The sequence below is a fragment of the Schistocerca gregaria genome, chromosome 1 (assembly GCF_023897955.1).
Source record: "Schistocerca gregaria isolate iqSchGreg1 chromosome 1, iqSchGreg1.2, whole genome shotgun sequence".
Classification (NCBI taxonomy): Eukaryota; Metazoa; Arthropoda; class Insecta; order Orthoptera; family Acrididae; genus Schistocerca; species Schistocerca gregaria.
This window is the reverse complement of record NC_064920.1, coordinates 423,068,470-423,129,417: the sequence shown is the minus strand read 5'-3', so window position 1 is coordinate 423,129,417 and position 60,948 is coordinate 423,068,470. Positions and strand designations below refer to the sequence as shown.

Below are 60,948 nucleotides of genomic sequence, written 5' to 3'. Positions count from 1 at the left end.
GTGGTATCAATACAAACATGCATATTGAAAGGATGCATCGAACAGTAAAATACATATATTTGCGTGGTAAACATGTAACACGACTTGAAAAATCCATTCATGCATTAATGAGCTTCGTCAGGGACAAATTACATGACAGGTTCATTATTCTGACCAAGGGAAAACTGACAAGCAAACTCCAGGATATTCGCTCAAAGCATGGCTTAAGTTCTGTAGTGGTTCAGGAACGCTTAGTTGAAGAATGAAAAGGCTGGCTTGTACCATCTACTTCTGAGGTAGGCGTCACTTTTTTGTACAGCAAAATGTGCAAAATTGATTTGTATTGACTGACAGGCCTGCATACATCAGTATGCATGCTTGTCCGTAGATTCGAGTATCAGATGGAACATGTGTAAACATATTCAATCTGTTTGCCAATTCCAAACAAGACAGTCATCCAGTTCAGTGAACGTCAGTAATTTTCGTGATGTTAATGATGATGAGGATATATTACATATTTATGAAGAAGGGGAATCAGCAGCAAGTTAAAAAGAAAGTATATTGGTTGAACTCAGCAGAGGAAATATTGAATCTTCAGATTTAAATCAGGAGAAGGAGAAAATGAAAAGAAAATTTGCTGAAGTGATTGACAAAATATCTTCTCCAGGGAAACTGGAAGTTTTTAAACGCCAGCTGTCGAGCTTGAAAGCTACATTAGCTGCTGTTGACTCCAATAAAGATCATCCAGGAATTGGCTCCTGCACTACTTCATCAAGAAGAGAACAAAATATACAGCCTCAGAGACGGTTGTTCTCAACAAAGCAGACGAGGAAAATAGTGCACCATTTCGAGAACCAAAGTACAGCTGAGGCACAGGACATAACTGTTTCTCTATTATAAGACAGTCAATAGATATTGACGTTTATACAGTGAAAATTTACCTTACCTAATTTCTTTGTTTGTGACGTTCCTTAGTATTTTGCAGTTCACATCATAATTTTGCTGTTGCTATTAAACTTCCGTCAGTGGCATAAGATTGACTATTATCCCTTATTAAATATGAAGAAATTAATTTAAATCAATGCTGTGCGTTTGGATTTCTTGTTTAATAGTTTATTTTCTGCTACATTCATCATTACAACAATAAACATTTATAATACAGTAAGTAAAACGTCTCCTTTTCACAAAGTGGCTCGCTTGTCAGCCGCAGTTGCTTGTCATGTGCTACCTCGTGCATCTCTGGTTCTTTCCGTGAAAGGACGCTCGGCTCCAGTCCCGTAGTTGCGTGTCGCTGTGTAGACTCAAGTTTCCTCAGAACCAAAGTATATCTTTGAAAGAAGCGCAGCCACGGTACTTCTCGTGATGTATATACAATGATTACCCTTGCATAGGCCTATTAAAATTATTTTGTGTTAAAAGACTCATTAAAAAGTGAATTGATGTGTGGTATATACCACGACATATTGAGAAATATGTCCTGTTCCTGACGCTCTGTCATTTGTCAACATCAGAATGGAGAATATTGTCAAACCGTTAATACTGGACCTCAACGCTCAGGTCTATCAATACTTATCGTCAATGTATCTAGCATTGACAATAAGTGAATACGTGCCCTCAGATGGTCAAGATGTTGATGGTATGCCAATATTACTGATCGTCTGGGGCACCGTTACCAAGCAGTGAGCTCAATACTGAGCTCACTGACATCTACATCCATGTTGTAAAGAGATCGGTGGTTTACGCCATTAATACCATCATAGATTCTAACATCCTCCGCCCTTGGCAAGTGATCTCTGCGTATGAATCATATGATGTAGAATGAAATTTCGTAGGTAACGTGTGAGCAAAGATTGTGGATGCCAGTTTTACGTATCTTTGAGGTGGTGGGGAAATGATGTCATAAGAAGTAAAGTAACAGTGGGTGGGTTGGTGGTTTTTTAGGTTAACGTCCAGTTTTTCTTTGTAATCATAATTCTTTTTGACGCATTGTAGACTTCGTATGTTAGTGATTTAACATTCGAAAATGTCTAATCGCATTACACCCAGAAAGGGGAAGGTTTTGGCTAGAAAGAATTTCAAGGTACAGTGTCAACAAGTATTTTACAAGCAAATCTTTTTAATCATGTGTTACGTAGCAGTCGGAGGTTTTAACTGTTGCACTTATTTAACGTAGGTGATTGGAGACCATGAAGAGTTCTTGTCACGAATAAATAAAACATTGTATTATGGGAAACTTCCGACGACAGAGAGATTTAGCTTACCCGTTTCAGGTATTTGGATCACCTCATTTTTTAAGAATTAATTGCTCGTTCATAAATGCCTTCTATTGCAGTTTATGTTTGCATGGTTGTTTACCTGAATATTAATTCTTAAAAGCTGGTTGTATTAACTGTGTCTCATAGAAACATTCACGTTATTCTATCATGTAGCCTACTGAAAAGTCCACAGAATTCAAAATTTATAAACAGAAGACGAGATTGACTGATTTTCCAAGCTGTCTCTTCGTATTGTAAAATTGGAAAGCAGAACTAACCCAAAATTACTGTTGGCAATAAATAGTTACTTATCGGGACGAAATAATATAGTAGCATTAAGGATTAAGAGGCGTAGTTATAAATGATTACGACTGTTAAAAAAACTGGCCAGTAGGAATCACATCCATAAAAAATGTAGTATTTGAGATGTGATGTATCTCTCGCAACATCAGAAAATTTCAAATAAACGTTTTGATCAATATTTATCTTATTGCATTGCGACAGCTAATCTTAATATACCAAGTACCGTAAAGTTGGGACACTGTGAACTTGGGAAAAATTTGATACCTGTTTTCCTTATTGTTATTATTTATGCTATTGTAAATGAACCATGCCACTGCCTGCATTTAATCAGCTGTATGATTCATTTTCTTCGAAAATACGTGAATTGCAAATCTCGTAATTATAGGTCAGTATATAGAAGATATAATGAATCTTTCACTCTGCAATAGAGTGTGTGTCGTTTTAAAACTTTCTGCCAGGTAAAACAGTGCACTGACCGGGAGTCGTACCTGGAACATTTACTATTGTGCAATGTCCATACCAACTGAGCTAGTTAGACACTAACCTTGGTCTTTCACAGCTTCATTCGTGTCATTGCCTCTCTTGCTTTCTTAACTACACAAATGTTCTCCTGCATACCTTGTGGATTCAGCATTACATTTTCAATCCTCAAACCAGTTGGTTCTGCCAGAGTGACATGCAAATCCACTATTCGCTTGCTGACAGAAGTACGATTTAGAACTAATGTATACTGACACACATTTGTCAACAAAGGAAAATTAGGGAGGAATGGTGTAATTGCAAATTTTTGCCCACTGCTACGAGGGAGTATGCTAAAATCCCTGAGTGGTAGAATGTGAGCATTGAGGTGGAGGGGAGAGAGGGTGGTTATAGATCACTTTGTTTTCCTTGATTAACTTGGAAACTGTGACTCCTAGCACCCCCCCCCCCCCCCCCAAAAAAAAAAAAAAAAAAACTGTGCAAAATGTGAATGCAGTAAATTCCCAGTAGAAAAGTTCTTATTCTTTCTATTGGACCAACAGTTCCTGCATTGCAGAGGATAGGAAAAATAGCAAATTATTAAAAAGACTGATTTAACAGTATAAAACTGTCTATTTTTAAATGAAGTGTTTTAAAGCAAATATTAAATGTGTGTACCACATTGAAGTGTAGTAGAGGCCAATTGTGTTCTTGGTGTATAACAGGATGAAAGGGGAGGGGGGTGTGGCGTAGAAGCATGGGGTAAGGTAGGGCGTCAGATTGTGTTCATGCACTTCCTTCCATCATAGGCGTGCCCTGCAAATGGAAGATTGAGCAGGTGTTTCACAAAGTTATACCACTCCTCCACTGCACACCTTATGATGCATTGGCAATGCACAACACAGGCATGCCCAGGGGGTATTTATTTCCCACTAACTGTGTCAACACTACGTGGAAAACAGATTATTGTTATTACTAGCAGTAAAGCATGAAAGGCATATCGACTGAATCTGCATAAATCTCTGCACATTGTTCTACACTGCTGCTGGGGAAATTGATTCCTAGTCGTACTGTGTAGATGCTGTAGTGTTCTTCTGAAAAGGGCAACTTTTCCACCACCAGCGTGACTTGCTTTTCAGTTTAAAGACATACCATACATCCCCAGCATTTCATATCCAGTTCTCTCCTGCGAATAGACAAAATAACTTCACTGAGCTCTTATTTATATAGTGTAGTTGTTTTCCGTTTATTAAATGAGTTCTTTTTGCAGACGTTAAATGAGCTATTATGTAAAATCCATTCCTGTAAAAAAAATGACTGAGAAGTGTTTAGTTTTGTATGGGTGTTGTTGTTAGTGACCTGTGTTGTGGTGGTGGGAAAGATACTGAATTGACATATGACTCCTTGTGGCTGTCTTGTTGACTGTGTATTGCAAAGTCATGAAATTGCACTGTAGTCAGTTGGTTGTGAATTAATAATTGACCAGTAAGTTAGTGCACTTCTGTCACTATTAGCTGTTTTCTATTCAGGAATTGCTGATACTTGTAGAGTGGGATGCACTGAGTGGAGCCACTTGCCACACATCTACATTATACCATCAAAGACTGGTGTGAATATGTCTAGAACAATAATCTGCTGTAATGCATTGTGTGTCATATGCTGAGTCCGTTATGGTGGAGCTGCCACCTCCCCTGTTGGTTTTAGCCCACTGACTACACAGGGATCGCTCTGCTGATGCTTGCGCCATTAACTCCCCACATATGTCAAGGAGTAGATGCCCGTCACTCTGGAGCAGCCGGACTCCCAGCAATGGCCATCCTGCTAGGTGGCCTTTGCTGTGGGTGGGTGGCGCTCGTGGGGAGGGCCCCTGATCTGAATGTGTGGCATCGGGGCGAATGATGCGTGATGAAGCATACCACGACATCACTTGCTGGTGATCAAATGCCAGCAGTCTCTAAGCATTCCAAGTCTCGGTACAATGCAAGGAAGTATGATCCTAAATTGTTCCCCTCCCTGGCCCCACCATGGGAGGAACACCAGGCTGAGGATGGCAGCGAATCTTACTCAACCTGGTACCTTGTATGTATGAGAGCTGATGGGGACTACTTTGTCTTGACGAAGCCTCAGTTTTTTGTAGAGCATTTAGAGATAAGTTTGGGGGGGGTGGAGGGCTTGTCCAAAATGTGGTTATGGTCAGTCATCTGCCCAGTCACGGGCATTACTTGCTTGTGACAAGCTGGGGGATGTGTCCATCACACATTACAAGAGCTTAAGTATGGTTCAGGATATTATATTCCACAGGGACCTTCTTCTGCAGTCTGACGACGAGCTGTGCGCCAACTTAAAGTGACGAGTTCATTTTGTCTGGCGCATCCATCAGGGTTCGAGGGATAATCAAGCTGCCACTGGTGTCTTCATCGTGGCCTTATAGGGTGACACGTTACGTGAGGCGGTCAGGATGATGGTCTACTGCTGTGATGTCAAGCCATATATCCCTTCCCCAATGCGGTGCTTTAAGTGCTAGAAGTTGAGCCATATGTCTTCCCATTTTACTTCGAGCATCACATATCGAGATTGTGGACGTCCCTCCCATTGCAATACTCCATGTGCCCCACCTCCCATCTGTGTCAACTGTGGAGAGCATCATTCCCCATGCTAACCAGACCAAGATTTTACAGCGAGGAAGGAAAACCATAGAATAAAAGACCCTGGACCAACTGACCTACGGCTGAGGCCAAGAGGAAATTTGAGCGCCTACATCCTATGGCTATGACCACCTCTTATGCCGCCGCTACAAGATCAATTGTATCCCCATCAGTTTCACAAGTTCCAGTTGGCTCTGAGCCGAAGGACTACACCTACCTCCTTGATGGTGGGGCACTTCCCTCCCTGTTGCTCCTGCACCATCTATCTTGGTAGCACTGCCCCCCCCCCCCAACCATTGGGGGCACCAGCCCACACATCTCAGCTGTAGAAGCATAAGTCCTCTTCAGCTCCTCTCGCTAGGAAGGGGACCCTTGGGTCACTACCTTCTCAGGTTTCTGCTAGTGGGAAAGATGACACCTGCCAGTGGCTGAAGTGCCCAAAAGTAGCTGGTTGTACGGATTAACGATCATCCTCAGTTCTGGAGACTGAATCAGTGAAGCCCTCCCATCCAGAGAAACCCAAGGATCAGCAAGAGAAATCCAGAAAGAAGACCCCGAAGTCCAAGGGAATTGTGGTGGAACCCACACCATCACTGCCCACAAGCTCTGCATTTGAGGATAAGCTGAAGATTCTGGCGTCCGCTGAGGACCTAGATCTCGCCAGACCCTCAGACACAGTGGATATAGCCCTTTTAGGAAATAAGTCAGTGGCAGCAGGTGACCCTGAGGCATATACTGCCTCATTGAGTGTTTCATGCTTCCCAGTCTCACGATCACGCCATCCTCCAGTGGAATTGCAGCAGTCTTTTCCACCACGTGGCTGAGCTATGGCAGTTTAAACTCTGCTTTATGCATTGGCTTCCAGGAATCCTGGTTCCCGGCATTGTGGACCCCTGCCTTTTGTGTTAGGTGTAGTTTGCGTTTATGTTCTGAACTCTGTATGTAGTGAACCTGTGCCTCTTCAAACTCCTCTTAAAGCTGTGGCTATCAGGATACGGATGATGCAGGAAATAACTGTCTGCAATGTAGATCTCCCTTCAGATGCTGCAGTACCCCTGAACATATTGGCTGCACTGATTGGTCAACTCCCTAAACCTTTCCTACTTTTGGGAGATCTTAGCACCCATGACCCCTTGGGGTGTAGGACCATGCTTACTGGCTGTGGCAGAGATGTCGAAAATTTACTGTTCCAGTTTGACCTGTGCCTCTTAAACACTGAGGCCGCCACATATTTCAGTGTGGCTCATGGTAGTTACTCAGCCATTGCTTTACCAATTTGCATCCCAGGACTTCTCCCATCTATCCACTGGAGAGCACATGATGACCTGTGTGGTAGTGACCACTTCCCCATCTTCCTGTCACTCCACTGCCGTCATGTCCATGGATGCCTACTCAGATGAGCCTTAAACAAGGCAGACTGGGTAGCCTTCACCTCTGCTGCCACTGTTGAATCTCCTCCACGTGGTGCCATTGATTGAGCAGGACACTACAACGATAATTTCTGTGGTTGAAAACGCGATCCCTTGTTCTCTAGGGTGCCCCCAGTGAAAGACAGTCCCTTGGTGGTTGCCGGAAGTCACTAAGGCGATTAAAGAGCATCGGCGAGCTCTACAGCGGCATAAGCGGCACTCTTCCCTGGAGGACCTCATAACCTTTAAATAGTTCCATGCCTGAGTTCGCCTACTTATAGAACGACAGAAACAGGAGTGTTGGGAGAGGTACGTGTCGACCATTGGATGCCATACGTTACCTTCCCAAGTCTGGACAAAGGCCAGACCCCAAAAGGAGTTCCTGGCATTAACATCAATGGCGTGCTCTCTTCCGACGCAGACGTGATTTCTGAGCACTAGGCTCGAGTCTGCACCAGAGAACTACCTCCTAGCCTTTCGCCCCCTCAAACAGCGGATGGAAAGGAAAGTCCTCTCTTTCACTACACACCATAGTGAACCCTAGAACTCCCAATTTACAGAGTGGGAGCCCATGCACATTGCCTCGACACAGCTCCTGGGCCGGATCGGATCCACAGTCAGATGATTAAAACATCTCTCGTCTTGACTACAAGCAATATCCCCTCGTCATCTTCAACTGGATCTGGTGCGATGGCGTGTTTCAATCGCAGTGGTGGGAGAGCACCATCATTCTGGTGCTAAAACCTGGTAAAAATCTGCTTGATGTGGATAGCTATCAGCCCATCAGCCTCACCAACATTCTCTTTAAGCTGCTGGAATGTATGGTGTGTCGGCAGTTGGGTTGGAGTCGTGTGGCCTACTGGCTCCATGTCAGGGCGGCTTCCATCAGGGTTGCTCTACCACTGATAATCTTGTGTCCCTAGAGTTTGCTGTCAGAACAGCCATTTCCAGACGCCAACGCCTTGTCGTCTTTCTTGACTTGCGTAAAGCATACGACACGACCTGTTGACATTGTATGCCACATTGTAGGAGTGGAGTCTCCTAGGCTTGCTCCTGATTTTTATCCAAAACTTCCCGTTGTACTTTCCAAGTTGGTGCCTCTCATAGTTCCACCCGTATTCAGGAGAATGATGTTCCGCAGGGCTCCGTATTGAATGTATCTCTATTTTTAATGGCCATTAATGGCCTAGCTGCAGCTGTAAGGCCGTTGGCCGCCCCTTCTCTGTATGCAGATGACTTATGCATTTTGTATTGCTCCTCCAGTACACGTGTTGCTGAGCGGCACCTAGAGAGCCATTCAGAAGGGGCAGTCATGGGCTCTAGCCCACAGCTTCCAGTTTTTAGCCGCGAAGTCATGTGTGTGTCATGCACTTCTGTCAGTGTTGTACCATTCATCTAGAACCTGAACTTTGTTACTCATGATCCACTCACTGTAGTGGATACATATTGATTCTTGAAACTGGTTTTCGACACCCAATTGACTTGGCTACCTCATCTTCGCCAGCTTAAGTGAGAGTGCTGGGAGCACCTCAATGTTATCCGCTGCCTGAGCAACACCAACTGGAGTGCAGATCGTTCTACGCTTCTGCAGCTCTACAGGGTCCTTGTTCATTCCCACCTTGATTATGGGAGTCTGGTTTAAGGTTTGGTGGGCCCTCAGCGTTGTGTTTTCTCGAGCCAGTGCAACACTGTGACATGCGCCTAGTGACGGGAGCTTTTAGAACGAGTCCGGAGACCAGTGTCCTGTTGGAATCCGGAGTCCCTCCATTGCGTATTCAATGTGCACAACTGCTTGTCAGTTACGTTGCACACATTTGTACTTCTCCTGAGCATCCAAATTACTGTCTCTTTTTCCCACCCACAGCACATCATCTCCCATATCGGTGGCCCAGGTCAGGGCTTACAATTGTGGTTCGTGTGCTTTCCCATCTTTCCGAACTGGAGTCCTTCCCTTTGCCACCTCTACTTGACGTCCATTCCCGTACACCTCCATGATGTACACCTTGGCCGAAGATTCGTCTGGACCTTTTGCATGGCCTTAAGGACTCCGTTAACCCTGCCACTCTCCGTCAGTTCCTCTCAATTCTTGACGTATTCTAGGGCTTTGAGTTGGTTACACCGAAGGCTTGATGGTTGATGGTAATGGTGGCTATGCATATGTCCACAAGGCCATATTGAACAGCATTCCTTGCCCGCTGGTTGCAGTGTATTCACTGCAGAGCTTGTGGTCATATCTCATGCACTTCAATACATCCATTCCTGTTCTGGTTAGTCGTTTCTTTTCGGTTCTGACTCCCTGAGCAGCTTACAAGCTACCCTCACCATCCTTCGGTAGCAAACATACAGGAGGCCATCGCTGCCCTGAAATGGTCCAGTCGTTCAGTGGTGTTTGTGTGGACCCCAGGACATGTCGGAATCCCAGACAAGAAACTTTGACAGGCTGGCAAAACATGCTATGCAGAAACCGTTCCTGGAGATGGGCATCTCTGAAACTGACCTGCGTTATGTTTTACGCCGCAAGGTTTTCTAGCTTTGGGAGACAGTGGCATAATAGTATGCACAACAAATTGCATTTTATGGAGGAGACTGTGAATGTGTGGAAGTTTTTGTCTTTCCTGCAGGCTTCTCACAGGGAATCAGTTGTCCTTTGTTGGCTCCACACTGTCCATACTTGGCTCACACATAGTTACCTCCTCCATCGTGAGAACCCATGTCAGTATCGCTGTGGCTTCCAAATGACAGTCATCCACCTCTTGCTGGACTGCCTGCTTTCAGATGCTCTGCGGCGGACTTTTAACTTTCCTGACACACTGCCTTCGGTTTTGGATGACAATGCCTTAACAGCTGCTTTAGTTTTACGCTTTATTCATGAGGGTGGGTTTTATCATTTGATCTGAGTTTTAGCACATGTCCTTTGTCCTTCTGTGTCCACCACCCTAGGGCTTTTAAGGTGAAGGTCTTAATGTGTTGCACAGTGACTGGCTTCTCTTTTTTTATTCTCATGGTCAGCCATCCATGGTAATGTGCTTTCTTGTTTCTAATCTCTTCCCCTGTTTCTTGCTTCTCGCTGTGGTTTTCTTGTCCTGTTTGGCCGCTGTAGTGTTTGTTGTCCTCCTGTCATTCTTCTGGTTCTTCCTTTCACCTGTTGTTATGCTGTACGTTTTCTTTGCTTTCTTCTTTCCCTTGGGTAGTTGTTTTGCTGGGAACAAGGGACCGATGAACTTGCAGTTTGGTCCCTTCCCCCCTTTTAAGCCAACCAATCATAACCTGCTTTGATTTTTTGGCAGAAGCATCACTCTCAAAAGTGAGAGAAAGTGTGTGTGTGTGTGTGTGTGTGTGTGTGTGTGTGTGTGTGTGTAAAAGCACTAAGGATGCATCTACCTTTTTCAACACCTGATAGACTGCCATGACACCCTGATCAGTGAGGTTTGTTTGTATTTTTTGCCTTGGTGAGACCATTGAGCAGCCATGTGTAAAAAAAACACCACGCGAAGAATTTAGCATTCAATGGGCCTCGACAGGATAGCTGTGGAGGAGTGAAGCTGCGAGCAGTAGTTGTTCTTGAGAATCGGAAGTAGTCTCCAAAAATCAAAGTGCCATTGTGTAAATGAGAGCAGGATTTCACAGGATTGCATCAACACCTTTTTGAATAATAAATGGATTTACCGTAACAAAGGACTGACTGCATTCAGTATGTGAATCATCGACGAACCGTAGTGCAGCTGGCAGGGTCTTTGAATCGTTAGTCTTATTCCATTTACGTTTACTAGACATTGACTGTGAAGGTGACAGGCTCATTGCGAGAAAATCTCCCATGATTGCCAGTGTCTCTGATAAAGCACTGCTGCTAACTGGGGGCCTCCTCTGGAGGGGGCACACCCACCATAGGTAATTGTTCACACTTCCTGAACACCTGACAAAGGTACCAATCGGCAATTTGGGAAGATAGCAGCTCAGACAGTTGCCCCTCCCTGTTCCTGGCGTTTACCAGGAGGTACGTGCAAACCCTACTTCACCTGTTAGGTGCCAGATGCATGGGCTGGCCTTCAAGCAAGCACAGGGAAAAAGAGGAACCTCTCAACACCGAAGTCGGAGGAAGATAGGAGGAGGGGAATGAAGAAAGAAAAGTGGAATGGAAAAAGCAGTGGAGAGACTGTTTGATATCGGCTACTGAAAATGCAGAACACCTTTCCAAAAACATTCCAGACATGTTCCCCAATGGCAAAAAATAGCAAGAGGATAGACATGCAGTGCATAAGGGAAAAGATGCTGCAAAGGCTGGGGCTCCATAGTAGCCAATCATAAACCCCACCGAAGAGTGATGAGCCCCCTTGGAGAGTTTCATTTATCACCTCACAACTGACTTTTTTTACATCAGTTAACAGATTTCTGACAGTTTAAGCAAATAATGTTACTTATGAGTTCATTTGTTATGTAGGAATCCGATGATGGTCAGATGACTAACTGGTTATGTGAAAAAAGCATTTTAACAGAAGCTCAAGGCAGTAATATCACATTTTTAAAACCTCTGAAATAATGTCATAGTTATCCGGCACCCGTATCCCCCTTGTATCTGAAGACAAAGAGCTTAGCGAAGAGAATAGTGAAAGTTTTGCAGTAGCCCTTCATTGCCTTTGAATCAGTACTGCAATCTCCAGAATCCACAGTGATATAAATCCATGAAACCAACATGGAAGCTTGCTGAGAAACTCATCACATCAAATTTTGATGCAGATCATATGTGGCAAGAAGAATGCCTTCTTCAAACTGCGTCCACTGAGATTTAACCAACAATTCATGCAGAGCTTCGCCTGGTTTCAATTTGTTATGAAAGGAATGGACACCTTTAAACAGAATTAGGACAAATCATGGAAGACATAAACTGTTACTGCAAAAGTGGGAAAATGCTAGAAACTCATTCTGCAACTGTGTAAATGTGAAACAGGACATCCAGCACATGGCTACAGGATGTCTAAGGAAGGGATGTGAAGTAAGTATGCAAGATGTACACTGTGGCACTGCTCACAACATGAACTAGCTGAAAACACTGGCCCTCACATTTTAACTTGCCTAAATGTAGGGAATTTAATGTTGTTTAATTTTATACCCAGGAACGTTTTCCCCAGAAGCCATTGTTTCAGATTTGTTCAAGAAAAAAAGTGTACTTTAAATGCTCCAAACCCTACTCACACCCATCAGTCAGGATTTTTAGTATAATGTTAAAGACACTCCGTCCTAGCACTGTACAAAAATTTGGGACTAGAAGATTTTTTCCCCCATCAACTTTCTTTTGTCTTTGTTGACTGGGCTGTGGCAATGTTGATTTTTCTTCTATGTGCTTTTTACTGCAAAAGTTTAACATAGAAGGTAGGAAAACAAATATTATGTGATGGCAGATGACTTTACCCAGTACCTCTTAGTTTCTTTGCAGTGCTGTGACAAACCCACAGATCACATTAGGTAAGTTAAAATGTGAGGTGCAGTGTTTTCAGCCAGTTAATATTGTGAGCAGTACCACAGTGTACATTTTGCATAGTTACTTCAAATCCCTTCCTTGGACATTCCATAGCGATGTGCTGGATGTTCTCTTGCACATTTACGCTGTTGCAGAATGAGTTTCTAGCATTTCCCTATCTGGGCAGCCACAATTTGTCCTCCATGATTTGTCCTAATTCAGTGTAAAGATGTCCATTCCTTTCATAGTGAATTGAAACTGGCAGAGATCTGCATGGATTGTTGTTTAAACCTGAGTGGTCGCAATTTGAAGGAGGCCATTCTTCTTGCTACATCTGATCTGCATCGTAATTTGATTTGATGAGTTTCTCACCAAGCTTCCATGTTGGGTTCATGGATTTACATCCTGTGGTTTCTGGAGATTGCAGTCCTAATGCAATGGCAATTATAGGCTACTGCAAAATTGTCAGCATTCTCTTAGCTGAGCTCCTTCACAGGCCTGCAAACTGAAGACCACGCAGCTGATTCCCCACTTAAAAGCTGTTGCAGTCCACATTTTCCTTCCTCACTTGACCTTTTTGCTTTGTACTGTTCACATCCCTCCATCATTCGATGTCACCAGGGCAGACTTACTTGAGCTTATTGGGCAACTCCCTCACCCATTTCTGGTGCTCGGCGACTTTAATGCGCACCATCCCCTTTGATGTATTCCCAGAATCTGTCAGAGAGGTGCCCTTTCTTCCCTCTGTCAATCCGTTTCATGAATGGTTTTCTGTGGAAATACCAGACTGTGGCTGTGTTTTTTGATTTGGAGAAAGCCTAAGACACCTGCTGGAGAACTGTTAACCTCTGTACTCTTCTACACATGGGGCTTCCTGGCTGCATGCCCCGTTTCCTTCATGAATTTTTGAAAGAAGAGTTTTCAAGGTACCAGTGGGTTCTGCCTTGTTGGACACCTTTGTCCAGGAGAATGGTGTGCCCCAGGGTTCCGTTTTGAGAGTCGTCCTCTTTGCTATCGCCATACTGCCTGTCTCCTGCCACGTATTTCCGGCTCCCTTTTTCGTTGATGATTTTGCAACCTATTCCAGTTCTTCTTGGACTTGTCTCCTTGAGCGGCATCTTCTGCACTGTATCGATCGTCAGTACTCGTGGAGTTTCAACAGTGGTTTTCGCTTTTATGTGACAAAACCATTTGTATGGATTTTTCAGGGCACAATTGGTTTCTTCCACCGTCTTTGCATCTTGGGTCAGTTCTATGAAACTATAAAATTGCTGGGGCTCAGGCTCACTATGAGTCTTACCTTGCTGCCTACTGTATGCAGTTTCTTAGTGTCTTGTGTGTCCTCAGCTGCACTTCCCAGGTATCGGATCAGACCTCCGTTCTCTGTTTGTATCAGTCCCTTATCTGTTTGAAACTAGGCTTTGGGTCCCTCTAACGCAGTCTGAATACTATCTAGTCTGTATGCCGAAGCTGCCGAACTACTGCTGTCATGCCACCATGACTTTCTCCTCAGCAGATACGCATGCCGTTTGTCTGCCATGCCTGGCCACCCATCCTACACTTCCTTCTTCAATGACTCCTTTGACCGTCAGTATGGTGTACGTCCCTCCTTTCTGGTACCTCGTGGAGTTTTCTTTCAGCTTTTGCTCTGGCAGCTTAACCTCATGCAACATGCCACTTTTCCAGTGGGTGTGAACCCACTCACCACCTTGGCTTCGTGCAGTGGCTCGTGTTCACCTTGGCCTTAATATTCTTTCTAAATACACTACTCCAGCCGTGTTCTGTCGCCATAAGTTCCATGAACTTCACACAGAACTTCCCAAAAGTACATTCGTGTATGCTGATGGCTCTCAGACTGATTGTGGTGTCGAGTGTGCCTTTGTCATTGGCACCGACATTGTTGGGTGTTGGCTACTGGAACACTGTTCAGTATTTACAGTAGTGCTCTTTGCCCTGTATCAGGCCATGCAGTATATCCGGTGACACAGCCCTTTCAGTTGTGTCATCTGCTCCAACTCTCTCAGTGCCCTTTAGATCCTCTATGTGCTCTACATGGTCCATCCCTTAGTGTAGTGGATCCAGGAAAGCTGTCACTAGCTCCCTATTGATGGAGTCACTGTGATGTTTAAGTGGGTTCCTGGTCACTTCAATCTGCTGCTGCTGCAGCAAAGGCTGCAGTTCTCGTACCTTGTCCCGCCAGTTCTTCCATTCCCTCCGATGATCTCTGTGTTGCTGTTTGTCAGCAGGTGATGTCACTTTATCATCCCTCCCTTCATGGGAACAAGCTCCGGGAAACTGACTCTCCCAGCAGCTTGGACGACATCCTCTCAGCCCTCTTGTCGCCATGGGATCATTTTAGCTAAGTAGCGTATTGGGCACTGTATTTTTAGCCATCACCATTAATTAAGTGGTGCTTCCCCACCACTTTGTGCTTGTTGCTTTCAGCTTCTGGCGGTTTGCTTGTTCCTGATGGAATGCCCTCTTTTAACCCTTTATGTTCTCATTTATGTCTGCTGTCTGATTGCCAGCTGTTTTAGCAAACGAAGCGTAGGCAGTTGACCGTGTTTTACTTTTTGTCCATCATATAGCAATATGGTGAAGAACATTGTAATCATTAGTTCAGGGTCTCTGTTTCTCAGAGGCCTATTTTACGGACCGTTTTCCAAGTCCCTGTTTTGAGCCATCTTTCCTTCCATTGATTGGGCTTAACATGTAGCCATTTTGAACACCTCCTCCCTGCCTCCCCTCAATTGTGTATTATGGATCTGACATGAGCACATATGACCCTCATTCTTTAAAACAAAACCGGTGATAAAACCGTGAGTTGTTAACAGAAAATTATGTCAATCGTTACAAAAACCACATATCATGGTTCGCTTTTGTACAGTTACCTGTTATCATATCGTAATATAAATTAAATTGTCAGTCTATAAAAACTGTGCTAGGTAGTGTACTGGTTAATGTAAAAGCTGTAATTGGCGTTAATGTTTTGAAAGATTCATACTACATTGAGGCCACTGCACAGCTAATCACTGTTTACTGGCAGAGTCAAAGATGGTCATAGAGGTTTGCAAGTACTGATAGTGTCTGTCTAGTACCATAAAATTAATAAGCTCTGTGTCATGTTGTTGAATAATGGGTTTATGCCAGTTATTCTCATAAACCCAGTAGTTCAACATGACAATGCCTCGCTGGGAAAGCTTGAAGAACTACATTGTGTGTCATCTGTTACATTAAGTACAAGTGCCATTAGTAACAGGTGTTACGTATGCCTTGGGTGTGCTACAATCACAGTTGTGGTGACAGAAAATGAAATGCATAGAAGTAATGGCTTACATATACTCATAAGAGGCACTAGGGCGAAACAAGTTCGTCAATTTCATATGTGTACAGCTTCCAACGTGCAGAAATTTTTATGGGTCACACTAGCCAAATTGCCTAAATATACAACAGTATAATAGATGTGCAAGCTCCTTTTCATGGACAAATAGTTATATTGATGTCACACATGACACACTAAAGTGGCAGTTGCATGTAATGCATTACCAATTATGGATTTTTCAGACGCAGGAGGCATGTATTGACTGATACCATGTTGTACAAAGTGTTCAGCTAATGTTGTAATGGTTTTTTATGTTACAACATATCTAACCTTTTACGTAGACAAATGGTTCAAATGGCTCTAAGCACTATGGGACTTAACATCTGTGATCATCAGTCCCCCCCTTATGTAGACAGAAATATTGCTAGAATGGCCTTGTCAGCAGAATTTCAGACACCATAAGCATCTAAACCTAACTATCTTTAACTTGTATGCAGTGGGGTGACACAGCATTACAGATACATCAGCTATGTTTACAGGCATGTTAAAAGTATGAAAACAATACTACACTATTTAAGAGACATCAGCAGCTATACATATATAAAGATATCTGCACACAAGTTAAAGATAATTATGCTTAGAGGTTATTGTCTGATTTTTTTGCTGACATGGTCCTTCTAGTCTCAACTCTGTCTACATAAGAGCTTATGAATATTATAATATGGACAGGTTGTAAACCAACATAAGCTGACCCCTTTGTGCAATATGATTTTAATCAGCATAAACTTATGTGTATGTGAAAAATCCTTAGTCATGAACTACATGTAGCTGCTGCTTTAGTGTGTTTTGTGTGACATTGATGAAACTATTTGTCCATGAACATGAGCGTGTAGCATCTCTCATACTTTCATATGTTTAGACAATGTGGCTAGGCATACATTTCATGTATCTATGTAGCCTGACCCATAAAGGTTACTGCACAATGGAAGCCGTACACATATGAAAGTTACCATTACTCATTTCACACTATCGCTAATGGCTATGTGTAAGGCATTACTCCTGTGTGTTTTGTTTTCTGTCACCAAAACTGTGATCATAACATGTGCAATTTCCTACTAGGTGCAACATATAAAACACCTGTTACGACTGGCACATGTACTTATTGTAGCAGATGGCACACAGTTTATTAATTGTAAGATACTAGTGACTATCGATGTACGTAGTCCTTGATACCATCCTTGTCCCTACCAGTAAACAGTGATCAGCTGTGCAGTCACATCTGCGTGATATGAATTTGTTCCCAATGCTAGTACTGGTTAGTTTTAATTGTGAATGAGTGCACTACATAGCACACTTTTTACAGACAGATAATGTAATCCGGGCCTGAGCTGCTGGTGCTAGCAGTTTTTACAGTGTAGAGTTGTATTTTATCACATGATGATGATGATTTTATATTTCGCTTAACAAGATGGTGCGAATACTTTTGTGTGAACATGCGACATTTCATTACATATCTATTGTTGTTAACATTTACATCAGTCAGCAGATTCTTGACAATTTAAGCCTGTAATGTTTCTTGGGCTTATTTGTTATATAGGAACTTGATAATGATCAGATGGCTGAAACTGGTTGTTTAGATAGAGTATTTTACCAGCAGCCCATGGTGGTAATGCGATAATTTTCAGATATGGGCTGTGGGGCACCACTTCTTGAAAATACATTTGAGAGATGGCAATTTGATATGGTGTCTCATGTTTCTGTCATTGTATTATTCAGTAAGATGTCAACTTAAATAGTATGTATACTGTAATTCTTCATGCTTTCCCAGCGATCTGTTGACATCTTGGATATTTGGGAATCCATCCGGATGTTTGCGTCGTTCTCACACGATATTTCAACAGTTGTGAAAACTCAACGCAGACACTCCGGGATTCTACAAGAAATAGAAGTGGAGACCGGGAGAACAGCCGCGAGACAAGGTGTTGGACATTAGAGACCAGATCTTACACACCCCAGGTCATGTACCCGACTTCAGAAGATGGCCAGGCCGGGCGCAGACGGCAGAGGGAACACCGGCGACCAGAGACGGACAATGTAGCCGCGTCTGGCGGGCGCGGACCACAGATAGAACACTCGACTCGGCGCGGACCGATTAGGGAATGCCCAGCTCCTCCCAGGCATAAATACTGGACTCGATTGACCCAAGGACCAGTCTCAGGTAGCACCTGAAGAAGACAGCGAGGCACGCTGTTGAAATATCGTGCGAGAACGACGCGAACGTCTGGCTGGATTCCCGAATATCCAAGAAGTATGTATACTGTTGAGCCAAACAGGACAGCTGTATTTTGCAATATGGTAGAAGAAGGCAATGGCTGATTTTTATAGAGCTGTTAAGTTTGCTCCTCAACTGTTACACTGAGCTTGTGCAACATTACCTTATTTTTTATCTGTGTATTACACAATGATGGTGTCAGGTGCATTGTGACACGCATGTACTTTGGGCAAGAATTGTGTTTTAGTTGTTGGTCATTGAATTCCTCTCAAAATACATAGTTCGCTCTTTGATAATCCAATTGCAAGCAGCTTGCTCCAGTTTTGTGAAAGCTATGTTTAAGTCACTATGTTGTGAAATTTTTGTTCAAGTTGTGTAGACCCTTTGCATGTACAGTTTCAGCTGTTTTGAAGTTGCTGGACTGAGATTTCAGAGTTATGCCATCTGCATATGCAAATTTCACACTGCCATTTATATGTACTTCAAAACCTTCTGTATAGCATATTACTGAGAAAAGTCACAAGGGTCTTATATGGCGTAATCTTCAAGAATTTTGCAGTCATCTCTCGTCATACTGTCGTAATCTGTCAAGTACACAATCTGTGATTGTCACATTCTTTGATTGTCACATTCTTAGCTTGAAATCCCTCTCTGTGTGATTGGTGAGTGCCAGTACATGGTCACAGTAGCTTTGATCTGCTCAGAGTGCAGCTTGTTTGTGTGTTATTTGTTTGAAGGCTATGGCAAATGTTTTGTTGTAAATTATTATTTTAATTAGTTTGTAGCATATGCCTGAAGATTGAGTGGTTGGTAATCCACAGCATTTTTCTGCTTTTTGTAGGCTGTAGGATGACAACTACTATAGTTCTCTTGATTAGGGATAGAAAAATGCCCTGTCAGATGATACAATTGAGTTTCACTAGCCAGTTACGAGTTCTAGCACCACTTTTCAGGAAATCTGGCTATATTTTAGCTTCATCATTGTTGACATTAACTGGTTTCTTGGAGAATTTGACAATTCAATTGGTAACATCTCCTAGAGATACTTCTGAGCTCTTATTAATATATCTGGGAGTGCTACTCCAGAGTTTTCACAGAAGAGAGCATGATTTTCTTGGAAATAAAAAAAACATTATTTAACGTGCAAGAGAAGCACAATGCTTGGAATGGCCAGTTCAGAGAATTTGAGCTTAAAATAAGCAGCATGTAAACTGTGCAAATATGGTTAATATAAAAGGAACAATTTCAAACATCCTTTTAGGTAGAGCTAGATTGAAACTGGTTTTCAGTTTTACATTGCTAGGCTGTATTACACCAAAGAACGAGACAGTGAAACAAGAAATACTCAACAGCACACAAAATTATTTGCAGTTTCTCAGACCTGTAAGGAACCTACTGTGGGCTAAAAAAATATTCAACAGCACTAAAGAAATCATTTTATGTAATTTGTAGGTCTTTCAGCTCTGACCTATGGACTGGAAACAGGTACTCTCTTGTGTAAGGCCAATAGAGTTAATGGATGATGAAAAACAAAAAAGCACAGAAATGGTAATTTTGTAAGAACAATAGAGAAATTTAAAATATTAGTGAAGTATGGTAATGTAGAAATAACTAACAAGAGCTTTTGCAGCAATCTGGGAAAACATGATTGTGATGAATGCTAGTACTATTAAAATTAAGTTTTGAATAATGTATCCATGTCTCTAGGGAATTCCACAGATTTACATATTCTGACCTTTTGTGATGACAGTGTCTCTCTGTACCCCTTTCTTCATTTATTTTTGGTCAAATGTTTTAGGAAAGTGAAAACAGTAAGTTATAAATTACAAAATGAGTTTTTGTCCATGTAAAAAAGTCCATCCCTTCAAGAACTAGCTGTTCTGCACATAAAGAGTTTCTTTGCTGTGATACTTAACTGTTGAATTGCTTTCACTTTAATCAGGCATTAAATACAGTACATTTCAAGAATAGGAGATGCCAAGTCTGAAGTGTCAATTAATAAGGTCATGTTTTCTGAGCAAAACTTGAAAATTAAAAGATGTATGGGAAAAAATCACTAGACTGTTTTGTGAAATGTTTTAGATAAAAGTAAAAATAAAATAGATTAGGGAAACATTTGATGTGCCTTTTAATGGTGCCCCAAATTACGAGCAGCAAAAGAGATGTGTATTTCTCATCATTTTATTTATTACTTTTATACAGACCATTCCAGAAAATATTCAACTGAATTTCTTCAGTGTTTTGATGTATTGTTTCAGCATATCTGTGATTTTGATTTAGAAATACATTTCATGTTTTTAATTTGTTTATGACTTTTTATAACAGAACTTGCTGCAGAATTGTTTTCTGAAGAGAAGTATGGCCGCAGCTTGGACAGATTGCGCCTGGAGGAAGCTGCATCAATGTCTCGGAATGCTTGTGTGTCTCCATGTTCTCTGGTTCTTGCACTTGTTTACTTAGAAAGGCTGAAGGTTTCAAATGTTGAATATGTACGTCAAGTTCCACCCTCGGAATTATTCTTGGTGACAATGGTGAGTTTTTAAAAATGTTCTGTGAATACTTTTCAGCCAAATATGTCTGCTGTGTTATTGGTACAGATTTCATTCTATTATTCGTTATAGTGCAAGAGGTTTTTTTAATGCTCATTGTACTTACTCTTGGTTGGATTGAATATTTATCAGCAAAGTGCAAATTATTCTCATAGTATACAAGTGAAATCATGTCTTTTGGTGCAAGAGAGAGTTTAATGGTAAACTATTGTAGGAAAGCTTGTAAGAAATCATACAAGGAATGTGGTTGAATTATACCTCTATGTATAAGGGGCATCCAAAAAAAGAAATCATCTGGAGGCTTAATTACAGAAACCAGTACCTAAATGTTAGAAGTATTGACCCTGACTATTGAGGCACTTGTCCCACTGTGACACAAGGTGGTGAATGGCTGTCTCATAAAATTCCCGGGGCTGTGATGTTAAACAGTTTAGCATGTACAGCTGGATATTGTCACCAGAGGTGAATTGTTTGCTGCTCATAGTTTTTTTTAAGGGGACCAAAAATGGTGTAATCACAGGAAGAGAGGTCTGAACTGTACGGAGGGTGGCCAAGAACCTCCCATTTGAATTTCTGCAGCTGTGCTGCAACTGTGTTGGCTGTATGAGGCTTTGCATTGTTGTGGAGGAGAATGACTCCATGGGTGAGAGTGCCTGGTTGTTTTGATTTGATTGCTTAGTGAAGGGTTGTCAAGTTTGCGAGTAACGCTGGGCATTCACTGTTGTCCCGTGATACAGGAAGTGAATCAGAAGGGGGCCATCTATTCAAAGAACAATGTAAAGAAGGGGCAAACATTCACCTCTGACAACAATGTCCAACTGTACATGCAAAACTGGTTAACATCACAGCCCCAGGAATTTTGAGAGACAGCCATTCATCGCCTTGTCACAGTGGGACAAGTATCTCAACAGCCAGGGCCAATACTTCTGACATACAGGAAATGGTTTCTATAATTATGCCTCCGACTCCTTTATTCTTGAACACCCCTTATATATATATAATAGAAAGAAACTTCCACATGGGAAAAATATATTAAAAACAAAGATTCCAAGACTTACCAAGCGGGAAAGCGCCGGCAGACAGGCACAATGAACAAAACACACAAACACACACACAGAATTACTAGCTTTCGCAACCGATGGTTGCTGCTTCAGGAAGGAGAGGGAAAGACGAAAGGATGTGGGTTTTAAGGGAGAGGGTAAGGAGTCATTCCAATCCCGGGAGCGGAAAGACTTCCCTTAGGGGGAAAAAAAGGACCACTTCCTGAAGAAGCAACCATCGGTTGCGAAAGCTAGTAATTCTGTGTGTGTGTTTTGTTCATTGTGCCTGTCTGCCGGCGCTTTCCCGCTTGGTAAGTCTTGGAATCTTTGTTTTTTGGTGTACTGTTAAGACAGAGAATTCAGATTTAGATATGAGAGACAACTATTTTCCATGCAGCAACTTTGTCTTGTTTGTTAAGACAAAATTGGTTTTGGAATGTATAGTTCCATTATAAAGTGCATACCACTATTTTAATATAACCAAAAGGAATTACTTCCTAATGAAGTGTTACACACAAGGAACACCTCAGTGTAATAGTAACTGTTATAATGTATTTTACATTCTTCATGTAGGATCAAATGTAAAAGTGTCTTGTAAATTGTGCATAGTAATTCTGAACAAGTTTCCAGTTAATTTTAGACCAATATTGCCCTTGTGGAAAGCGACTGTAATTATTTCTTTTGGATGTGTTAAACACTTAGATATGCCTCCATCCTTGCTACCTTCCCTGTTTTCCTTTCCCTGTTGCTTCATAACCTGGGTTGTGAGTAACTAAATCCACTTTCCCTTCTTCCCTTTCTTTCCCCTCTCTCCTCCCTGATGAAGGAACATTTATTCCGAAAGGAGCTTAAATTTTCGGTTGTTTTTTGTGTTTCTATCGGCTGTACTGAGCTGAGGTAAGTACTGGCCAGCCCCTCTATCTCTGTTAGTAATTGTTACACTTAGATATTCATTTTATAATAGAACTATGACCTGAAGAGTTATGCTCTCCCAGAGAAGGTAATAAAGATAGCTATTCCAAATGTAGTTTTCCCATATATTTGAAATTATGCAGCTGTGGACACACACAACAACATCAGTGAGATGAATAAATTGAAGCTGTATTGCTGTTTAATAGTGTTTAGTTGTGCATGTACAGTGATAGTGTTATTTTAAAGTTGGTGTGTCTCCTGTACCTGAATCAAACGATGTAAAATTTTAGTCAAGAGACTATTAAATCCTTATTTGCCATAGATACTAATGAGTACTTTCTATCAGACATTTCTCTTGTGTGATCTCTGAGATTTTGATTACTTACCAGGTTGTCTTCTTCAGACATTCCCTAACAATGGCTTTTTGTTTGCTGATAGGACTCGAATCAGGCTGAGGTATTGGTATTGTGTTCCTATTTATAACAGATGTCCAGCCTCAGCCCTATTTGATGTGCATTTGATTTCTTTTGGCCTGTCATTAACACATTCCCATGGAGTTTGTCATATATGAGACAACCTGCGAGTTCTTAATAAAGTATGTCAGTTCCAAAACCTTGCTCAAATTTCTGTTTAAGATCCCTCCTTATTTTTTAAATTTCATTATGTTGCTCAGTATGAGGTGCCAGCACTATAATACTGGCCTTGTCTTCTCATTCTGTGATTGTTTCGGGCAGGGCTCAGTCTCAACTGAATTGCTTGTGTGTTTCATTTGGGAATGTCACTGATATTCCCTTAGCTGTCCTTGAGTATTTAGATGGCTTGTCTCACACGATGTGCTACTTTTTCTTAGAACATGGTTTACATGTTATTTTTGGGACTGGGATTGTCTTTAACATTACAAAAGATGCATTTATATTTATGTTGGTGGTAGTGAGATGTATTGGATACTATTTCTCATTAGTAGTTTACAGATTTTTCTGGAGATGGGGCCAGCTTATGGCAGATGTGTAGTCCTTGGGTATTCTTTCCTGGTTTCAATCATTTCAACAGGTGAAGTTGACATTCGGTAAAACACCCTCTTGAAGTGGTACTCTGAGTACTCATTTCTTTGGAATACTATTAGAAAGTGTAAAAGCTCTTTGGCTTGGTGCTCCCTATCTGTACCATGCAAATACTATTAACCAGAGTCTTCATCTCAGTGTTTCTTCATGACAGCAATGGTGATTCGAGACATTAAGGAAGGGGTTGGTAGGTAGAATTTCTAGCAAAAGTCTTGACCAGTTGATCCATCCATTTGTCTCTTAATAAAGAAAGGAAAATTATTTTGCCCTCCTTTTCAGATTTCATCAGGAAATTTTTTATTGGATTGGTTAGAGTTTACGACAGTCTTATGAAAAGGATAATTGTAAGTAGTCTTCACATGTTTTCCGCCGGATCATGCAGGTACGACTGACGGTATCTGCACACTGACACCCCATTTTTAGAAAACGGGTACAAAGAATGTGCAGCCACGGAAATCGCAGAGTGGCTGTCTGTGCGTGTGCTGTACGCTGCATATGTCAACAGTGAAGCCAGACATTACTCACCAACGGCTTTACTAGGCCAGTGTTATGACGGGCCTGTTATCAAAGAATCTTGATTCTTGTGTTGTGATTTAATAGCAGCCAATGCAGGGTTCCAGGCTGTGCTCAGTTGAAATCCAGTATCCTTGTTGATTAGATTATCAGCTGTGTGGATATGTATGGCTTCCTTAATGTCGCAGTCCCAGAAAGATGATGTCGGGGATATAACTTCCGTCTTTTCATAAATCATACGATGTCCTGTATTGAGGCAGTGTTCTGAAATTTCAGCTTGTGGCCTGCAGATATAGATCTGTATGCGTTGGCTGGCGGTAGATGCTGTGTCCCAAGGTTCCACCTGCTTTCCTTTGTACCAAGACATCAAGGAAAGGTAAAGTACCATCACCCTGCACAATACGGTAGTGCATTACGTACGTTAGTTCATAGAGCACATGTGCTATCTGATCCTGAGAGCCTGTCGAGTGAAGTATAACATTTGAAGACAGTGTTCCAACAAAACGGTTATTTTGAGAGACAGATACGTAATGCATTCAGGCCCAGGTGAGTTCAATCTATGGAGCAGAATGCGATTTTTGGCAGAGGGAGTTTGAATATGGCAAATCACTGTGCATGTGCGATTTCTGCAGCTACGCGTGCGCGTTCTAAAAACGGGGTGTCGGTGTGCGGATACCGTCAGGCATACCTAGCCACAAGCCAGGTTGAACCCCATGAAGATGTCGGACAGTTGCTGCGAGGAGATATTGTGGAATTTGCACAACGGGATCCAGTGGCAAACCCCTGAAGACTATTTACAACACATCTGCTGGGAAAGCTTGAAGAGTCACAAAACAATAATTGCTGTGCACCATATAGTGGAGAAACTGAGTTGCAAATAGACACAACACAGAGACTGTCAGAAAGTAAGCTTTTGGCCAACAAGTGTGTCATATGTTTATAAGGTAATAAACATATAACAGAACAACTACAATACTTATTTACAATGAACACATTACTGCACTGAAATGGTGCAGAAGTTAGATTGTGTAGAAATGGTGCAGAAGTTAGATTGTGTACACACACACACACACACACACACACACACACACACACACACACACACACACACACACACACACAAAGAAACCACAGTTTCTGGCTTCTGAGGTGTAACAGGACTGACACATCAGGCTGAAATGGCCAAACCTAGCAGCTTTCTCTTAATGCAGTCTGGAATATAATCATGGAATGTGATGTAACAAGACTGGTATCATTATTCCAATTTTCTGGGATAAAACAATTAATGTCTTGAAATGAGAGTGACAGAAAAGCTTACAAATAGAGATGGAGGTTTTAATTTGATTAGGTTTTCAGATCTAAGCACTCATTTTATTCAGTCATCTCATCTGCTAGAGCTGGAAAACTCCAAAGAGATCCATGTTTCATAGAATAACGGCAGAAGCACAGGATAACAAATATACATCAAAGGGTATGTTGATTACTGGCAATGAAATTAAAGAACAGACACCATGTGAACAGTATTACATTACCCGATTGTAGTCCAGGCAGTAAGCAAATTTAAGATCACTGCTTAGAGGATGTGGAGCATGCAACTAAATAATTTCTCACAGTATAGAATTGTCATCTACGTAAAACAAGAGTCCACTTCAGGTGGAATGAAAACTTCTTTAACTACATGGCCAGTCTGAGCATTAGAGCTTCATCCTGAAGTGGATACTTATTTTATGAAATGTTACTAAGTTACATATGTCCTATGTAATTGTCACTGGGATTAGAATCCTGAAAACATAGCACTTATTGTATGTTAATTGTTCTGAACTATATCAAGATACTCTGTAGTAGTATGCTGTAGAATATTGAAAGAGCTTGGGTTGAGCTGTCTGTTTCCACTTATGATGTCTATATATGCTTACTTTGTTGAACACCATTGTTAGAAGCAAAGAATGTGTGAGGACATAACTAAAGATCATGTGTCGTAATGTTTGTTACTTAGTAGTTTGCTGTCCTGTATTCCAAATGGCACTCAGTATAAATAATTGGAATCAATTAGCATTTAGCAGTAATAATGGGATGGAGAACCCCTTAAGAAGCATTTATTGAAATGATCAGGGGACAAATTCATAATTTAATCTTTCATGTTCTGTTTAATTACTCCATTGCTGTAGCTGCATTTTATGTTAGTTTTCTTGCTTCTCTTTGTGTCAATTAAGCCATAAAGTGTGTATTTTCAGATGGTGGCCAGCAAATTTCTTTATGATGATGGCGAGGAAGATGAAGTTTTCAATGATGAGTGGGCAGCATCAGCAGGAATTGACGTGAAAGAAATGAATCGTTTTGAAAGAGACTTCCTGCAGGCTATTGTAAGTTTTGTGTTGATATTTGATTTCTAACTGAAATGTATCTATGTGTGTAAAAAAAAAAAATGCGTATTGTGTTGCTGTAAACAGAATCTATGTATTTGAGATGTGGTGTTACTGAAGGATGCAGAAATAAAGTGACCTGATGGGAACCATGGTTCTCCACAGAACTAGTAAGGAAAAATGTAATACACGGAGAACACTGAAAGGGAGAACTGGCTGATAGGTAACCTGTGGTGACAACAGGGAATAACTCCCATTTTATTAAAGAGGGTTGTATAGAGCAAAAATTGTGTTGTGAGGAAGAGATTGGAATACATACAACAAGTAATACAGAATTTTCGGTAACACTTTACACCTGGGGATTTACTTTCTGTTAGGAGCTGAGGTCATCATGGGGTTAGTTGTTTATATTTCAATGTGCCACACCAGAGCAAAAGTTTATGTACAGTGTTCAAATGGTTCCCAGCGAGTGTTATTACATCAGTACATACATTAGTCATTTTCGTTGATCATCTGCGACACCTGGAATATGGAAAGAACTCAGATGTACTTTCATTTCTATTCATCACAGTAAAATATTGTTATATTATAGTGTCTGTGTTAATTATTACTACTGATTATTGTCTTAAAACTTGTGAAATTAAAACGTTGATTTTGAATTTCTATGAAGATATTCTTTAGTGGAGTGAAAGAGTACTGTAGAACTTTCCCAACAGAAAAGTTCATTATTTCAGCCTAAAATTGCACTGCATTTCTTCCAGTGCTTTTGATATGTTGTAACAGATGGTTGAAGTCATGCACTTGACTTCATTCTGTTTGCACGACTCTCCTTTCTGTAAATTTTGTAATTTAAGAACTTAAACACTTTGTATGGTTTACTTTTTGTAAGATTCTCTGACAGTAACAGATAATAACATTTTAGCCGACACATTCCTCTTGAGAGATTTAGCTGTTGTTTTTATATTTAAAATAATTCTCATTTATTGTTCTATCTCACATGCAAATTTATAATTGTATTATAGGTTTCTATCAATCAGGATCATGTTCAGATCTAAAACAAAGTAAAACTAAATATGTACCATCTACTATTTTAAGTAGAAGAAAAGGCAATAGCTGTAAATAAATGCAGAATTTACCTAAATAGTTGTCAGCAACTCAGTACCACATATCACATACTTTGTTTTGCAATTGGAGTCAGTATTTTAATTAGGTGTATGTTGGTGACAGGGGAAAGGGAATAACAATAGGGGTTATGCTGAAATTATATAATGTACAATTAAATAAAAATTCTCGTTAAAATACTGAAAGTGGAGAAAAATGGGTATGTGAAATGTGAATGGCATAAAATAGTAAAATTATAAAAAGGAGAGAGGGGATTGGTAGCAGGAAAGGTAGGTGTGTGTGTTTGGGGGGGGGGGGGGGGTAATTGAGGGGGCGTGGAGCTTATTGGCAGGCTCTTGTTAAACTCATGATGTCCCCACCACTCCCTCCCTGCTTCCTTTCACATCCTCCAATCAGCCTCACTCAATTTTGCCTTCTCCTGTCCTACCTCCAACATATACCTATTTAAAAACATTGACTGCTGATGCAAAACAAAGTACTCTAATGAGTGATTCTGAGTAAACAAGATAGGTTGCAGCTGTAACTACTGAGGTAAATCCTATGTTTAGATACAGCTATTACTGTTTCTACTTGTTGTAAAATATTAGGTGGTGCATATTTAGTTCCACTTAGTTTTAGATCTAAAGATGATCCTGAGTAGCCGAAGTATGCAGTCAAATTACAAATGAGCAACTGAGATGGAACAATAAATGAGAATTCTCTTAGACAATAGAATGTTCACCGTGGGCATGTAATCTGCTCCTTGCTTAAAAGATTCTTAACATACAAGTAGGTGAAAGGCTTTGTGGCAGTTCTGCAGTGACATAACTGATGGTTAAGGTACTATCTTGACACAGCAGTTGGAGCAGCAAATGATCACTTCTGGTTTCAGAGTAGTACTGTTATTTGGTAATGGAAGGTCCTTGTGAAAAAAAGGATAATATGAGTAAAGGTGACAACTTGATATATAGTTGTGGTGTTCAGTAGTCAATAGGCACAAATTAATCTTCTTAAATTTTTATACATAATGTCAAAGCTGTTTGTGGATTAAACACCTCTGAGAATGACAAAAAATAATGGAAACAGGTAATATGAGTACTGAAGTTGTGACATAATCTTTACATAATTTATTATGATGCTGTTCTGGGCAACTACAATGCCACAAATACAATGCCCCACCATTGTAGCACATTTGGGATGACAGGTTGTGTTGGGCCGAGTGAGTGATGGGTAAAAAGATGTGATGAGGGGGAGGGAGAGTTTGAGGGAGTGGTAACTAAAGGTTAAAAGGGGATGGCAGCAAGTGCTCAGAATAGTAATTTGGCACCTCTGAACTCACATTGGTGCAGGCAGGATAATTTGGTGACAGAACAGTGATTTGGAGGAGTGAACTGGGAGGAGAGTTAGAAAAGTGGAACAGGAAGTCTATAGAGAGGAGGGCGTAAGTGTAGATTGAAATTAGGTTATGGAGGAGGGGCTAGTGAAGGTTGAAACAAGGAGGATTTTGAGATTAAAGGTATGTTGCAAGGACAATTCCCATCTGTGTAATTCAGAGAACCTGGTGTAGGGGTTGGGGGGGGGGGGGGGGGAGGAGGAGAGAATACAGATCGTGCCATGTGTGCAGCAGCCATTAAAGTCGAGCTTATGTACTCAGCAGTGTGTTCCACCAGTGGATGGCCCACTCTACCTGTCACCACAGTTTGACCGCAGCCATTAATTTTGACGGACAGTTAATTTGTGGCTGTGTCCACATAAAATGCTGTGCAGAAGTCATAATAGAGATGGTGTCTGATGTGACGTATTTCATTGGTGGCCCTGCCTAGAATAGGATACAAAATGATATGTGTGACGGGACTGGAGTTGGGTGTGTTGGTTGGGTGTGTAGAGCAGGCCTTGTGCCTAGATCTCCCACAAGGGTATGATCCATGTGGCAGTGGTTTAGGTGGAAGTGTGGCTTAAAGATGGACCAGGATAGTTTGTAAATTGAATATGAGGTAGAGACCATGTTGGGAGGTGTAGGAAGGATTGTGGGTCGGGTGTTTCTCATGCCTGGGCATGATAATATATACTCAAAGCAATGACAGAGTCAGTGGTTAAGTGTTACCAATCTGGGGTGATTTTGGGTAATAAGGGTGTGATCCATTGCAGCTGATTCAGTGCACAATCCATTCCAGCTGATTCAATGCAGAATAATTTACATCTAAGGTGTTAAGATTTGATCTTGAGAAGCCGCTGAATTCTTTGAAACCATACCAGAGTGGGTAAGGTGTTTCCAGAATGGGTTTACACAATATGAAAGTGCTTTAAAGGAGAATGTTTTGTACCAGAAATATATTTTTCTTCATTTTGCAAAAATTTAAAAAGTGGCACTCATAATAATATATTTTTGACTTTACTACTGATATAACACTACTACTTGATATACTAAGACATTGGACGACGTGTCATTTCTGTCTATGTAAGACAATAAAAATAATAGTTCTCTCATAAATCCAAGAAACTAACTATTAATTACATTTCTTATCTGACATTGAATGTTACACATCTTTATACATGTACATTAATATTTACACAATTTTTAGGTCAAATAGAGTGCAGCACAATCTTGATTTCAGTGCTTTGGATGCTAATGTGCTGTAGTTTGTGGAATCCATATTTATACTTTTGTGAAATGAAATTATGCTGTTTACGTGTCGCCGAGCGTGAAAGATCTTTCCAAAATACATTGCTTTTGCTGTGTTTCATTTCCTTAAGTGCCGAAGTTCTACACCAGTGTATAAAACATTTATGATACAAAGGATTGTAAGTTTCACAGCTCCAAGGGAAAGTACATTGCCACTTACCTTGGCAAAAACTTTTCCACCCAGGAAAAAGTGTACAGTGAAACCCCGCTTTTACACTTTCCAAGGGACTTAAAAAAGGCCTAAAACATGGGAAAATATAAAATGTGGGAAGTAATGTTTTAAGCTGCAAAATTTACATATAGGATATCCCCTTGCACTTTATGTATAATGTATGTATATAACAAGCATCAAAGCACTTGTCTGGGACTATTTTTATTATCTAATAAAGGTTTATTATCTAATAAAAACTGCTGATGTAACTGGAACTGATAACTGTCTCGGAAGTGGAAATGTTTGACTTTATTTCAAATGTCATAATTTATGTTTTTGGAAAGCTTGCAGCTGTCATACATTAATTAAATAATGAAATACTGCCCAGTTACATACTTTTTCATGCTTAGCAAGACCTGTTTCGAATTTGTCATTGTCAAGTGCAAATATGTAAATAAGCATTTTGTATGGCATTTGAATATGCGTTACTCTGCGTCTCTTGCACTGTACTGGTCTTTTTGAGGTTATCGGGTAGTGTCTCACATCAGTTATGTAGAAAGCCACACACACATGCAAACTATCACTCACATTGTTTGTTTGTGTAACATCACAAATAATACATACATAAATACTGCACTTAACAAGAATAAATTCTCAAAACGCGTTTTGCTCAGCATGAATACAATACATAATCGGTGCTGTGTTTACATACACTAAAAACATTTGAGCAACACAAAGTGAATGATGGTGTCAACTAGCGCTCCACATGGCCATATGCCGAAACACGCTAAATATGGTTTGACAAAGGTGTCATGATGATCATAAGTCACAAAACTGCATTTGCGCAGTAGAGACAGTTCGGAAATGGTTGTGATCGGCATGATATCTTCATTCGAACGAACCTAGTTACTCACATCAGCCACCGCGCCACATAGAGCTTGGCGGCAGCAGCAGGAGGTACGGCACAAATGTTTACAACTTTTACTCATTCACCCATTAAAATTCGCTGAATAAGTTCCCTGTTGTCAAGAAAGTTAACCACTTAATATTTGTAAACACTACTGGATGGCCAACATTATGCCAGCATCATATTTTTTCCACAAACATTTTTTTTGTAATGCGTAAATCATGGGAAAATTATAAACATGTTGACACAAAATCAGGTGCAGATTAACATTGTGGGCATAGGAAATAGGATGGGACTGATAAGTCATAAACAGTGTAAAAATGTTAACTCTAGGTATGTAAAAGTGGGGTTGTACTGTATTTTCAACTGGGACATGTGGGATTTTCTTTTCTTGTGTGCATATACATCCCATTGATGCATTGTTTTGATTTATCAAATAATGAAGCAGCAGGCATGTGGCCATAGCTATTCCATATTCAGTGCCCAGCTTACACTGTTCCACTATTTGACGAAAACGAGAAAGTCTGTGGCAAAGAACTTAATTTTTTTTTATCTGCAACTTTGTATGTACATCAGTCGCATAAAGTTTTACAATAATGGAAACAACTCATCTGCTACGAAAAGGTGAGAAGTTTCCATTATGTTGTCCAGGATGTGGTTTACTGTGCGGGATGAGTAGAGTTCCATCAATTAGTGTTTTTCTTAATACTGAATTCGAATAAATGTTTATGACACCAAATTAGCCCTTTGAATCCACGTCTATAGAAGCAAAGGCGTAATGTAACCTTTAAGAATGCAGACCAGAGCTGTTCATAATTGAAATAGGAGGAACAGGTCACAGAGGTTTTATCACTGTTAAAATTTTTCCCATCAATGACAATTCTACAGTTGCCATTTCCTTTCACCCTATGAGTTCTGTGCTCTTAACTGTGGAAGCTCTGCAGCTGTGTTGTGCCTGTGCTCTGACCTGCAGAGGCCCTGCTGTTCTCTGCTCTTTGTCTTTGATGCATGCAGTGGGCCTTAGTCTGCTACTTCGTCACAGTCCTTTCAACCCAATAGAACTGATACAGTCCGAAATTAAATTAAAGATTACATTGCCAAGAATAATAATAAAAAAAAAAAAAAAACTGAAGTCGAGACACCTACCAAGGTAGCTGTTAGGAAAGTCACTTCTGCATCAAACTGTATTGTGGAAACAGCAGGTAGAATGAAGCTATTAAAAAAATTATTACAAAAAAATCACATTAAATACTGACAGTGTCACTAAAGGTTTTGTGATTGTGATGAGGCTAATGTCAGTGGTTACTTCATTATCATCACTAAAAAGATGAGCAGCTGTATGCAACCAAATGTTGGGTTATGTGATTTAAGTACTTGGGTAACAAAATTATGCATTGCCTAACAACAAAACTGAAGCACCAAACAGGTGAAGAGGAAACTAAATGAAATTTCACGGTTTGAGACTGTGTGATTTTTATTTCAGTGATTGAAACAAATTTACAGAGAACTTGACAGTATGAGCCCACATACATATGTGACATTTGCACTGTTGTGCTGTCAAGAGTTCCTTGGCAACATTGTTTGTGACCTGAAATCATACTAAACACTAACAACACTGTGGTGGCTGTTCTACCTTTGTCAGAGATTTGCAACTATAATAATTTACATACCTGCTGGTGATGTGTACATGTATGCGGTTATATTGAAATCCAGCTATGTTTGCAGGGTCCTATACTTTTTGGTCAGATAGTATATTTAAGTTTTTACAGTTAATAAGAGTGCTATTACTAGCATCAGAGTCCAAATTCAGTTCATCTGAGGAACTCTGTTTTTATCACACTAAATAACTTTCTCTTACTGTTTGCAATATAGGCCCAGCATAACAGCAGTAGTGTATTTTGATCACTAGTTTTCATTCTCCCAAATCAATAACCACTTACCTTGCCTTGATTACCAGACGATTGATCAGAAAATACAGTAATGTGTTAATTTTAAGCCTACCACTGTGTTTGTTGTAGTGATATTAAATGGGGGCTGCTGAGTTTTTGACATGGAAGTGGAGCATGCTGTTGTTGCTGGTGTTGTGATCTTCAGTCCTGAGACTGGTTTGATGCAGCTCTCCATGCTACTCTATCCTGTGCAAGCTTCTTCACCTCCCAGTACCTGTTGCAGCCTACATCCTTCTGAATCTGCTTAGTGCATTCATCTCATGGTCTCCCTCTAAGATTATTGGTGATCACTTGATGCCTCAGAACATGTCCTACCAACCGATCCCTTCTTCTAGTCAAGTTGTGCCACAAACTCCTCTTCTCCCCAATTCTATTCAATACCTCATTAGTTATGTGATCTATCCATCTAATCTTCAGCATTCTTCTGTAGCACCACAATTCTAAAGCTTCTACTCTCTTTTTGTCCAAACTATTTATCGTCCATGTTTCCTTTCCATTCATGGCTACACACTATACAAATACTTTCTGAAATGACTTCCTGACACTTAAATCTATACTCGATGTTAACAAATTTCTCTTCTTCAGAAACGCTTTCGTTGCCATTTCCAGTCTACATTTATATTGTCTCTACTTCAACCATCATCAGTTATTTTGCTCCCCAAATAGCAAAACTTCTTTACTACTTTAAGTGTGTCATTTCCTAATCTAATTCCCTCAGCATTACACGAGTTAACTTGACTACATTCCATTACCCTCATTTTGCTTTCGTTTATGTTCATACTACATCCTCCTTTCAAGACACTGTCCATTCCATTCAACTACTCTTGCTGTCTCTGACAGAATTAAAATGTCATCGACAACCTCGAAGGTTTTATTTCTTCTCCATGGATTTTAATACCTACTCTGAATTTGTCTTTTGTTTCCTTCACTGCTTGCTCAATATACAGATTGAATAACATTGGGGAGAGGCTACAACCCTGTCTCACTCCCTTCCCAACCACTGCTTCCCTTTCATGCGCCTCGACTCTTATAACTGCCATCTGGTTTCTGTACAAATTGAAAATAGCCTTTTGCTCCCTGTATTTTACCCCTGCCACCATCAGAATTTGAAAGAGAGTATTCCAATCAACATTGTCAAAAGCTTTATCTAAGTCTATAAATGCTAGAAACGTAGGTTTGCCTTTTCTTAATCTAGCTTCTAAGATAAGCCATAGTATCAGTATTGCCTCACGTGTCCCAACATTTGTTTGAAATAAATTACAAAATAAATATGTATACTAGATGATGTGGCTCTAATGCCGCGAAACTATTTGGATCACAAATAAAGATTTATCACACAGCTGAAGTGGTCGTATTCATCTTTGTACATTTCTACAGCTGTGGATGGCCACAGTACAAAATTTTCTGTATGTGAAGTCCTCCTCTGTGTCCTTTCTTTACCAAGTGCATTCTTACAATCGTTTCGCAGTGCAAAACTGTTGTTTCTATTAAAGTTGTTCATTTAATTTCAGCTGCTTCCCTGATCAGAGTCCAAATAATGTGATATGTGTTTAGCAACCCTTGTGTGAAAAAACAAAATCTTTTATTTGTTTAACAGGCAGTGCTCAGCCAACAAAGATTTTTCGTTTTTGGTTCCAAATTCCTGTACTTCAGGTGACTGATGGTCAACGCAGCCATTAGCAACAGTCCATATAGACTGTCCCACATAACTTTTGCCATACTATCAAGGAATGTTATAAATCCCTGAAACTCTTAGGCCAAGATTATCTTCAACAGGCTGCAACATTTCTTTAATTTTCTGGGATGGCCGGAAGACTGGTCTGATTTGCTGGCTGTTTAGGACTTCACCTATCTCATTGAGTTTTGCATTCAAGAATGGAAATCACACTTTGTGTTGGTCCTCCTTCGTGGCTTACACTACAGTGTTCACCTAATAACATGGATGGAATACTTGTTCCCATTGAACACAATCATTAGATGATTAAACTTGGAGTTGAGGTGGTCATTGTCCAACATAGTTCTGATTCTGTATGCAAGAGCATTCAGCATAGCTATCTTGTGAGCTGGATGGTGGAAGCTGCACCCATTGACATACAGATTTGTATGCAACAGTATTCCTATATATTTTTTGACGTAGTTTGCTGTTTTCGAAATTCATTTTTGCCAACGAGAAGGAACGCGTTTATCACAGGATTTTTGAGTGAAACTGATTTCGTTGGGAGCCAATTGCATGCAATCCCCTGATACCCTCATCATCTTCAAATTCTAGTCCTCCTAGAGCTTCTTTAGTGGCCCAAACAAGTGAAAATCACATAGGATTTTAAAATTGTGTGACTGAGTTGAGTATGTATGGGATGTGGCATTGTTGTGGACATAATGGCCTCTTGAATCAGTTGGTTTTCTCTTTTGTGACAGTTCAGCAGCTTATGGTGGTAAGTAGCATTGATTGTGCATTGCTTGTGCGAAAATTGTGAGTTATTTTGCTTGTCAGTTGAAGAAAACAGTTGAAAAAATCTTGCCAACTGAAAGATAAGTTTGTTTTTGCTGGGCTGTTATAACTTTCTTTCGCTACTTCATACTGGCTGTTTCTACTCGAGAGTGTAGTGGTGCAAATGTTTCGTTGCAAGTAATTATCGTCATCGTTTTCCAACTCCAGTTTCCTGGGTGTGATGTAAAAGTGCTCGCCATCTCCTCCTGTTTTCATAAATCTTCTGTCTGGGATGCAGGTGGTGATAGGATCAAAAATGCATCAGCTTTCACAAACCTTGTGATAAGCTGCTGAAAACCTCCAGATGCAAAACTTCTGATTTCTGGTCAAAAGGTGAGAAATCATTTGGCTGGCACACACTTTGTCGAGTTTTGTTGTTTGATCATCATTTGACAACTCCTGTAACTTATTCTGAGCTGTTCTGCAGTTTTGGATACAGGCACCTGTCGGTCATCTTGAATGTTTTGAACCTCTGGAATATTTTTGTCCATAATGCTCATCCAGGTATGAAGATTGTATTCCTTAACTGCCATTTGTTATTGTCCTTCCTTAATTTTCTATGGTGGGCAACACCCAAGTTCTTGACAATGTTTTTGGTCCCCAAACTGCACAGTCAATCTCTGAAAAATTTGTTGTTTGAACTCTTTCAAGAGCAAGAAATTTTATAGTTCTGTACAGTGGAGGGGTGCATGTGTTGCTCTAACTTGTGAGAACTACTGGTGAATTGGTTGCATGTGTGAAACAGCCACTTTTACTCACTTGTAAACCACCCACCCACCAACGCACCTGACCCCATGAAAAGATACTAGAAGTGTGGACCCAGTCCTACCAACCACAGATGCCTAATAACAAAAATCTTCTTTATATTTGATTTACTCTTGTAATTTCCGAGTTTGCGTGAATAGAATGAAGTGCAAGATTACTCATCTAAAATTGCAGTGTATTTGTGCTTATTTTTTCTTATAAATGAAATATTATTGGGGCATATTATATGCAATTCGTGGTCTGTGACTGGAAGGTCACGCTGGGTGGAGATAACTCAGCCATAATAGTGTGCAGCACTGAGAGCCACACAGATAATTAGGAACATTCTTGATGAAGGAAAAGTGATAGCCCAGCTGAGTTGTAGATGTGCCTTTTATTAAATCTTTTAATGAAAGGAAGTATCCAGTAACCCTGCTCAAGTAGTAGTTGACAGTTACACCTGGTTGCAAGGTGTCTTTTTAAAAGATGCAGAATCAGTTTTGTGGTTCTGTTGATTCAAGTAGTGAACACCCATTGATACAGTGACAAACCTGACAGTTTGAAAGGCTATATTGAGGAATGAAACGAACACTGGCTTCATTGTACATTGTGCAGCTTCACGAGACTTCACACAATAATTACAGCAATTTTTCTGGAGAAGTGGTGTTGGGGAAACCCTGCATCATTCTCTGTACTGTTCCAGTCTCAGGCCCATTGACTTTTGGCGCATTCACATCTGCCTTTTATCAGCTTTGAAGTGGGAGCTGTTTGAAAACCAATGCCTTAGATACAGTGGTTTGTAATGTGCTATTCAGTAACTAAGATAAAGTTCTGTGGTTCATCAAAATTGCATGACATTTTGATGAGTGTTGCTTTCATCATCTTCTGGCTGTGAGTTATCTGGGTCATCTTCACATGTGCGATGCTTTGGAGTTGTCTGACACCTTCAAGTGTCACAGGCTGGTGGGGGGAAGGGCCAAAATAGTTCTGATGTGGTCACTCAGGTACCACGTCATGAGATGTGAATGTCTCTTGGGTAGATGTGCTTTCAGCATTGTGTGTCCAGTAATGTGATTTTGGGACAGTGTAATGAAAGACCCAACAAAATTTGAGCTAATAGTGTTGTCATAAATGGAGATCGTGGCTATCTGTGGATCTCTGCTGGGAACCTGTTACTGGACGCAATATGCCGAGACCATCCGTATCATAGTCAGGTGACAAATGAGGTGAAGCCTGACTGATCATACGGGACTAGTGTGGGCTCTCCGTCTGAACCCATCTGCATGTGAACTGGATGGGAGCAGACTGCATGATGGCAACATGTATATATGATTGCTCAGGTGAAATTTCTGCACTTCACCAGAAGATGATGGGAGTGCCACTCATCAAACTCATTGGGGTACTCGAGAACTTTATATTAGTTCAAATTTCCCGGAAAGGTGGGATTGTAATGTTTGTTTGTAAAAGTGTATGGTGAGAAATATTATGAGAGGGTGTTACTAAAACTCGACAGAAAATGTGAAAAATATCCCAATGTCCATGTATATTTTACACTTATTGTAAAACTACCTTTGTATATAAAACATGCCTGCAAGAAGTAATTAACTTGTACAGTGATTCATCATTTTGTGTATGGAAAACATTTTATGTCACTTTGTCTTTTATTTACATTGTTGCAGAATTGGGAAGTCTTTGTGAGTGAACAGAATTTTTGGAAGAGGCTCTGGTGTCTCGAGAAGCAGATTGCATTACAAGAAGGAAAACGGAGAGGTTGGTTTACTTATGCGGACATGGAGAGACTTCTGGAATCTGTAGACATAACAGCATTAGTGAATGCAGTTCTTACAGTAAGTGCAATTCATAACTATTGACCATTTAACTGAGCAATATGAACAGTCTGGTTGTTATACCTCATATATTTGAACCATACAATACTGTCAATACCAGTCTCCATAGCTATCATGTTAAAGATATCTTGATATTGGATGCTCTCCGAGTAGATCTCAGTATTGAAGGATGGTTAAAAAAACTGCTGTACATTAATCTGTGTGTAAAATGGCTGATTATTTTTATTTGGCTGCAGAATAAATGAGGTGGATAGTGCCAAGAAGAGGACACGTTCCAACAGTTGATATGGAGTTACTTATTAGCTTTACTCCTGGCTTGAAAATGTGGGTGCAGTCTGCTGAATAGATATTGCTACTAGCTTTCAGTTTTGACTGTAATGGCAGGTGTGTGCACTTGAATTGCTTTCACTGTATTGATGCACCTATGCCCAGTGAGATCCTCCCTCTTTCCACACAGTAGATGATGCCCAAGCATATTTTTCCAGCCTGTTGAACACAATACACTGGCAGCATGTGTGAGGTCTAGATCTAACAGGGTGCTAACATGCTGAAGGAAACTTCCATTCTTGAATAGGGATATGACGAAAGCTTTATGTCCTGAGATTTTGAAACTAAATTGATAAGGATCTTTGCCCTTAACACAAAAATATTTACTTTCTCAATGATCTGAGCGTGCATGGTGGATTGACTGTAAGCTTTTGACGTGCTATAATCTCTCACCATCTCTTACAAACTCTGCAGAGAATCTTCTGCAGATCATGCAGGAATAACATCCTTGGAAGACAGGATGTGGCACTACAGTACAGCTACTGCCTAAGGCCTTCTACCAGAATAGCAGATACATGCATTTGATTTAGTTTTATTTTATTGGTTTATTAATTTTTTTGAGGTGTTGGCAACACATTTGCCAGGGTAATTGTTTTAAATGTAGATTAGAAAAGTAACACTTTTTCAACAAGTATTCTGATTTTATGAGCAGTTGGCCCCTCTATATACTGGTTTTTATTTTGCCACACCTTCAGGATGGAGAGCAGAGGGCAAGGTCTTCAAATCAAGACATGAAAGTATTAACAGATGCATATGCCTTTATTTAAACTAGACTAACCTCCGTTCGGACAAACCATGAGGGCCCAACAGTACCGACCGGCCGCCATGTCGTTCTCAACCTACAGGCGTCATTGGATGCAGATATGGAGGGGCATGTGGTCAGCACACAGCTCTCCCAGCCGTATGTCAGTTTACGAGACCGTAGCTGCTACTTCTCAATCAAGTAACTCCTCAGTTTGCCTCACAAGGGCTGAGTGCAACCCACTTGCCAACAGCCCTCAGCAGACCGCATGTTCACCCATCCAAGTGCTACCCCAGCCCGACAGTGCTCAACTTCGGTGATCTAATGGGAACCGGAGATACCATTGCAGCAAGGTCGTTGGCTGTGCCTTTATTTAGTGCAACTAAAGAAAAGGTGGGGCATAGTGGTACTGACTAATGCTCTTTGCTTAAGTTCATCAAACGAGCCTGGACACAAAGTGCCTAATGCCCCTGAATTGCAAATAAAATGTGCTTGATGTTTTCATGTAATTTGATGTGTGGTCCTTTGTTTATTGCAGTTGGGTTACAACTAAAAAATGACAGGTATTCTGATTGTGCATGTAGTTTGTATCAAATACACCATCAATCCAAAAAGTTTAAAGACTGGATTAAGAAAACAGAGACAAAAGTGGAGATATAGTTTTAATGCGTCAAGGTTTTCTAAATTTTCTCTTGCCAGTTCAGTATAGTGTACAGCACATTCACCATGTAAAATGCAGAAAATTTCTTTGCGGTGTTGTTTAACCTGTGCATCACATTCATATTTTCTTCGGTCTTGGCGAACCACCAATGACTTGTTCTGTACTTTCTCGTTTTGTGGTGGTTTCATATTGTTAGCACTAATCTTGTAACCCATGACAATTTATTTCAAGTAAAGAATTGTGTGAATTTTGAATTTCAATAAACTTGGGCCAGATGACCCTGCATTTTCATTTGGCAATGAATATGTCTGCGACCAACTTTGCACACTCTTCTTTCTTCCTTAGAACATTCTAGAGAAGTATTGCACTCTTGATTTAGAGACGTTCTATTGTGATTTGTGATGCAACAATGCTGACATATCTGTCCACTACTTAATGCTGCATTTTCATAAGTGACTGGTCGAATGCACCTTTTTTATTTACAGTTATTGTTATTTCAAGGTGGCACTGTATTTACTTCGCTGAAATCGCTTACATGCTTGTGTGTGTGTGTGTGTGTGTGTGTGTGTGTGTGTGTGTGTGTGTGTGTGTGTGTGTGTGTGTGTGTGCGTGCGCGTGTGTTAATGGCACCGTATGGTAAAGAGGGGGGGGGGGGGGGGGGAGGAGGAGGATCAGGCATACTATAAGAGCATCTCAACCAAAATGTGAGGTTATGTTTCCACTTGTTAAAATAGACTGAGCACATGAAATTGATGCATTTAAAACTTTAAAATGAAATTTTGCTATATAAGCAAGTGTCAGTAAATATTAAGTTTCGTGTTCTTTTAATGGAAGTGTTAATATAGCTATTTGCCAAGTACTTCGGGTATCAAGTACTTCAAAAAAGATGGAAGATATCACTTTAGCTTACAGAAAAGGGTATTGTCCCAAAGCTTAGCAACATTTTCGATCTTGTGTATGTGGCTCTTACCACACAGTGCCTGAAATACTCTGAGCTTGGTCAACCCATTGTTTGTGTTCTGCTTGAGGCTTTCAATGGCCATATTTTTGTTGTAATTTTCATACCTTCTGGTTAGTAAGAGATATTTTAAAATTAAACATTTTTTCCTCTTGAAAAGTTTCAAATGATACATAATAGACTTTTGTTATTTTTTTAGGTGTCTGCTGTTTGCATAACAAGTTACACTGTAAGTGTTTTGGCTCTGCTAGGATCTGCATTTATTGTCAGCCAAATACCAGGAAATGCCATCTCTCGGAATACTCAAGACATCAGTCAATCAGCTGCTGAGATACCTCAGAATTTTACAGCTAACAGTGAGCAGCAGAATGCTGATGCTGTGGTTACAAATTTAATTCTTGCCTCTCTCGGATCATCTGATACAGACAACACTGCCGTGTCAGTTGACTTGAATCATAATATTGTCAATGAAATTGCAATGAAGTTGTCAGAACAGTCTACAGAAACTGTGGAAGGAAATGGAACTGCTTGCCCTGCTGTAATAAATTCATACAGCTTTGATGATGAAATTAGTTGGAAACTAGTGAAGAGCCTAGTGGACTGGTTTTGGCACCACTCGTGGCTACAAAATAATAATCGAAGAGGTCACACTTACTTTGACCTTACAACAGCACCAGGAAATTATTCATATTCCTCTTTGCATTGGATAACATTTATTGCACCGTGGTCATTGAAAGTGCCACATCATATGGCAGAAATGTCACCGGGTGAAGTAATCAGCCTTTTTCAGTAGAACATGGGAACATTAAATTTTACAAATGAAGATAACTGTTGTTAAATACAAGATAGAGCTATTTTTGGTAACTGCTTTTCTATGTACAAAGAATAAAATAAGTTTGTGCTACCTGCAGGTGTACTTGTTGATCAAATGCTTTTTAAAATCAACTAAGTCTGACTGTGAAATTCTTTGAGATTGTGAATAACATCTATAATTTTACTCAAAAATTTCTTGTTTTTATTTCCTCTCTCTTGCGATTAGTTTTGTGAAATATGTGAAAATAATACTTGTACCAAACCCTGTTGCCTTTTTGTCTTAATAGTGAACTGTGCATTTGTGCATTGCACCTGAGTATTTAACTGAGCTTTGCACATTTGACTTTCTCGGTGAAATTTATATGTTTGTGGAGAGGAATGGTTGTATATAAAAAAAAAAAAAGCCATTACCTTAACAGGAGGAACTAATTTAAGTTTCATTGTTTTTAATGTTCTTGGAGCCTTGGCTGGTGAAGAGCTTTGAACAGTCAAGGTATGTTGTGTATGTGAAAAATGCTGTAATGATTAGGATCATATTTTAAAGAGTAAGAATATCCATTACTGGTGCGTAGGTTGATGGGATTGTATACAACAATCCCATACACTCTGGGAGATAACATAATAGAGCATTGTGATAAAGTTCAGATTAGAGGCTGTGTGTATTTTAGTGTAAGAGTATTATGATACTTAAGTTTTTTGTCTGTTGCAGATACGTTGTTTTCAGTGAAACTGATGATTCCAATTACTCACACTGTATCAACTAATGGCATATTTGCTTTTGTAAGGTGCTGTGAATAATGAGGTTATACATATTGATTGCAATCCAAATGGTATTCACACATAAGACCATCACTCATAGCACTTGGTGAAGATAAGTAGGTTAGTTGTTGCATAATTGTTGACACTTTTGTGGAGTGTCATGAGCAGTTGGGCATTATTGTATATGTATTGCGGAATGCCATAAAAATTCATTTCTGAATTTTACACACAATGTTCACTGTATGTGGTAGCATCATATAGAGTTATTTCTTTTTTATTTTCCTACTTTGTCACTTCTGGGCCACAGTGTGGATTAAATTCAGGTTTTTGAGTGGGGAATATCACACAGAGTGGCAGCTTGCCTCCAAAACCTGGAAAATTGGAATAAGATAAATTGAATTTACTACAAAACTATGGGGAACATCAGGGAATTCAGGAAGATTTGAATTGAGGCACTGAGGGGGAGTAGATCTCTTCATTGATTGAAAGAAACATTCTCAGTTATTTTGTTGCAATTTATGCAATTTGCTGAAACAATTTGTTTTGGAATGACCTAAGAAAAAGTGCAAACTTTTGTAATACTTGTTACGCTATGTCTGGCATGCCTGTCAACCTCGGAAATCTTTGTTACTGTCTGTGGCTCTAGGGCTGTTTCTAATTGAAAGCTCAGTAGTGTGACAGAGGGTAACTTGTGCTTGAGGATTTGTCACATAGTGTGAATTTGTCATTCACACAAAACGAAAGGTAAGTGCTTTAATTTAGTGAAACATGAATTCTTATTTGAACACACATTTTGCAGATCTGCATAGAATGTTCAGATTTTGATTCTTTTTTAATTAATTTCATTGCAGAGTAGTTCTATGCCACCTTTCTTGCAAATCATGCTTCTAGTTTGCTGTAATGTGAAAGGAAGTTGTCATATTAGATGCCTAGTAAGTGTCATTCTGTTGATACTACATTCCATGACAAGAGTTCATTGTGTGTACCTGTGAGGATTTATTATATGTTTGAGGTTATCACTCAGTGAGACAGCATGGCAATGGATGACAGTAGCAAAGGAATTTCAAAGTATGACAAGGTCTTAGAAGCTATAGAGTTGTTGGGAAAACTGTGAATTCTAGCTGAACTTGGAATAATTACTAATAAGTAAGGCAATAACTGAAGAAAATTAATTTGCTGCCTTCAAAACTAGAAAAGTATACCTTGTTCTCACATACAATGGAAACTGGTTAAGGGAATTGTATAATTCCCATCTGGAAAAGTCTAAATTTTGGGGAGGGAATAAGAGACTTAAGTGAAGAACTGAATGTCATTACAATAAGCGACACAAACTTCACACCACAAAGCTGTTAGAGAAGACTGAAATCGGAGAATATATAGAGTGTATATGTGACTGTTAATACAGAAAGATGGCACGGTGTGAGAGTTTCATGATCAATCCTCTGTGATCCCAAATAGCAGTGGTCTACAACTGGCAGGCCACTGAAGCTCAAAAACTGGTCCACCAAAAATATTTAGAAAGTAAATATTATGTACTCAAATTAAAAAAAAAGTTCCTGTAAATAACAATTCATTTGAGCTCTTCTCTTATAAATTTTTCAGGTAGTGTACAGTTAACTGCTGAATAATTAGTATTCTTAATGGTTGTATTGTATTGCGTGGAACTGGGGACCTAGAAGCGACGGAGAGGCTTCGTCCCCACCGTAGCCCTCAGTGGTTCACAACCCGACAACAGGCTACAGCAGTCCGTCACCCCACCACTGTCTCACACTGAACCCAGGGGTATTGTGCGGTTCGGCCCCCTGTGAACCCCATGGGAAAGTCTCACACCAGCAACCACTGACATAGTATAACTGAGGCGGAATAAGGGGAACCAGCCCGCATTGGCCTAGGCAGATGGAAAACTGCCTTAAAGACCATCCACAGACTGGCCGGAACACCGGAACTCAACACTAATCCGCAGATTTGTGCTGGGGACCATCATGCCTTCCCGCCTGGAATGCACATTTTTAATGATTAGTTATAGGTAGGGACAGGAAAAAATGGTTTTATTTTTTTGCCACATTCGGTGCTATTTTCTACCAGGTTTGGTGGTTTTCACACATTAAATGCTTCTTGTTACCAGATTCTGTGTTGTTTTTTATTTTGTCTATTTCCGTATTATTGTTTTCCAATTATGGTGTTAATTTTCTCCAATTTTAGTGCTGCCTTTTTTGTTCAATTTGTACCACTTTCGATGTTATTTTTTCCGAACAGTTTTATTTTTTGCCAGTTTTATTTTTTGCTGAACTCCATATTATTTTTTGTGGAACTGCGTTTTTTGCACATTTCAGTTGTATTTTTTGCCAAGCTCAGTTTTACCTTTTTTCTTGCCAAGCTCAGTTTTACCCTTTTTCTTGCCAAGCTCAGTTTTACCTTTTTTTTGGCCAAGCTCAGTATTACCTTTTTTTTTTGGCCAAGCTCAGTTTTACCTTTTTTTTTTGGCCAAGCTCAGTATTATCTTTTTTTTGGCCAAGCTCAGTATTATCTTTTTTTTGGCCAAGCTCAGTATTACCTTTTTTTTGGCCAAGCTCAGTTTTGCCTTTTTTTTGGCCAAGCTCAGTTTTACTTTTGTGCCAAGCTGTTTTGTATTTTTTGTATATTTCAGTGTATCTTCTTGCCAGAATCGGTGTGTGTATTGTAAAATTTACTGATTTTTTTTGGTCAATCTCAGTGTTTTTATTTTGCCAATTATTTATTTATTTTTTTGTATTTTGGTGCTACGTTTGACGTCACATAACACTTCGTTATGTGAGAAATGAAGTGTCATTTTAAGATTAAAAAATAAACCTCAGCCATGAGAAAAAAAGTAGGGAAAATGTAAGAATATTTGTGACTGATAGTTACTGAACAATGAAATTAAAGTGTCACCCCCAGAGCTACGTTTTCATACAGCAAAACAACAAATTTCATAAAAATCAATGATTTCGTGTTATTTTGCAAAAACTACCAATTTTCGTGTTAAGTTTGTGCTTTACTATTTCAACGAAGTTTTCCTGTTCTTAGTTAAAGCTAGATTAAAAACATAGTTTGTATGCATTGCAGCGCAGGGCAGAGCAGGTTATGTCGATCCACATAAAAGCACTGTACACATAAATGTAATAGAAGAATTTTATTTAATGAACAAGGAAATTTTATACATTGATTTCAGACTGTGGCAACCTGGAACCGCCGGCACTTTGTCACGGTCTTATTTGACCTACATAAGACAGTAACATAGGTTGGCACCATGACAACTTAGTTATCCTACATGACTGGGGCTTTTGCAGCCCCTTTCAGATTTTTATTCGCGAGTTTTCTGGGTTTGAGTTGGCACTCCACACTGCCCCTCGAATTCAGGAGAATGGTATTCTACAGGGTTCTCTGTTAAGTGTCACAGTGTTCCTTATAAGTAATCAGTGGGCTTGTAACCTCTGTTGGGCATCTGGTTACCCCAGCACTCCATGTCCTCGATTTGCATCTGCTGCAGCTCCCACCTGGTAACATCTGTTGAGCGCAGGCTCCAAGGTGCCATCCGACGGGCCTCTAGATGGGCTGTCTCCCATGGCTTCCAGTTTTTTCCCCTCTAAAACACAGGTTACGCATTTTCGCTGTTGACTCACACTACACACTGCCCAGAAATTTATTTAGATGACCAGCTTCTAGGTAATCGAGTACAGTCCAGTTCCTTGGGCCTTATTTTTGATAAAAAGCTGATGTGGCTGCCCTATATTCGCCACCTGAAGACTTTATGCATGTGTGACCTTAATGCTGTCCACCTCCTGGCCCACAAATCTTGGGGTGCAGATCGCACTACTCAACTTTGTCTTTACCATGCTCTGGTCTTGTCCAGACTAGATTATGGTAGTCAGGTTTATGGCTCAGCAGCTCCTTCCACTCTGAAAATACTTGATCTGTAGAAGTGGGGATTCCCCCCTCTACAGATATGATGGAGCCTACACCTGGTTTCTTACAGAATTGCCATTTGCTAATTCCGTGGCCATCCCACGTACCTTGTTCTCTTCATGAACAAGGGATGTCTCCCTCTTGATAATCGCCCATGGGTAGGATCGCCAGTTGGAATGTGTTTCATTTCCCTCTGTTGGAATCTCCACTCACTGGAATGTATTTGTGTATTTCCTCCCACACCCTGCCTTGATGGTGCCTGGACTATGGATTAGGACTGAGCTATCCCAGGGTCCTATGGCTCTGTTGCCCCTATGGTCTTCTGGCATCTTGTACATTCCATCCTTGTCGAGTTCCAGGGTGCTACCATCATCTACATTGATGGTTCTAAGATGATAGGTAAGGCGGGATATGCTTTAATGTTGCTTAATGGCTTAGAACACGTTGCTGGGATCATGGGTGTTCATAGCAGATTCTAGCCATTAACAGGCCCTCCAGTTGGCTTCTCAGGTGTCCCTCCACAGTGTTTTAATATGAAGTGACTCAATGAGCAGCCTGCAGGCAATTGACTGATGCTGCTCTCTCGTCACCTTTTGTCCACCTTCTCTCTGCCCTTGGCTGTGCTGCCTGCTCAGATGTCTTTCTTGGGCTCCTGAGTTGTGGATATCCTAGGGAATGGACTGGCTGACTGGCTACAAAAGCAGGTACTTACTCCATTTGCTTTCATCATCCCGGCTGTGGCATATGCGGATCTTTGTAAAAATCTCTCTTTACCCAAAAGTGTAATGACATATGGAACGCTACTGCTCTCAGTAATAAACTCTGTACAATCAAGGAGACCGCTGCGGTTTGACGCTCTTCTTTCCATTCCTATTGGAAGGAGTCCACTCTCTTATGCTGTCTACACATTGTTCATACTGAGTATAGTCTTCCAGATTCCTTTGTTTTAATATTAGCAGATGATTCACAGATGGGCAAACTGAAAGTTCAAAGAAGTGGTTTTTATTTTTCAGATAAAAGATTACGAGCAGGGGTATTTTTTTATGTTTGTACGGAGTATTTCGGTATTATTGAGGCTTATAACATTTCTTTTGGATCCTAAAAAGTGTGAAGTTGATAGTGAAAATAGGAAGTTTTTGACTGAGTGGACTGAACGGTATTATTTTGTGTTGCCTGATGGGCTTGGAGCTGTTCCAGTTTGTCTTGTATGCAAGAGAATTGTCACTCTTGTTAAAAGTGCCAATTTAAAGTGATAGTGTGAAACAAATCATCAAGTTACATAAAAATTTTCCTCCTGGTGGTGAAGGTCATCAAGAAAAACTGCAGGCACATATAGCTTCTTTTCTGCAGAACACATCAGGCTACGCCATAGCGGTAAATGAATCGTGAAACATTGTTGGTCAAGGACAGTCTGTTTTTGGGTGTGTTTTGGGTATTGAAAATAAAGAATTGCGGACAATATTGCCACTAAAAGGCAGGACTCTCAATGAAGACTTTTGGCGACTTTATGTCAAAATTGAACGTTAATTACAATAAAACAGTGTCTCTTCTAACTGATGTGGCCCCAGCCTGATCATAAAGAAAAACGGCTCGTAAAGTGAAGCAAAGATATGAATGTTGGGCTACTATCTTATCAGTGCATAATTCACCAGGTAGCTCTTTGTGGAAAACTTAGTATGACTCTGAAAGAAGTAATGGATATGTTGATGAAGTTGATTAATTTTATGAGGTCTCATTCTGCTATTAGGCACAGACAGTTCAGAGTGTTTCTTTCTAAGTGAGATTTGGCACATTCTGACTTTACTACAGTGCAATCATGTTCGTTGGCTAAATAAAGGTCAAGTGATTAAATGTTTCTGGCAAATAAAAGAAGTAGTAGCATCTTTCTTAGTAAACTTGCATTCACAAGAAGTGAGGCACCGTTTGGAGTTCCTAGCAAATGAATGCAGTACTCTATCTGTGGCTTTCTTAAAAGATATTCTGAAACATTTAAATGTTCTCAATACCAAGCTAGAAGGAAATGAGACATTAATATTTGGTGTAATAAAAAGTGTGTCTTCTTTTCATGACATGTTGGTTATCTTTCAAAAAAATACTGCAAGTGAAGAATTTTTTCACTTTCCAACAATTTTTTAATATAAAAGTAATTCTGAAATAGACATTTCAGTATTCTCAAATTTTATGTCAGTTCTTAAGAAAGAATTTGCAGCTAGATTCCAAGACTTCAGAGATACAGAAGCTGTCGCGATTCTTAAAATCTCATTTTGAAGTTTCTGCAGTGGCAGAATGGACACATGTGGCTACAAATCTGTTCTGCCTTTCAAAGCCGTCACAGCAAATGTAGGTAATAGACTTCTAGGAAGACATGTCCTGCGAACATATAAAACTGCACCGGCTGAAGAATTTTAGAGTAAACTTGTCCCAGAAAATATGAAAACTGCAAAAAATTAGCCATATTTCTGGCTACTATGTTGGTTCCACATATATTTGTGAAATTTCATTTTCAAATAAGAATTTATTAAACAAGTGTTGCTCAAGATGGAAGACTGCCTACTTTGAAGAAGCTATTCACGTAAGCTGCTCCGCATGCGAACTTAACTTTAAGAAACTGGCTCAAGACCACAAATGTAATATCTCCCTTGATTTCTATTACAAATTTCTATTGTATTTCATACTGTTGTGTGAGTGACAATTAGAATAAAAAATTGTAAGGAATATGAAGTATTTCTTTTCAACCTCAATAAAAATTTTCAAAAGCTTCTGGATGCTATCTAAAACAATGTGCGGACCCTGGCCATTAGGCTATAAAGTGTGACAATTGTTAGAAATATTGTAACACCTTACAGGCAGACTTGCAGCTTTGAAACAAGGCAGCACTTCTGATAACAAAGTAAGTCACCACTCTGTCAAAGTTTGTTCAGTTGTTAGCAGTGTGGTGGGAGGTTTTTGATTGTGAGTGTTGATGCTGTGTGGAGAATGCATTGAAGTTGAAAGGTAAGCACCAGAAACAATTACATGCCATGAAACATACTTTTTCAATTGATTTTATAATTCTTATCAGTTACTTTAAGTGTGTTAAATTATATTAAAATTATAGAGAAGTGCAAATGATGTTCTGTTGTGATAATTGGGAAATAATTTTAGTGGGTTTTGTCTATCGTGGAAATGAAGGGTAGGCTTTAACCCTATCTGACTTACTGTATTATCCTTTCTTTACTAAGCCTAACAAGTTTTACACACATTATTGTGATATGCTTGTGTTGTTTCTGTAAAAAGATTTATAAAGCTACAAATGTGCTGCCTAATGGGGTGAAGGAAATAATGGTTGTTCCACCATGGCTGCATAACATTCTGTATTGTATTTACTTAATGACTTTTTTTCTCTCCCATTGACCAACTCCAAGCAGTAGGTGTAATCTAAGCACAAGTTGATTTTCATTCCATTATTTCAATCATTGGTTCTCATAAAGGACAACATAGTAAACCAAAAATCACTGTAACCACACACACCAGACACCTGAATTTGACATTTCCACCATACAGTGTGCAGCCTGCTGGTAATGTGATTAAGCCGGCAATTACAGTCATGACCCATGGGCAAAATGCTTACAGTGTGCCATTAAACATTGCGTCTTTAATGGCTCCCAGTCATTGATGTCTCAAATGAAGTATCATGTGTGATAGTAAACAATGATGGAGTGCTGGTGCAAAACTAACTTAGCATTATTTACCTGTTACGTGTTTGTGTATGGCGGTTCAGGAGATATTTCACATGATATGTAAGGTGGTTAAAATAAACCAATAAAGGTCTATGAACAGCTGTCCGATTTTTGATCGTTGCAAACTGGAGTGGGTTGAAGACTACACACATCCATGACTGAATGCAAAGACAAGTGTGAATATTTCTTATTGAAAAGCTGTGTAGGCACTATGATGGGCAGAATAATGATGGAACAGATGATTGATACATCCTACAAGAGGTGGGGGGGGGGGGGGGGTGTCTCTAACAGATGGCAGTTGTATGACGTTACACCGAGGCAACGGCTGTAAGCATAATCAGTGTGCAGTTGTGGTTTGGATCATTGTGTAGTTGTGAGTCCTTGTGCATGTCCATTGTTGCTGTGAATACCAAAATGCCGCATACCTTTAACCCATGTAGAATACGCATACGTGCTTTTTGTGTTCGGGTACTGTAATGGCATGCCCTTGAGGCTGTTGCAGAATACGAGAGACATATCCCTGATCGACGAACCTCCTGTGCCAGGGGATTTCCCAGGGTCCATGAACCATGGACCTTGCCGTTGGTGGGGAAGCTTGCGTGCCTCAGCGATACAGATGGCCGTACCGTAGGTGCAACAACAGTGGAGGGGTATCTGTTGAGAGGCCAGACAAACATGTGGTTCCTGAAGAGGGGCAGCAGCCTTTTCAGTAGTTGCAGGAGCAACAGTCTGGATGATTGACTGATCTGGCCTTGCAACATTAACCAAAACGGCCTTGCTGTGCTGGTACTGCGAATGGCTGACAGTAAGGGGAAACTACAGCCGTAATTTTTCCCGAGGACATGCAGCTTTACTGTATGATTAAATGATGATGACGTCCTCTTGGGTAAAATATTCCGGAGGTAAAATAGTCCCCCATTCGGATCTCCGGGCGGGGACTACTCAGGAGGACGTCATTATCAGGAGAAAGAAAACTGGCGTTCTACGGATCGGAGCGTGGAATGTCAGATCCCTTAATCTGGCAGGTAGGTTAGAAAATTTAAAAAGGGAAATGGATAGGTTAAAGTTAGATATAGTGGGAATTAGTGAAGTTAGGTGGCAGGAGGAACAAGACTTTTGGTCAGGTGAATACAGGGTTATAAACACAAAATCAAATAGGGGTAATGCAGGAGTAGGTTTAATAATGAATAAAAAAATAGGAGTGCGGTTAAGCTGCTACAAACAGCATAGGGAACACATTATTGTGGCCAAGATAGACACAAAGCCCATGCCTACTATAGTAGTACAAGTTTATATGCCAACTAGCTCTGCAGATGATGAAGAAATTGATGAAATGTATGATGAGATAAAAGAAATTATTCAGGTAGTGAAGGGAGACGAAAATTTAATAGTCATGGGTGACTGGAATTCGTCAGTAGGAAAAGGGAGAGAAGGAAACATAGTAGGTGATTATGGATTGGGGCTAAGAAATGAAAGAGGAAGCCGTCTGGTAGAATTTTGCACAGAGCATAACTTAATCATAGCTAACACTTGGTTCAAGAATCATAAAAGAAGGTTGTATACATGGAAGAATCCTGGAGATAATAAAAGGTATCAGATAGATTATATAATGGTAATACAGAGATTTAGGAATCAGGTTTTAATTTGTAAGACATTTCCAGGGGCAGATGTGGACTCTGACCACAATCTATTGGTTATGACCTGTAGGTTAAAACTGAAGAAACTGCAAAAAGGTGGGAATTTAAGGACATTGGATCTGGATAAGCTGAAAGAACCAGAGGTTGTACAGAGTTTCAAGGAGAGCATAAGGGAACAATTGACAGGAATGGTTGAAAGAAACACAGTAGAAGAAGAATGGGTAGCTCTGAGGGATGAAGTAGTGAAGGCAGCAGAGGATAAAGTAGGTAAAAAGACGAGGGCTGCTAGAAATCCTTGGGTAACAGAAGAAATATTGAATTTAATTGATGAAAGGAGAAGATATAAAAATGCAGTAAATGAAGCAGGCTAAAAGGAATACAAACGTCTCAAAAATGAGATCGACAGACAGTGCAAAATGGCTAAGCAGGGATGGCTAGAGGACAAATGTAAGGATGTAAAGGCTTATCTCACTAGGGGTAAGATAGATACTGCCTACAGAGAAATTAAAGATACCTTTGGAGAAAAGAGGACCACTTGTATGAATATCAAGAGCTCAGATGGCAACCCAGTTCTAAGCAAGGTAGAAAGGTGGAAGGAGTATATAGAAGGTTTATACAAGGGCGATGTACTTGAGGACAATATTATGGAAATGGAAGAGGATGTAGATGAAGACGAAATGGGAGGTAAGATACTGCGTGAAGAGTTTGACAGAGCACTGAAAGACCTGAGTCGAAACAAGGCCCCCGGAGTAGACAACATTCCATTAGAACTACTGACGGCCTTGGGCAAGCCAGTCCTGACAAAACTCTACCAGCTGGTGAGCAAGATGTATGATACAGGTGAAATACCCTCAAACTTCAAGAAGGATATAATAATTCCAATCCCAAAGAAAGCAGGTGCTGACAGATGTGAAAATTACCGAACTATCAGTTTAATAAGTCACAGCTGCAAAATACTAATGTGAATTCTTTACAGACGAATGGAAAAACTGGTAGATGCAGACCTCGGGGAGGATCAGTTTGGATTCCGTAGAAATGTTGGAACACGTGAGGCAATACTGACCCTACGACATACCTTAGAAGAAATATTAAGGAAAGGCAAACCTACGTTTCTAGCATTTGTAGACTTGGAGAAAGCTTTTGACAATGTTGACTGGAATACTCTCTTTCAAATTCTGAAGTTGGCAGGGGTAAAATACAGGGAGCGAAAGGCTATTTACAATTTGTACAGAAACCAGATGGCAGTTATTAGAGACGAGGGGCATGAAAGGGAAGCAGTGGTTGGGAAAGGAGTGAGACAGGGTTGTAGCCTTTCCCCAATGTTATTCAATCTGTATATTGAGCAAGCAGTAGAGGAAACAAAAGAAAAATTTGGAGTAGGTATTAAAATTCATGGAGAAGACGTAAAAACTTTGAGGTTCGCCGATGACATTGTAATTCTGTCAGAGACGGCAAAGGACTTGGAAGAGCAGTTGAACGGAATGGACAGTGTCTTGAAAAGAGGATATAAGATGAACATCAACAAAAGCAAAACGAGGATAATGGAATGTAGTCAAATCGGGTGATGCTGAGGGAATTAGTTTAGGAAATGAGACACTTAAAGTAGTAAAGGAGTTTTGCTATTTAGGAAGTAAAATAACTGATGATGGTCGAAGTAGAGAGGATATAAAATGTAGACGGCAATGGCAAGGAAAGCGTTTCTGAAGAAGAGAAATTTGTTAACATCGAATATAGATTTATGTATCAGGAAGTTGTTTCTGAAAGTATTTGTTTGGAGTGTAACCATGTATGGAAGTCCTAGTTTGGACAAGAAGAGAATAGAAGCTTTTGAAATGTGGTGCTACAGAAGAATGCTGAAGAGTAGATGGGTAGATCATGTAACTAATGAGGAGGTATTGAATAGGATTGGGGAGAAGAGAAGTTTGTGGCACAACTTGACTAGAAGAAGGGTTCGGTTGGTAGGACATGTTTTGAGGCATCAAGGGATCACAAATTTAGCATTGGAGGGCAGCGTAGAGGGTAAAAATCGAAGAGGGAGACCAAGAGATGAATACACTAAGCAGATTCAGAAGGATGTAGGTTGCAGTAGGTACTGGGAGATGAAGCAGCTTGCACAGGATAGAGTACCATGGAGAGCTGCATCAAACCAGTCTCAGGACTGAAGACATCAACAAAAACAAAATTAATCCAGAGCACTACTCAACATACATGTAACATCGGAATGTGAGGCCATACAGTCAGTCGAGGAAAGAAGGAAAGGGAAAATATTATTGTCGTAGTACAAAGGTATCCCAGAACCAGTGTATGGAGCATAAGCTGTCAGCTCGAAATTCCACAAACATTCCGAGGGCTTGTACCCACTTCCGGTTGCAATCTGTGGAAGACCTGCATCCAGGTCACATAGTAAGCAGACAACAATTTTGTAATGGTTGGTTGCACATAGACATCATGCAATAAACTTTATTTGCAGATGAGGCTACATTTACATGGAGTGATATTATGAACATCCACAATTCTCATACACTGGTGAGAATGCACAACACACTAAAGAAACAAGATTCCAAATTAGATTCTCAGCGGATGTCTGGCGTGGTGTGATTAATAGATGACCTGGTGATAGGGCTGTATTGCTGCCAAATCGCATGACAGCCGCAGTGTACACACGTTTTGATAGGTGATGTACTGCAACATTGTGAATCACCGATTCACTGTTCCAGAAAATTATCTCAGTATCTGGATAACACATTTCCTCAATATTTGATTGTGACGGAGCTATTAACTGGCTGCCAGGTCACCCAACCTAATATCATTAGACATAAGTTTACGGGGTAGATTGAATGGGGATGTGTCTACGTTATGAAGGTGCGCAGAATTTGTTGCTCCCATCAGTGACGCTGTTGCCCACATTAAAGCCAGCTGAGATGATGTCTAGTGGGCAGCACAACACACCCTCCAATGTGTCGACAAGTGTATTGAGATGGGTTGGTGACGTTTTGAACAACTGTTGGGGGTGTATCAGTTGTCTGCCCCACCATTATTCTGTCCTCCACAGTGGCTGAGTAATATTCACACTTGTCTTCATAATCATTCTTGAATGCAACCTGCTCAAGTTCCATAATGATAAAAAATTGGACACAGGTTCGTAGAACTTCCTCGGTTTATTCTCACATGTAGAATCCCTACATAAATCATATTTCTCCTGAATCATCCAGTACATTGTCAACAACAGTTAATATCCCACAGGGAAGTTTTATTTACTGCCACCCAAGGTATATAAAAGCGGAGATAGGTACTTCTGGTAAGTAAAACATTCCCAGACTCCCCACTCGCCATTATGTTATGGATACGATACAATCATTCAGCAGGATATGGAAATCATTGTGTGCATCGAAGGAAAATACCTTGTTTTATGTCAATATGAACAAGGGTTACTGTAATTACAGAAGTGGACAGTTCATTAATATTGCTTGAAAGATGATAAATGTTATTTATCAGAGTTTTCACAAAGGTGAGCACTTGAAATGTGAGTGAATAATAGTTCACTGTGGATGTGTAGAAAATTTCATGTGGTGGGCTAGACACTTAAAAATCATAGTGTTAGCTATAGTGGTGGCATAGGGTGGCTGTTAGGACACTCTCATGATATGATAGTCGTGTTCAAAACTAATCAGGTGATCACACAGTTTTATTTTTAGATCTCTGGTGAAATAGCTTTGCTCAGTATTTGTATTCTGATAATTGTTTTAAATGTATTTTTTTAAATTTCTAATAGTTTTCTGTGTGATTTTCATCATAATATCAACTTATTTATTTGCTTTCCTTCTTTCATTGTATCACTCTTTTTTTCATTTGGAATCTTTGTGCATGCACTTTTAATTATTTTCATTCATCCGTCATAACATTTAAAATGTTTGAAAATGCTGATTTGTCAGTTACAGAGCAAAAGACATTGTCTTTATATTCACTATGCAAAGGTCAAAAAGTATTTTCATTACATGATGTATGTTTTTTTGATGATAACCATTACACAAACATTTAAGATATAAATTTTTGTTCTTCTTGGGCCACAATTGAGACAGTGTTTAGTTTGCTGAACATGCCTGCTCCCTCCTGTCACACAGGTCGTGTTATCTCTGCTTGTCTGTCCTATGTCTTTCACTTTGTATGTGCAGAGTCACATTTGTGGAAATTATTGATGCCATTGAATCTGTTTGGATTTCTCCTCCAGTTATCATCTTTATCTCTCCTTTTGTTGTATGGCCAATTATGCCTGTCTTATCTCTGCTGGTCATGTTGCTGCAGCTCATGCATTGAGGATTGTGGACTGTTGCCTAATCCAGTTCCTCAACAAAACAAAAAAATTCCATTGTGTTTGTGGGGCTATGAACTAACTCCCACTGCAAGTGATCTGAGAGATATCTATCCAGTATGGAAATTTAGTAGCTCTGTAAGTTCCTCGCCACAGAATTCACTCATAGAAATGCTGCCTGTGCCGTACATTGGGCTATTTGAGAATTCTTTTTTTTTGCAAAAGTACCTTGGCATCCCCGCGGTCAGACAATGCCGCATATCTTGTCTGCAGGTACATCAGCAACCCCTTCCTCTCTCCCACTGCCACATGTTCAAACTGCCAACACGTTCCATACATATACCAAAGGCAAGTATTAAAGACTGTTGTCACACTTTTTGCCATGCTGTGGCCCTACAACAATTTCGGACAAAGTCACAGAATTAACTTGATCGTCTGTCAATCTGCAACATAGGAAATTAGTCCACATATATAAAAATGGGGCATGTCTGTTAAGAAGTACTTTTTCATGGCTTGTTAAATGTATAAAGAAGTGTATATTTTCCCAATAACTGTTTAAAAATCTTCTGTAAGTCCATAGTGCAAATGAACAGAGGTAAAAACCCTATAATAAATTTATAACATTGCCTGGCGAAGAATTTTCCAAGCGGATGATCCTGCAACAAAATAGTTAATTGTCATAAATGTATTTGAGTTTGAATTGAAATATGCTCTTTAGACCTGTGCAGTTTTCATGTGGTGGACTGGTAGTCCATTCACAGGGTAATCGAGGTAGAAGATTTTACCTTTTGTCTTGTGCGTATGATGAATCCAAGTTTTCTAACTCAAAAACCCTCGCGACAACATTTTGTGACCAAAAAACCAAAAAATTTTGGCACTTTCTTCAGAGTTTAGCCTCTTACGTCAAAACTGTGCGCACTACTGAAATTTTACTATTACCAAAATCAAAGGGCATTAAGTTTTGCGTCAAATGACGCACTTAAATGTCAAAATCAGTGCACCTGTTTACACGCAATAAATTTTCAAAGTTTGTTCATTTTTGCGCACTTCGCTAAAAAGTCGACTCCAACACCTATAATTCGAAAATGGCTACTCCAAATGGAAAATGTCATGTTAGCAAAGCTGTAGAGCATGAAATTTGGTATTACAAAAGTATTTAGTCTTTGGCAATATTTTGCATTTATAACTTGAAAGCCAAAGTAATTCCACTTTGTTGGTATTTTTATGTCAGTCATTGAATGAAATGAAATTTCCAGTGGGAAGACGGCTCTCTAATCAGCACGTGTTTTTTGTGTATATATTTCTTGATTTTCTTCATTCATGTGTGTTCATTTTATCCATGCCTTAATCGGTAAGAGTGGGTTGGTAAAATGAAAACAAAAGTATGTAGTTTTAGTAATGGCCAATATTTATGTATGAGTGAGTAATATAAAAAATAACAAAAGCAAAACGAGGATAATGGAATGTAGTCGAATTAAGTCAGGTGATGCTGAGGGTATTAGATTAGGAAATGAGACACTTAAAGTAGTAAAGGAGTTTTGCTATTTGGGGCGCAAAATAACTGATGATGGTCGAAGTAGAGGATATAAAATGTAGACTGGCAATGGGAAGGAAAGCGTTTCTGAAGAAGAGAAATTTAACATCATGTATAGATTTGTCAGGAAGTCGTTTCTGAAAGTATTTGTATGAAGTGTAGCCATGTATGGAAGTGAAACATGGACGATAAATAGTTTATTAGGCAAGAAGAGAATAGAAGCTTTCGAAATGTGGTGCTACAGAAGAATGCTGAAGATTAGATGGGTAGGTCACATAACTAATGAGGTGTTGAAGAGGATTGGGGAGAAGAGAAGTTTGTGGCACAACTTGAGAAGAAGGGACCGGTTGGTAGGACATGTTCTGAGGCATCAAGGGATCACAAATTTAGCATTGGAGGGCAGCGTGGAGGGTAAAAATCGTAGAGGGAGACCAAGAGATGAATACACTAAACAGATTCAGAAGGATATAGGTTGCAGTAGATTCTGGGAGATGAAGCAGCTTGCACAGGATAGAGTAGCATGGAGAGCTGCAGCATCATCATCATCAACAACAATATAAAAATGTGTACATATGAACAAATAAAAGGATATGACAATATAAAAAACAACCAAAATACTAGATTCACATTTTATCAAATTTCAGTTCCATCGAGGTCGTTCCGGAGATTGCAGCTCCCGGTCCAGTATCCGACCTTCTGAATCAATTGCAGCACTTTCACCAACTTCCTCGTCCTGGCACATACCTTCCTCATCCTCATAGAGCTCAATTTCTAGGGCGTCCTCACAAGATAAGCCACAATAGTGCTCGCACGTTGAGGAGCAATTCCGTCCAGATGTGCGACGTACACGTGCTGCTGTGCAGTTTGTTTTGCACGCGGAGGGAACCATCTTCAATAGCGTGTGTGGTGCCGCATCTCGAAACAAGCCTGATAAGTTTTTTTTCGAGCCTCACTGGCATGGACCAATTTTTTTCACCTGCCAAGACTGCACTTTATTGTAGGATCGCAATTAGTGCTATCTTGCTGCGTCCAATGTCGGCCGTCGCCTTTCATGTTTGGCAGATTTTCTCAGGGCAGTCTTAAAAACGAAACCGAGCTCGTCCAAAGTCACGCAGTAGTAATTCCCATTCCCATACAGTGCTAACGTCAGCTATTCTCCTGCCCATGCTAGGACGTTCTCAGATACGGAGAGACTTACACTTTGAGATGCGGCTTTTGCTCCTTAAGTTTTAGTAATTTCCCTTTCTTCTAGAAAAAAAAAAAGTGGTATCACATCCTGTGAAGGCATGGTTGAAAAGGGCAAATGCAAGATCGAAATTGAAAGACTTTATGGATACCCCATTCCTACTGATTTCCCTTTTCCAGGTTTCAGGAAGTACAAGTTGTTGTAGTTGTTTTCCTCGACCCGTTAGAACAAGCACATCAATGCCTGTCTTCATGATTGCCACACTGTCGTATTCACGAACTTGGAAAACAGCTGTTTTCCCAATTAATACCTCCGCATCTTCTTCTGCCTGTAACACTTGAAGAAAGTCCATCCTCAAATTCCTGCACGAGCACCAAAATCAAGCAGTTCTTGTTGCTCTCATTTGCGAGAAACTTCTCCTGTGCGACTACAGCATTTGTATCTTCATCGAAAATAATACATGTAGAAGAAGCTGTTGTCTTTAAATGAGATCTTTCAGGAGACAATGTTCCCCTTTGCGAAGAATCAGTTGGGTGGCCATTGAATATAGCTGTGATTTTGGATCCGTAGTGTTTTCTCAAAGAGGTTTCCTATTTCATACAGAAGGCGCCAAAATTTTCTGATGTGTGTAATAGCCTTATGGAGCAGGTGACCACCATCCATCAGAAACTTTTTATTTTGGATACTTCGTTCTATTGGAGAGGTGTGAATGTATTAGAGAAACATGATTTTGTACTTTTATCGAGACTGTCTTGTGTGAACGACGGCATAGGATACAGGGAAAGTCCAAATGAGAAACAGAACTTCAGGTCTTTATCAGATTGCTTGACAATGCAAAGTTATGTGAACAAATGGTAATTGGTTTATGGTAGTAATCCTCTTCTTCCCTGTCTTGAGAGCCAGAATGCAGGCTGCAAGTGTTATAACCTTGAGGTTGCGTTGAAATGAGAAGTTTTTAATATTCTCTCCTTTAATTGTGGCGATTCCCTTAATTTCTTCTACAAAAGTCTCATGACAGTTTGCTGATTCATCACCAGTCATGGCACTGCTTGTTCGTGGTCTAGTGGCTAGTGTTGCTGCCCCTGGATCCTGGGTTCAATTCCCGGCCGGTTTGGGGAGTTTTCTCTGCCTGGGGACTGGATGTTTGTGTTGTCCTCATATCATCATCATTCGTGAGAGTGGCTAGATTGGACTGTGTAAAAATTGAGACTTCCTGAGAGCACTGATGACCATACATCAAAATGCCACTACTTATTGGCATAAGCACATTACTTTATGGAAAATATGGGTGTTTTAACAGCCAGTTATTCAGTTTGTCACTGCTGCAGTTCGGTATCTGCAGGAAGCTGTCAAACCCATATGTTGCTTGCTTGTTTCTGATGATGTATCACAGAATTCTCATACATTTTGAAAAATGTCCTGTGAAGATACCATCCCTGAAGTCCATTTTGTGAGAACAGAATCTGAAAACCCACGTCCTTGATTTAAATCGCCCTTCACTTTCGTTGTCATTAAAGTTTGCTCTGTTTTCATATCAGACCATACATCACGCCAAAATTTATTACTTCGCTTAAGGGTGGAGTAACCTTCAGTTGTAAATTTGTTGAATTCAGCAGCATTCATTCGGTTTTCCAATGTGAGCATCTCTTGTAAGTAAAGGTGAACACTTTTAGTGTACAGAAAATGACCAGCAGCATAAAAGTATGGCAGGACTTCACACAGGGCCCACAGGATCAGCGATGACGAACACCTGAAGGCAAACCTACGAAACCTCAGATCCATTTTTTGCAGAAAATGGTTATGGCAAGAATATGATAGATAAAACTATGACAAAAGATTGTACAAGACGTCACTGAAGGTGTGGGTGGCCGGCATCAAGTCAGTAAAAAAAAAAAAAAAAAATGTAGGCTCAACGAGAGGCAGTCGACAAGCTAAACACCAGAGGAGTCTACGAACTCGGTTGCACATGTGG

General features: G+C 40.1%; 1 protein-coding gene across 1 annotated transcript; it reads left to right on the top strand.

The window, feature by feature from the left end:
- Positions 1-1,715: 1,715 nt before the first annotated feature.
- LOC126350830 (protein CNPPD1) lies at positions 1,716-42,100 on the top strand. Its single transcript, XM_050002551.1, has 6 exons — positions 1,716-2,059; positions 2,153-2,249; positions 20,425-20,630; positions 26,409-26,537; positions 38,240-38,407; positions 41,295-42,100. The coding sequence occupies exons 1-6, from the start codon at positions 2,003-2,005 to the stop codon at positions 41,886-41,888; spliced, it is 1,251 nt and encodes a 416-aa protein (XP_049858508.1). The 5' UTR covers positions 1,716-2,002; the 3' UTR covers positions 41,889-42,100.
- Positions 42,101-60,948: the final 18,848 nt, after the last annotated feature.

Excerpts from the sequence above, each read along its gene's own strand:
- LOC126350830 (XM_050002551.1), top strand. The coding sequence starts at position 2,003 with ATGTCTAATCGCATTACACCCAGAAAGGGGAAGGTTTTGGCTAGAAAG. Across the intron at positions 2,060-2,152 it reads TGGCTAGAAAGAATTTCAAG|GTGATTGGAGACCATGAAGA; the intron begins GTACAGTGTCAA and ends TATTTAACGTAG. Across the intron at positions 2,250-20,424 it reads ATTTAGCTTACCCGTTTCAG|AACTTGCTGCAGAATTGTTT; the intron begins GTATTTGGATCA and ends TTTTTATAACAG.